This window comes from Zootoca vivipara, chromosome 2 (genome assembly GCF_963506605.1).
Source record: "Zootoca vivipara chromosome 2, rZooViv1.1, whole genome shotgun sequence".
NCBI lineage: Eukaryota > Metazoa > Chordata > Lepidosauria > Squamata > Lacertidae > Zootoca > Zootoca vivipara.
In genome coordinates, this window is record NC_083277.1 from 43,812,770 (window position 1) to 43,884,858 (window position 72,089).

The following is a 72,089-nucleotide window of genomic DNA, read 5'->3' on the forward strand; positions in this document are numbered from 1 at the left end:
ATCTGTGCATGAGTTTGCTTTTTTCTTCCTCCGTCCTAACCCCCTTTTCCTTTTGTATCATGTCTTTGATCCAGCACTGGGCCACAGGCCAAGAAATGGTTGCCTTTGGAACCACAGTGTGAGGAGGTACCGGCAATTGACTCATGCCTCCGTGAGTATGTGCAGGAAGCTTCTCCAGCAAAATCCAGCGTCAGGCTGGAGAGCACACCTTCTCTTTCAGTGTACAGGGAAAAAGCAGAAATGCTGAGAGGGAGGTGTGGGCTTCTGTGAGAGAGGGAAGGGAGTGCAGGGAGGGAGAGGTGGCTGCAGGAAAAAGCCCCACAGCATTTGATGCTTACTACTGGAACACAGACAGGCAAGGAAGGAGCGGCTTCCTCTACCTCAATGCTGCAGATGGCCAAAGCACTCATAGGTGAAGGTGGCAACCTCATTTCCTAAAAGCCAAAGGGAGAGTGATATTGAGGGAAGGAGCACTAGTACAGTGGTACCTCTGGTTAAGAACCTAATTCATTCCGGAGGTCCTTTCTTAACCTGAAACTGTTCTTTAGCTAATGGGGCCTCCCGCTGCCGCCGCGCAATTTCTGTTCTCATCCTGAAGCAAAGTTCTTAACCCGAGGTACTATTTCTGGGTTAGCAGAGTCTGTAACCTGAAGCGTCTGTAACCTGAAGTGTCTGTAACCCGAGGTACCACTGTACTGTCTGTGGTAATTCTGTACAGGGACGAGCCTCGGAGAAAGAAGGGAAGGAACCTAAGCACAGGAATCTAGGAGAAGCCTATAGAGGTGTCCTATGATGAACCAGGCTCCTAAGTTCTGAGAACAAAGGGCTCCCCAAGGCTTATTCTAAGCCAGAGTGGCCTGGCATTCTGAGGAACCTCAAGCAGGGCGAGTTAGAGGCATGGCCACCCCACTGTGCCATGTACCAGAGAGATTTGGCCCAGGCTCTTTAGGCATATGTGGATGTCTTTACAATCTGCTCACCATGTCAGGGCCCCACAGCCTGCGCTTTCTCCTGAGCTACAACACTGATATTAAAGTCCTGGAGATTCTGGTTTTGATGTTTGCAGTTCCACTGGGAAATAAATCCTATTATGCCTTCTTCCAAAGTCTTCTAGTGACCTGAGTTTTCTGGATTTTCTCTCATGTCTCTCTATATAATAGGATTGTTCATTTACATTATGTTACACAGTTTTAATAAGTAGGTTTCCTTTTTTATGTCCGTTTCTGTGATGACTTCCAGTTCTTGGCTATAATATAATCATCTCGCAGCAGCAATCATATATTTTACCAAATCCATATGAGCCAGAGACACTGATTCTTTTAACAAACTCAAGTGACAGATAAAAAGCAACCGGGCCAATCTTTATGTAATAACATGTACAATCATATCTTAACGCCAGTTCCCAAAATTTCTGTAACTTTAGTATAGGACCACCACATATGATGAATCCGTAGAGACCTGCCCACATATCCACTCATGTTTCTACATAATCTTCCTTCTGAGAGGTGAGAGATGAATGACGCCCATCTAAAATCTTTGAACAGGTTGATTGCTTTGGCTCTTGCATATTAAATGGTTCTCTGTTGAATTCATCCACAAACAAATCTGGGTATGTTCTTGGCAAAGTTAAGCTTTTTATGTCCCATCTATTTTACACAGAGGGTCAAATTTTCTCATTGAAATCTGTGAAACTTACACTTGCTTAACTTTGGCTGGACCATGTCCTTTAGTTTGGACCCATTCCCATTTATATTTAATGGTTTTGTGCTCAATTCACAACCAACTCAAGCTCCATAGGTTTCATTTGGACTTAAACACATCTAAAGTTCTCTGGGCTCAGTAAAATCTTAGCTGACATAATGACTTCTAATTAATTTTGCCATGTATGGCAGTTGGGGTTGGTACTTGCATCTTTTGTTGTATTTTTTATGTTTCTTGGTTGGTTTTAAATTGTATTTGTATTTTGCATTAGTAGGGGTAATCATGTCACACACTTCTGCTATCTTTTGCTGAATGGCCGTTAATATTAGGGCGAGGAAAATAAGATCCTCTACCCCACAATGTTTAGCAAATGCTGTCAAGGGAACATCTCCAGGAAAACTTCACCATAGAGGTAAGCGGAATGTAAAAGATGCAAAGTACAGAGTTGGTGACTTTTAAAAAAAATAGGAAAGGGACAACCATTACAGAGTTTGTAAGCAACAAAGAGAGCTGTGTGAATGGCATTGAGCACCTTGAAAAAGTGAGATGGTAGATAAAATGGAAGCTTGCCGTAGTTGATTTTGTAAAGGAAAGAAACTTCTATCATTTATGGTGGGAATATCCTAAGGCATAAGGATTCTGGACCATGATGGCTGAAGTTACAAATGAAAATTTCCAAACTGGAGCAATGATTAACTCGTCAATGTGCATGTTAAATGACACTGGTGTAGGTATACCCACCAAATACAAGACATACCGTATTGGCCCGAATATAAGCCGCACCCGAATATAAGCCACACCTTAAAAATTTGAGAGGGGGGGGAAGGAAAAAATACCCGAATAGAAGCCGCTCCATTCCTTGCTGCTCCCGGCTGCATACTGGGGCGGGGGGGGGAGCCATGCTGCTTTGCTGGCGGCCTTTCCCATTCCTCACTCTCCCTTCCTGACCTTGGGGGAGAGGACGGGGGACTTCGCACGGGGCGGGCACTGCTTTGCTGCGCTCCTGGTGCTGTTTAGCCCGCGCTCCTGACTGCATACTGTAAGGTCGTGAATATAAGCCGCACCTTAACTTTCCATGGTCGGAATTTGGGGGGAAAGTGAGGCTTATATTCAGGCCAATACGGTAGGTGTGTTGTATACATACCTTCAGGAACAGTCAAAGGGTTAGGGCAGTGCTACAGAGGTGGCAGAGGTGCCACCTTCCTGAATGATGTGGCAGGAAGGGACCTTGACCCCTAGGAGTTGGATCCTATGCATTTTACTATCAAATTACCCATTTTGCATATTAGAATATCTGGGGGGTTTCCCCCATAATTATCTCTACTGATGTTTGAAATCTACACCTATGCATCCCACACAACTTTTGTTCAAAGAAATATTACCAAAAGGTAAAGCGTCTTTTAAAAAATCTGGCACCTGTAGTAAAAACTTAGGTTTCATTTCAGTTTAGTTTTTAACTGGAAAATGCCCTGTACAGTCGTACCTATGCTTACGTATCCCTCCGGTTACGTAAACTTTGGGATACGTAAGCAGCAAACCCAGAAGTATATTTCCAGGTTTTTGCTGCGCACGCATGCACAGAAGTGCTCTACCGCCGCATGTGTGCGGGCAGAAGTGGTCTTTCCAGTTGCGAAAACCTCGGGATCTGGCCGGACCTCCGGAACGAATCCTGTCTGCAACCATTGAGGTACCACTGTATACCATTACTGCTACCACTGTAGCAAATAGAGGTTATTGTGATAAGTAACTAACAGTGCAATCCTAGGCAATTTTACTCAGAAGGCTATTTAAACGAATTCATGGATAAGCCAAATATGAGCCTGATTATTAGCAGCTAGAATGTTTGCTACTGCCAAACGGAAGACAGATAATAAATTATCTTCAAAGATGGAGTGGCTATATAAAATGTGGAGTGTAGCCAAAATTGTATATAAAAGAGATAATTTTTATATGACATAGAATCCTTTTATACAATATTGGTTGGTATACCGTAAATCAATGAAGCTGGAATTTTTACCATATAGATGGCATGATTTTTAAAATTATTTTGTATTCTACTATATGTTTTGTAGGTCTGTGTATTATTACATTTTTATTGTTATTGTATGAGGCCATCACTCATGTTTAGGAGATTTTGTTTGTATTTTATTAAATATTAATAGATTTTCATTTAATTTTTATTGTTGTTAATTAAAGTATGGGGAGATAGTGTGCCCCGATTTAGGCCTCTTGTCTAGCAAAGTTGCAATTCAAATTCCACTTACCTGGGATTGTAAGCCCCATTGGATTCAATGGGACTTACTTCAGGGTAGTCATGGTTAGGATTGCAGTCTAATACTCCAGTTTACTGAGGGCCCTCTATAGACTATAAACCTGGCTGAAGAGGACTAGCCATCACAGGATAATCCGACTATGTACACATTAGTGACTTGAAACACATGGAGGTTGTTTCCCCCTGTTGTGTTTCAAGTTGCATTATTATGTTGCGGTGCAAATCAGTTGATCAGATCAAACTGAAGGAGGCTTGTGTCAGTCTGGTCCTGTTGGATTCAAGAAACCAAGAGTTGGAGGATTCCATCATCACACTACACCTGCATTTAACAGAGAATCTTGCTGGCAACTGAACTGATCCATCAATTGCGGGCACTGTTTGCGATGCCATAAGCCACTTGCTCATATCACAGGTGCACAAATTCAAGGTTTTGGTTTGCTATCAAGGATCCACATTTCTCATCCACCATGCACATAGATTGCTCAGTCTGCATTGCTTTGCATTCCCTGTGAACATCCTATTGATGGGTGGGATTTCAAATCCATTTGATGTTTGGGCAATTGGACAAAGCACTTCTCAAAGCCAATCCTGCAGGCTGCTTGCTGTTCCCTCTTTCTTCTGCTCACATAACCCGTAATGTGAGCCTTCCCCAATCAAATGCCCTCCAAGCGTTTTGGACTGCCTGAGGTTGATGGGAGTTGGAGTCCAACAACACCTGGAGGGTTCCACGTCGCTTACTCTGGCAGCTCTCCAGAGTTTCATGCAGATGTTTTCCCCATTTCTCCCTGGAGATTGCAGGGATTGAACCGGGGACCTTTTGAATGCAAGGGATGTGCTTTGCTCTTGAGTTACAGCCAGGGCCGGTCCTATCATTAGACCAACTTGGCAATGTCACAGTCCGGTCGGCGGGCAGTTGAATCCCTGGCTGAGGACGTCAGGACCAGAGGCAAGATGGTGGTGTAGAAGCAGGAACAGGTGCAGGGTTGAGGGTCCAGCAGCAGGCAGTCGCAGGGTCAAGGAGCAAGGCAGAGGCGAAGGTCTGGGAGTCAAGGAGCAAGGCGTCGGCAAGGCAAAGGTCCAAGGGTCGAGGACCAAGGCGTCGGCAAGGCAAGGGTCCAAGGAGCAAGAGGCCAGAGGCAACCAGGCAGGGATAGCGTTGCTGTGGCCAAGAGCTGAAGGAAAATGCTGAGCTTTTATCCTTCCCAGCTCTTGCCACCAGGTGCAGTGAGTTATCAAGTGGCCTCACCTGAGTGGCCACTCCTTGCTTCTCCAGCACAAGCTGAGACAGGCCCCAGTTCTGCAAAGCACTATAGGCCTGACTTCTGCCCATACTCCTGACAGGCAACTGCCTCGGATGCAGACTTCAGAGTGGCATATCACTGACATTTGGTGGAGGGGCACAGTTTTATATAGTTTTTGTTACAGCTTATAAATTTCTGACAGGCGGATGTCAACAGCCTTGTATGTCTGATATTTTACTTTTATATTTTGAAGAATTTTATCATGTTTGAAGGAATTCATACAGTAGAATTGCCAACAATTTTTGCAGGGGCATGCAAGAAGTTAGCCTTGCGTAGGAAACAAAATAGCCTGGCAGAGCCCAGGCTCGAATTGCAAGGTGTCTTCCCACTCATAAAAATAAGTAACATTTAAAAACCAAAGACAGCACACACACACAGGCAATATGTCTTCCTGCTGCAGGGTATTTAATCAGCATTGCCTTTCCGCTGGTGCAAACATTCAGATAGCTTGTAGTTAAACCCAGGAAAATCAGTCCTCTGTCAGGCCAGATCTCAGTTCCCCCTCTTTAATAAAAACCAGTGGAAAACAAAAGCAGGAGAAACCTGAGCGCCTTGCAGCCTGGTTTTTTTTTTTACCTTTTCTCCTCCGCCCTCTTTTGCCTCCCCAGCTGTTTTAATGGCTAGGGAACAGGAGAGGGAGAAACTTTCCAAACATTACAGAAGGAGGACACCTTGAACTGCTTCTTTTTTTGGGGGGGGGTGTTATTAGATGCATTTTCCTCTGCGTCCTCATGCTTTCAAAAGACATCTCTCATTCACAGCAACCATCTTTTCTTCCAGTGTTTGTTTTAAACCCTAAAAGAGGAACGCCGGTCGGCTTCCAGAGGCCCAGAGGATGCAGTCTGCGCTTTGATTTCCTTAATACCTGCGCCTGCCTGCCTGCCTGTTGATGACCTCCCCCCTATGGAGGTGGTTCCCTTTGCCCAACTACATTGGTCAATTACACCCTGAGAAACATCCAGGCAAACAACTTGAGGGACCCTTCCAGGGGTTTCATTCAGGCGGGCTGGCTTGTTTTACTGCACCGCCCCCTCCCCCACTTTACAGTTTTCTGCTATTCTTTACTAATGCCAGTGATTCGAGAAATGACCTTTAACCTGTGCAGTTTGCAGACTCCTAAAAGGGGATCATTGAAATGCCACAGTAAACCAAAGGCAATAAAATATTTACTAGGCATAAAACCCAGTTGCTCTTCCTTTAAAAGAAAGAAAGAAACAAAGAAAGGAAGACTTCTCTCTCTCTCTCTCTCTCTCTCTCTCTCTCTCTCTCTCTCTTTTAACCGGGCGTCTGCAGAGAGCTGTAATTTATCCATTCTTGATCATGATTTCTGCTGAATGAATCAAAGTCCAGGTTAATATGGGGCCTGATTTATTTACCATGTAACGCGTACCGAGGGGAATCTTTCCATCCAGTAATAGAAGATTCATAGAGACAGGGCGAGTCTGTGCAAATGTTTCTACTTCCCCAGAATTACACACTGGGATTCAATATTTCTCAAACGCAAGTGTCTGCATGTGCCAGGCACACCATTCATTGCAAGTGTGTGTGTGTGTGTGTGTGTGTGTGTGTGTGTGTGTGTGTTGTGTTTAAAATCAAAGCTGCTGATCCTTCAGGAACGATCCACATCTGCTTATTTCTATTTATTTATTTACTTGTGGCATTTATAGCCCATCTTTGTTTGCCAAGCAGCTCAAGGTGGCACATATGGTTGTCACCTTCCTCATTTAATCCCCACAACAACCCTGTGAGACACAGTGACTGGCCCAAGGTTACCCAGTGAATTTCATGGCCAAGCAGGGATTTCAGCCTTGGTCCTATTCTAACACTCCAACTGCAATTGTTTGTAGAATGTTTTTTTTTCTGAATGGTGCCCACCCAGACTGGTAGGGTGAATGCAGGCAGGGAGGACAACAGTAGGTGGCAGCAGAGTCAATAAGAGACAGAGCCTAGTACTGCATTTTTCTGTGTATAAGACGTTTTTGCTACATTTCTTAAGGCAAAAATGGGGGGGACATCTTAAACATGGATAGTGAATGCAGAGGCAGTCAGGCGAGCGGCGGTGGTGAGTGATTTGCTGTGGTGGCAAGTGGTCAGGGGGACAATTTGATTCAGTGGTGAGAGGGCAGGTGGGCGATTTGGTGCTGCGGTGAGTGGCCAGGAGCGGCGGCGGGGGGGTGATTTGCTGCGGCATCGGGCAGGCAATTTGCCACGGTGGCGGGGTGGGCGGCAACCTCCCCCAAGAAAGCTCAACAACTCAAGAAATACTGATTTCTTAATTTTGGGGTTGTCTTATACATGCAAAATATGGTAATTATAGTTTTGTCCCCATCCACTTCTCTGTGGAGTTCTACAAGGCAACACAGAGGAGGAGGGGGAGGGGGAGGGGAGGGGAGGGGGAGGAGGATAGCCAAGAAGCAGACAGCTGAGGGCTGTCTGAGGGCAGACTGAGGCCCTGAGCAGTCACTGGTTCAGATATGGGACTGCTTCTGTCTGTACCTCTGGAAAACAGAAGATGATGTGAAGCCCTCAGTGGATGCCTTAGTCTTGCTTTGGCTGTGTGCTTTACATGAGATCTATATGTATTTACATCAGGTTGGCAGCGCTGTCAGCACCCTTTTTTCTCAAACCGGCATCCTTCAGATGTTTTGGACCACAACTCCATGGCCATGCTGTCTGGGGCTGATGGGAGCTCAAGTCCAATATCTGGATAGGAAAAGGCTGGTATACGTTGACTGGCATTTTTCCAGGATCTCAGGCAGAGCTGTTTCCCATCTACCTTTTAACAGGAGGTGCCAAGGAGTGAACCTGGACTCTTCCGCCTGCAACAGAGGTGACCTACTCAGGAGCAAGTGGCAAATTTCTGCTGAGCCAAATGGCTCTAGATTAAATCAAGTTCAGCAGTAGTTCCATTCATTTTCATGGCAGAAGTAAGTGAGCACTTTTTGCTCTCCCCCTGAATTTGGTGGGACTTGGGTAGTTCATTCATGAATGAGCCACTGGATCATGCACTAGTGGTTTGCGTACATGCAGCCATTGCTACTTGATTTCTCATCTCCAGGTGATGGGTGGCTGGATCTGTGTGACCTGCCTCCACCTGCTGATGGGAAGGTGATACATTCTGTGTGTGGCGTTTGATCCTTGAGGATTCCTACAATGGTAATCCCTTGCGCATGTGTGAACCAGGCCTCAGAAACACCCATAAATCCAAAGTAACTCAACTGGTAGAGTATGAGACTCTTAATCTCAGGGTCTTGGGCATGAGCCCACATTGGGCATCAAGATTCCTGCGATGCAGTGGGCTGGAGTGGACTGCATGACCCTTGGGGTCCCTTCCAACTCTACCATTCTATGATTCTATGAAGAAGAAATCAACTCAGAGAAACCAACACGGGCAGGGCTATGATTTTAGAAGGAGGCTACTGGTGCCTCCGGCAAAGGGCCCATTCTTTCATGAGTGTAGCCAGGATTGGGAGGGGGGGCTTGTTTTTTTTTAAAGGAAATCAAAGTTGCAGAACTTTTCTTGGGAAATCACTGGTAAAAATACCCCGTAAATAGGACATTGGGAGGGCGGGGTCAGGTTAAGGGAGAACAGAACCTCAGATAATTGAATACTTTAAATGCTTTTCAATAATATTTGTGAATGGGGGGCTGCCCCCTGCTCCCCCTTGGCTACGCCCATGCGTTCTTCACTTTCGCGTTATTTTCTATTCCCCACGTACCCATTGGGTTGGGCTACATCTTCCTTCCAGTGCGTGGATTGAGTGACCCTTGCTTGGCCGTGCTCTCACTCTCTCGCTTTGTTTTTCTGACCTGCCTTCACTTCCTTCTACGGTGCTTGCCCCCACCCCCCACCCCACCCCCGAGATGGCACAGATCCACCTCCAGAACGCCTGGAGGGTTTCTAAACCACACACCCGAGTGACCACGAGGAGCCATAAAAGGCCCCGAGGACGAGCCGCTCTGGTGGTGCGGAGATAAGAGAAGGTGGGGAAGGGCTTCTTTGCGCCGGGAGCCTCGTCCGGAGAGGAGCGCAGGAGCGAGCCCTCGGCAGGCCGGCTAGGTTGGATCCTGCACCTGCAAGGGGGCGCAAACAGACGAGGAAGCTGTGGGGCTTCGTTGCAGACGGGCCTTTCTCCGGCAGCTGCGGTCGCCTGATCAGCATCTCCTTATGCAGCCTGTTCCTTAAAAAAATCATCTTGACTGAGTTTCCCAGGGGTATATAAACATCTTGCAGGGACCCTAGACGGGGCAGAGGGGGAACAAGCTACCCGCTTCAATCCCCAGCATCTTCCCGTTAGGGCTGGGTGTAGGGAACTCTGATGGAGAGTCATATATAAATTTAATAAACAACAACAACAACAACAACAACAACAACAACAACTCAGAAGCCTTGCTACAACTTAAGAAAAATAGTCATATACAATAAATAAAACACTAAAACTACACAACCAAACTGAACAATTTCCAAATAAATCACAAGTTCTAAAATAAAGATGAAAAGCTAACAACAACAGCAACACCCCCAAACAATGCCCCAGCCCCTTTTTACCTTTGTACCAGCTCCTGCCCACCTAGCAGTTTGAAAGCAAGTGAAAGTGCAAGTAGATAAATAGGTACCACTCCAGTGGGAAGGTAAACAGTGTATTCATGCGCTGCTCTGGTTTCGCCAGAAGCGGCTTTGTCATGCTGCCCACATGACCTGTCTGCAGACAAACGCCGGCTCCCTCGGCCTATAGAGCGAGATGAGCGCACAACCCCAGAGTCGTCCGCAACTGGGCCTAATGGTCAAGGGTACCTTTACCTTTACCCCTGGCTAGTTAGTTACTTTCTGCACACACTCACACAACCCTCTCTATCCAGGGAAGCAAGAAGCATGATAGGACACATTCCAGTTAGGCAAAAATATTCAAGGAGGGTGTGAAGCAAGGCTGGCTAAGGGGGGGTGGTCTGAGGAAAGAGGGTGTGGCCTGGAAGAGTCCTGACTCCCAAGGGCCAAACTTGGAGGGCCTCATGGGCCTGATGTTTCCAATTCCTGCCTTCAACTTCTTCTTTGCGCTCAGGTCTTAGCTACCCCACCTATCACAGTCAGGTGTCAGTCACAGAAAACTGTGTGCAGTAATACTGGAAACAATGTTCTGGGTGATGAACAGAGTGTGTGTTTCCCACTTCAAGGGAACAGAGCCCCCCAAGGTAACCTAAAGTAGAGCTTACTCTTCTTGCCTCCCACAATTGAGGCAATCTGGTCCACATTGAAGAGACAAGCAGCTGATCCTCTGGAGCACATTTCCCAGAATTGTCCCATTGTATATCTTATCTCCCAGGGGCACAAATATCCTAAACATGTTTGCTTGGAAGTAAGCCCTGCTGATATGAATGGCTCCCACGGACAGGGAAATGTGGTTTTGCAGGAGTGTGCCTTTGTTCTGTATATATGGTTGCCGGCATTCGTATGGAGGCTGTAAGCCAATAGGGCCACAGGTAAGTCTCAGTAAATCAACAGTTCCATAAGGTGAATCAATCTTTTTTAATCTCTTTATCGATTGTTGGGCTGGGCACGGTGGGGTTGAGGTCGAGAAAGGGTAGCGTGCCTAAGTAAGTTTGTGGGTGAGACAAAATTTAGCCACGCTCCTATCCACACTTCCCCAAGAGTTGGTCTAATTGAAATCAGCAGGGCTTGCTTCTGAGTACAGATAGGATCGTGCTGTTCATCCGGGTACTTTGCAGAACATAAACATACAAGAGCCTTGCTGGATCAGGCCAAAGGCCCATCTAGCCCAACATCCTGTTCTCACAGTGGCCAACCAGATGTCTACAGGAAGTCCACAAGCAGGGCAAGAGTGCAACAGTACTCTCTCTGCTGATTTCTCAGTATCTGGTGTTTAGAGTCATAAAACAAATCCATAATGGCTAGTAGCCATTGATAACTGTCTCCTCCATTGATTTATCACAGAGCTCAAACTCAATACTACCATTCTCTGTAACTGTGTTTACAAAATACGGGCCTCAACCTCCTTGGCTTTAGTGGAAATGAACTATTGTGGAACAACAACTGAAGATGAGCAAAGGGCTTAAATAACTGAAGAATCTTGTTGGTGTCCTTGCCCACCCCACTCTTTGGGGGGAAATTGAGACAGGGGATGAGGTGTTTATGAAGCTTCACAATGATGACAAGAAGCTTCAATGAAGAATTGAGCTGGAACTGGAAGCATGGCAGGTAATCTGCAAAACCAAAAAAACCCCAAAACCTGCTGCCACCTAAGGCTCCAGTCCTCAGCACACTTTCTGAGGAACAAGTCCCCATCACTTCCAAGTATATAGAGCTGTAGTTTGACTTACCTCCCATTCCCACCCTAGTCATAACTGAGAGCAGGCTAAGGTGGAGAGAGGTTGGATTGGATCACCTCAGGCAAACGGGGAGAAGGGGGCGGCGGCTCTTGTGCGGACTGCAGAGGGCTACCCTTCCCACCACTGGCCATTTGGTCTCCCTTTGCCAGAGATCCTTTCCCAGGACGCGCGGGAAGGGGAGGCGAAGACGCACTCAAGGCCTCCTGCTCCTCTTTGCTCCTGGATGGCTGAGCCAGAGCCGGAGATGTGGGTGGGGGGGAGAGAGGGGGAAAGGCAGCCGCCAGCCCGAGCGACGGCTTTGGCGGAGCCCTACAAAGGCCAAGGAGGACAAAAGCTCCAGCAAGCCTTTCATTCAGATCCTGCCTGATTTAACCGACCGTGGCTTGTCAACAACCTGCCAAATTGACAACGGAAACACACACCGCCGAAGGAGGAAACCGACCTGCCAGGGCTTAGTCATCCTTCAAGGGGGCTGGGCTGGGCTGGGCTAGGTGGGAAGTGTCATCCCACAACTACACGTGTAATCGCTGTGTGTGTTTGTATGCATGTTCCCCGACGGCAACCCAATCCTAATCGGGTTTAGTAGGAAGTAAGATCGAGTAATATTGGTTTGCAAACCATACAGGAATCTTAGCCTAAGGGGGAGGGGTGTGCAGCTCAGGATCCTAAGGACTTTTGCTCAGATATAAATCCCATTGGATTTCAATGAGACTTCTACGATCATAAAGCTTCTTGGTTAACCTGCTTAGGGTTGCAACCTAGTATGCGTGCTTAGAATTGCAGCCTTTAAAAAGGTTGCCTATCTATCATCTATCTATCGTTGCATCTGTCTATATATCGCAGGCACGTCCAACAGGTAGATCGTGATCTACCAGTAGATCACTGGATGTCTGTGGTAGATCACTGGCTCCCCTAAAAGAAGCTCAACAACTTTGGCTCCCCTAAAAAATGCTCAACATTTTAGCCCTTCACCCCCCCCCCCAAAACCCAGGGCTTTCCCGCTTCAGAAAAGCTCAACAACTCTGACCTGAACCCCTAACAAATGGGGCTTCCTCCTTCCTAAAAAACCTCAACAACTTTGACCTGAACCCCTAAAAAACGAGGCTTTCCTCCTTCCTAAAAAAGCTTAACAACTTTGACCTGAACACCCCAAAGGGGGGGGGGTAGATCACTGCCAGTTTTTAACTGTGTGTAGATCGCAGTCTCTTCTGAGTTGGCCACCCCTGATATATCGTATCTTTCTGCGAGGTCGATGTGTGTAAGTGATTTGTGCGAGAAATAAAGTTCTTCAAAACGTCATAATTTATATAGTAATGTGTTTGGACTGTAATACTACTTACCTCAAGTATCGATCCTATGAATCGTTTTGCTTGGTTTGTTTTTTTAACTTGCAGGTGCACCTGGCGAATACCATTTATACTCAGATGGCGAGTCTAATACTTTTTCTAGCCAATGAAATGGGGGCTATCTCTGTCGTCTCTATCATCCAGAGACTTAGGCACGCTTCAGCCCACTGAAATTATCAGCGCGGTTGACGTTGCACTGGACTGTGGCACGGCGATATAAAATTAACCACGTTGAGAACAGAAGCTTTATGATTATGATTTCGATGGGACATGCTACTGTGCAAACGTCCTTAAGATTGAGCTGAATAGATTATATGATTATCATTATGGGCTGATCACCATTAATAGGGGCTTGAAGGATTGGAAACCCCCCCCCCAATATCTAAGTAGGAAATTCTTCGGGGGGGGGGGCGGAGAGCTTTTCTGCAGTCAAAGAGAGTTTCAGGTGCCATTTCTTTAAATTGCCCCTTTGACGGACATGTTCAAGATCGCTTCCTGTAGGTTACTCTTCGCCCCCTCACACTTTTTTTAATAAAAAAAAATAGTTAGCTCGTACGAGTTGAGATGCCTTTCAGCATCACCATTTGCTGACAGCAACAAGAGGAGCGGGGCAGCGCCCCCAGGTTTTGATCCTGGGTTCCCCAGGGGCCTCTGCTTCGCCACTGCAGGGAACAGGATGCTGGAATAGTTGGGCCTTTGGTCTGATCTGTTATCTGCTAGCAGCGCTCCTGTTCCGCTCATGGCAAAGTTGGGTTTTATACCAACCTTTCAATACATGGACGTGGGTGACGTAGGGGCTCCGATCTGTACCATTATCCTTCCAAGGCAGTCACGTGAAACGTCTTCCCCTGACCATCGGATTTGGTGCAGGTCAAAGTTTTGTGAGTACTTAAAGCCACCTTGGTCATCACAGCTGTTCCTTGGGGAGAAGAGCGCACTTCGCTCATGGCCAGAGGCACCTCTCTCCTTTTATTATTCCTTAATCTAGACCCGTTGCAAACTCATAGTACATACAGGGAAATCCGGCAGGGAAAGACTGGACTCCACAGCGCCACCTGGTGTCACAGTGTTATATCGCATATACAACGAATATAAAACGATTTTTCTTTATCAATCTAGGTGAGGACCTGCAGAGCTTCGCTGCGCAGTTGGCTAAACTTTAGAGCTGAGCCGACCAATTAAAAGAAAACAAAAAACCCTCATAGCCTTAGACCGGCCTTCCTCAACCTGGTGCTCCCGGCCAGATGTTGTTGAACTATAGTTTTCATCATCCCTACCTACTGGATCTGTTGAAGGGGGTTGATGGGAATTGTAGAACAAAACATCTGGAGGGCGTCAGGTCGGGGACAGTTGCCTTAGTCTGCAGCTACCCGCTCCTGCATACCTACTTGGAAGTAAGGCCCCTTTTATTCCAATGAGTCTAAGTAAATATGCAGAAGTTCGCACCTGAGCTAAAGTGGGTGGTTCCCACTCACGTCACCACGTAAAATAAATAAATAAAAAGTTTTCTCCATGTTGTAGACTAGGATTAAGGGCGAGTCCTGGATCTGAAAACAGTAAGTGCTGGATTCTTTATTTATTTACTACTATTTAATCCTTGGAACTCAAAGCGTTGCAACAAAAACAAATCTAAAATCAAACAAGGAATGATCAGAAAACTCGTAACCGTGATTAAAATAATGATTAAAAGATAAAAACCAGAAAATTAACAACAAGGGCAAGGGCAGGAGTTTTCTAAATCGGCGGAGTCACTGCTGCTCGTGGGAGTGATAACTATTCCTGCGTCTGTCTAGTGAACCTGAATTCCGAACTGATTAAGAAATGGAGAGAAAATTAACAAATGCTTTGAAGGGGCGGGGAGGGGGGCAAAGCAGCCACTCCAGATTCACTGATGCGGATGGCGTCCGTATCCCAATGGCGCCTTTTGCAAAAAGCCTGGCGGCGACGAAGACGCACTCACCCGCGGCTCCGGGCACCCTCCTTCCTTCCCTCGCGCGGAGCATCTCCGCGCCGCGTCCCTCCCGAGGCTGCCGCCTGAGGTGCTCCTTAGAACCTCGCTCTGGGCTGCCATAGGTTGGCGCGGGGCGCATGCGCGCCTCTCTCGGAGGGCTCCCTCTCGCCCGCTCTCTGCACCTCCCCTCCCCTCCCGTTCTCTTCCCCCTTCGGACGCCGCCGTCGCCGCCGCAACTTTTCTTGCACTTCGGAGGAGCGGCGAGGGCAGAAGCGCGTCAGCCGCCGGAGGGAAGGCGAGCGCCGGGAGCGACTCTGCGCCGCGCGGCGAAGCATGTAGCCGCGGGGAGAAGGAAGGAAGGAAGTCGGTCGAGGGGAAGAGGCACCTTCGCGCCACCGCGGGCCATGGATTGGGACAGCCGCCGCCGCCGCCTCCCACTTTGAAGCCCAGAGCTCCCCTTGCCCCGCCACCCGTCTTGACTGGCTTGCAATGGAGGGACGCAGCCTGGGCACGGCTCGACAGCCCCGGGCGCCCCGTGGCAGCGGGTAGGCAGCAGGCGAGCGCCGGAGGGAGCCTGCAGGCGCGCTCCGGAGGCACCCAACTCGCTGCTGCAGCACCACCACTACCTGGGCCGGTCTGAGTCCCAGAGCCCAGTGAGGAGCTGCCAGCCTCGGAGCCAGTCCCGTCCCCTCGCGACCGCGGATGGACCTTGCGAAGGAGGCGCCTCTGCTCCGTCGCTGGAGCGGCCCGGCCCGGCCCGGCGGAGATTCCTTGCCAGCCGCTGCCTTTCTCTGCGTCGGAGCGTACGGCGACGATTTGGGCTTCGCACCGCCTCGCTTGTGGATTACTTGGCTGCTAAGCTAGGCTCGCTTTCGCGGGTCTCTCTCTTCTCCTCGCCCGTCCGCCCCCGACCACCCCCCATCCATCTTCGACGCTTTCTCCCTCCCGCAACAATGGAGGTGAGTAACACAACTTGGGAATGGAAAAGCGGGGCGGGGGCTCGAAATCCGCTGGGCTGCGGGAAGGAGGGGAGTGGGGTCCGAAGCGATGGCTGGATTTGCTCCAAATTTGCGACCGGGGGGAAATCGTCGAAAGAGAGAGAGAGAGCGCTTAAAAATTGGCTCCTTGGAGAGGGAGGGCGCGAGAAGGAGGCTGTGGCTTCGGATTTCTTACAAATATTTGGCTTAAGGTGAAACTGACGAGAGCGAAAGAATGAGAACATAGCCTTCCCTCTCTCTTCAACTCGTTCATTCAGGAGCCCCTCTTTCCGCGCGCTCCCCCGCCGGTCAGAACTCTTCAGTCTCGTAACAAACCTGTTGCTGCAAAATGCTCCGATTCTGCCCCACCCTTCCCATAATGTCCCCCCTCCTCTTGTCTTAGTAGAGTTGATTTCCTTGGAAAGCCCTTATCTGTTCTTTTAAGAACTTGTTCCCAACGCCTAAAGCTTCTCAGTCTAAACCCCCCCCCCCCCGCCACCTCCAAGGCCGATCTAGGTTTAAAGGACATCTCTTGCAGCTTTCTCCCGTGCGGACTTCTGTTGAAGAACCCGGGCATGGCAGACATGGAGGCCTGTACCTTTAAGAGAACTTGGCTCGTGGCCAGTGAAAAACCTGGCCGCTTTTCTTCTTCTTCTCCTCCTCCTCCACCTCAGTCCCTCAAATTTTGCTCTCGGTTTCTGCATATTGTCACTTTGCATCTGTAAAGCGTTCCGCTTGTGTTGGAAGGGGAGGACGGAAGGGGCTTTGCTTTGTCCCCCTCCTTGCTCCCCCCTCCAAGCCTCGCTGTCCCTTTGATGCTCCACATTGAGGAGGTTGTGTGTGTTTGTTTTTAATTGTCAATTGTATGCTAAATTAGTTACAGTCGCGAGGTCACCGGGAGTTCAGTTTCACCCAGAAACTAATCTTTTTGAGGGATGGCGGGGCGGGGGGCGGAGGAGAGGAGAAGGAGAGATCCAGGGAGATCTTGAACGAAAGTCCCGGGATATCATTTAATATGAAAGAACAGGGGGGCGAGGAGAAAAGGCAACCTTTTCCCTCCCCTCTTCCACCTCCCGGAGTTTTAGTATATGAGTAGCTTTCCTTGTTTAAAAACTGCAGCCCATAAAAACCTTGGAATGCTTCGCCCGCTTTTCTTAGACAGCCCCCCCTTCTTTTCCAAAGCCCCCTCCCCTCCAGGGCAAGGTGGTGGGCTCGCTCTTGGCCCAGCAAAGCCGTCCAGCCGGCCCGCCTCGGCAATTGTTCCTGCGTTTTACAACCCACTCGAGCCCAGGGGGCTCGCAGTCTGCATGCCTACTTACCCAAGGTAGAGCTAGCATTAAAACAGCGGCCATAAAACCAGATGCCCTAACAGGCTTTCCAGACCTCCTGTATTCTTTTTTCTTTTTTTAATGGGGGGGGGGGAGAAGCAAGTTAGGATCGCAGGCGAGCGAGCCCTTCTGGCTGCTCTTGGGGAGGGATGATCTGCACCCCCCCCAAAAAAGAAAACGTTTTAAAATAGCTAATTTCCCCCACAAAAAGCAATAGGCTGCTCTGTCTGGGGGCTGCCTTCGAACGCGAAGTTTAAATGGCCAGGTCCTAATGGACTCTTTGGCGGCTTGTTTCCAGTGTTCGCCAGGCTGCGCATTTTAAAAAAAACGGTTCAGGGAGACTTCGTGGCGCTCCACACCACCGGGCCTTTCTTTTTGGCGCCCTCCGAAGGGGGTCTCCGCCTCCGAGCTCTTTCTCCGTTCTGGATCAGGCTGAACGGAATAACCCCTAGAAATGGTGAAGTATTCCCGTACTTCTTAACAAAAAGAGAGGGCGAAACGCGGAGAGAGGCACCATCCCTCTTTCCCTGGCCCCCTAGTGTAGCGTTCCGGGGCTTCGTTTGACGGCTGAGGCTGCCCTCTATTGGGGGAGGCGGAGAACGGCTTCCGCGCCAAACTAGGCTCTCTCGCCTTTAAAACAAAGCCGGCTCCGCCATAAACCAGGTGACTCGTTTTAAATATTAGATCTATAGCTGGATCTGTGCGTAGAAAATCGCTCAGATGCAGCTATACTAGTGTTAATCCTCCGAGCCTTGCCTAATATTTCGACTCGGGGCGCGCGGAGTTTGAATAGAAACTTCTCCCGAAGAATCTCCTTGCGGCCCCGGATTCCGAAGTCAAGGCTGGCCTGTGTCACGATCACTGCCGAAACTGGGTTTGTGTGGCAGAGATGGGTCAGGGTGTTCTAATTCGGATATATTGTATATATTTTCTTCTGTGGTTGACTTTTGGAGAGTCTGCCCCTGCTATCCCGCGCGCCCACACCCCCTTGACAACCCCCCTAGGACTGCGCGTCCTTGGACACACACACACACACACCCGCCTTGACTCGGCCAGCATCTTTGCGAGAGGCTTGCATCTCCGGCGGCGCGCTGCCCTCGTCGGGAAGAGAGTGGTAGAGCTCCGAGGCTAGGAACGCGAAGTTGCTGTCTTGTTCGCACGACGCTTTGAGAGAGGCGCAAGGCGCCCGACGGGCGGTGCCGACGTAGTCCATCGCTCATTCAACAGTCCCATATAAGACACACGGAAAAACCGAGGGGATCGGGCCACACAGGGAGCCAATGGCAAAAAGGCGGGGGGGGGGCGTTGAACCTCTTATGTGCACATCGGCCGAAACACACACACATTGGATTCTCTCACCAATACTAGGACTATATACCGTAGCTGGGATTTATTCCCTTCTGTTATTTGCACACGCACATGAGATTTGCATCCCCCCGACGGCTGCGGGGGCTTTCTGTTCCCCTCCAGCCTCGCTTTCTCTGCTCCCTCCCCGTCCCCAATTTGCTGGAGCGTGGCCGGCTTTATGGGGCATGAACTCTCCACATTCCTTCAAGGCGCTTCAGACTGCCGGGGAAATAAATCGGGCGCCGGCCTGTTCCCCCAAATTCCTGCAGCCTTGTGTCATGCGCTGCTCGGGGAGGAAGGCCGCTCCGCGGGGCTACGTTGGCCCTTGGCTTTCTCCCGAGGTAGGAGCTCCTGGTTGATAAGCTGATTTATATATGTATATCTGTAGTAAGGGGAATCGGGCTGTGGGTGAACGAGGCCCTCTGGACGCAGCAAAGTTCGGGCCTGCCTAGGCGCGAGACTGCAAGCGCGGGGACCCCGCGATAGGCCGCGCAGGGCCAAGTTTCCTCGCTCGGGCCCTTCCGGCGCCAGAGCTGCCTTCTTCGTGGCGCGATCGCCTGGCTCAAAGCGCAAGGGAGCCCGCCGGTGTCAACGCACCGGACTTGGAGCCTGGGGGAGCCGCTTCGCCACCGTCACCGGCGAGCCTCCGAAAAGCCCCCTAGTTTCCGTGATCCGGTGTACTCGAGAAGGCCCTTCTTGGAACCCGGCCCACAAGCTAGAGGCGCTCACAGCTCTCCGCGCCGACATCCGTCGAGCCCGCGAAGCCCCCTTAAGCCCCCTGGAATAACGGTGTCCGACGTCCTAAGGCAAGAAGGGCATTAGAGGGGGAACGGCGACGCGGTCTGGACGGCTTTGTCAATCAGATTAGGTGGAAAGCGCCTACTTGAAAGGCCAAACTAGCGCGTGAGTCTGGAGTGGAGACCAAGTAGCTTCTCTTTGCTTGCATTATTAGGGCGTCATCCTGTCCCTTATCGGATTCTTGTAATCGGGCCAATAAAAATCCAGCCATGGGAGCTTTATGCGCGCGTTTACTTTTGAGTAAACTCCACCGAAGCCGCTGGGGCTTCATTTCTCTGTTATAAGCTTGGACGGCTGCTACCGTTTTTCTGGATCGAGCTGTCCCTCGCTCAACATTTCTGTTTACACCGACTTGAATGGCACACTTCACGCGGATCGAGTCCTTTATATTATGCGTGCAAAAGTCCCGGTTGCTGTCCAAAGTGGCGCTTGGAGCGCTGACAGCCGCAGAACTGCATCCCATCCCACCCGCCGCATTTTTTCGCTCTTGTGACACTCTCGAGTAGCCCCGTTCAGTTCACACACACAAACTCGGATCGGTTGGCTCCAGAGGACGATTTCGAGGTGCGACATTCCAGACTCTGGAATGCCTCACGTAACATTAAACGGGCGGGGCGGGACAGGTTACTAGACTGCGATCGCCAGATAGAACTTCGGACTGCAAATTCTTCTCCATAGTCCTATTTAAAGCAAGAACAAGGGTTTGCTCCCAGTTCATCAAAGGGAGCAATGAAGCTTCTTTCGCTGTGAAAAAGAGCTGGTTTTCTTTAATTCCACTGGAAAGGGAAAAAGCAGCCTCATATCGCCATTTAGCAGTACATGGAAGGGTTTCCTATACCCTTTCGCCTTCATTTCCCCACTTTAACGAGAAATCAGCTGCGCGGAGGAGGGGGTGGGAAGAGAGGAGTCGAACTGGGGGGGGGGAGCTAACTCGCACCAGGTCCCTGCCCGAGGCTGCAGGAACTTCCAATATTCCCGTCTCCCCCGCCGTGCGCTTCCAACTGGATGGTCCCAGGGGGGCCCAGCCAGGTCACTGTCCTCTTATTGCCCCCTCGCCCAGAAGAGAGCTCTGCGCTCATCGGCTGCTTCAAACTGCGGCGCGCTTCGGCGGACGCGTTTCTCCGCCGCGCGCCTTTGCGCCTTGTTGCCCCTCCCTCCGTATGGCTCTGTCTTAACTTATCCAGATAGCACAGTGAGGAGCGGGATTGGGGTGTGTGTGTGTGTGACACTGTCCGTCTCTGCGGGGTTTTGGTTTGTGTCAGAGCCCTAGGTCTTGCTGTCTGTGATGGGGGGAGGAGGCGGGACGGGACGAGACGGGGGATTTTATGCGCGGACGTTGGGGAGGAGCGATGGCCGGCGGCGAAAAACGTGCTTTGCAAACACCTTCCTGAGCAGGATCCGTTTTGACGATTCTCGTCTGGAAGCGGCTCCTATAATTAAAAAGGAGGAGGCGCGCGTCGTTCTAATCCGAAACCGAGCGCCACGGCTGGGACGTGGGTGCTGCTGTCCTCCCCGTAGGCTGACCGTCGCTCTTCACTTGTTGCGCTCTCCGCGTCTGAGCAGCAAAACGCGGAAGGAGCTGGCAACGGCCTTCTTTTTCTTCCCGGAGGCGGATGGTGTGTGTGTGTATGTATGTATTTGTGTGTGTCCATAAAACTGTGGGCTGGGTGCCGCTACTACTCAGCTTTTTCCTCCTCCTTATCGAGACTGCTTTGGGATTCACTCAAAGCCGAGCTTTCGCGGCGAGGCGGGTGAATGAACTTGGAGCAGACACTGGCTTGGCCACAGCACAAGTCCCTGGCTGAGGCGCAGAAGGACCGCCGCGGCCTCTCCCAGACCCCTGGGGGCTGTGCTTTGTTCCCCGCGAGATGGTCTGGTCCAGGTCATAAAAGCGTCTCGCTCTCTTCTTCCCTCCCCTGCAGAAGTCCATGGGAACCTTAGTCCAAGGTGGAGCTCTGTGGACAGAGGCAATGACTTCTAAGTACCTCTTTCTGAGTCTGGCCATCTTCTCTTCACTTGTCCAAGTTGTGATAGAAGCCAGCTCTTGGTGGTAAGCTTTTTAATATTTTCATCATCTGTACAAATTAATTAACCCCCTTCCCTTTTTTAAAACCCATCCAATAAGGTGGAGGAGGCCTAGTTTGCTCCTGGGAAAATAAAAACTACAGACACCCTGAATCCACATTTCCTATTCTTTTAGGAGGGATGGAGGGGAAAGGATAAGCAGTCTGCATTTATGTAGTCACTCAAATCCTGGTTTGGAATAAGTAGTACTCTAGAAACTAAATTAAATGTAAAATTGTAATTGGGAATGTCCTCCTAGCTTTCTAGACACATGTGTGCAAAAGTGAGCCGCATACTTTTGAGTCATGTGTGTTTAGGTTCTTGTTGGTTTCAGCGCAAAAGAATTGTGCAAATGAGGCTGTGAAACCCTAGGCACACTTACTGGGGAGTAAGCTTCATTTTTTTCTGAATAGAATTTGCTTCTGAGTAAATACTCACGCAGAGAGCCGAGATTAAATTTATCCCTTTGAAAACAGGCACACATGTTGAGGTCTTTAAGACATTGGGTGAATAAGGCGTTTGGTGACTGGATTCACTTGTGTGCCAATTCTTGATTGTGAAGATTTAAATGATGGCATGAGGGGAGGGAGGGCCTTGAAATCCCATTTAATTTATTTGGCCTGCATCATAAGACTGAACTTTTGGAGGGTGACAATTCTCTTGTTACAGAAGATTCTCTAGTGTCTGATAGTTATTTTTCTTTTTTTAAAAAAACTGACATGGCGTGTTCTGGGAGCATCTTGGATTTTGTTTCCAGGTTTGAAAAAAGGAAAAAAAAACCATAGGGATGGATAGTGTGAAATTTGAAGCCTAGGAGGGGAGACAGCCTAAGAGGGGGGCAACCATCATATTTAGATAGCTGCATAATTCAGTGTCTGTCTCAATAACTTCATGCATGTGGTTTACTTTAGCTTTCCAACCATTGAACAGCGCTGAAGACACACACACACCCAGCACCTTTCCCACATTTTGGCCGCCGTCCCCAGCAGACCAAATGGAGCAAGCAAATTTGTTTCAGGGCTGGGTTCCATGTCTGCGGAATCCACACAGCATGTGCATTCAGCCGCTGTTCTTGAGCTTATTGCTGCAACCCTTTGTCTTTTCACAGGTCTCTGGGTATGAACCACATGAACCCCATGAACCCCGTTCAGATGCCAGAGGTGTACATCATTGGAGCCCAGCCCCTTTGCAGCCAACTGGCCGGGCTCTCCCAAGGACAAAAGAAACTCTGCCACTTGTACCAGGACCACATGCAGTACATCGGAGAGGGCGCCAAGACGGGGATCAAGGAATGCCAGTATCAGTTCCGCCACAGAAGATGGAATTGTAGCACTGTGGATAACAACTCTGTTTTTGGCAGAGTCATGCAGATAGGTAGGAAGTGCCTGGGAGTTGTGTGTGCTGGATTTACGTCATGGTGTGTATGCTAGGAAAACCTGCCAGGTTCTTTATGCGCCATTGAAACATGTCAAGAAGGAGAAAGCTAGAAGGCCTTTAACCCAGAGATCCTAGAAGCACATGGGGACCACTGGTGGTATGGAACAGGAAGAGTAGCATTGCCGTTCTCACCTTGTCCTGATGCATCTTAAAATTAAGCCAGATCTAAATTTAAAGGAGGGAGCATGAAAACAAGTCGTTTTCAGCCAGAACAGGGTCATTGCTGTGTCTGGGATTCCAAAGCTGTGTGACAATTGAATTTTACTACAGATTAACAACACGTCAGCTTTTTGTCATGCCATAATTTTTATGTGCGGTCCATTTCCCCTTCACAGCCCAGTTCTCTGTGTGTTTGGAAGCAAGCCCCCAGTGTGCTCAATGGGGCTTACTCCCTAGTTAAGTGTGCTTTAAGACTGCAGCCTTTTCCCCCTTCTCTTCCCCTAGCAAAATAATTTTTTTTCAAGGGGATTTCAATTTAGAAGTAAAATATGTTGGCACTCGCAGTCAACGTGCTTTCATTGAGGCTAAGAACATAGGTAGGTGTTGCATGCGTTTAACCATAATTATTATGGTTAATTAAAAATGCTGTCTTGGAGCAATCTCCCAATCCCTGTGTGCTGAGAGTGTAGCTTCTGTTAGTTGCTTTTGACAGGGCCCTTCTGCTGTAGAGCTCACATCAGCATAAATACTGCCCCTGCTTAAATTACAAGGGTTAAAAGGCAGCATCACTCTAATGACTGATGGGTTGCTCCCCAACTAGAATAATGGCATTTGTAGTATACATTCAAATCTATACCTCTCCATGTCCCCTCCCCAGCCCCAAATGCACAACTTGTGTATACCAGCATCTCCGAATGTGGAGATCTAAATCTAATTTTAAATCCCTCTTTTTGAAATAGGATAGGGAAGGATTGGAATGACTTTAAAATTAGATTAAAGGTAACTTCATTTATGCATTGAGTAGGCTTCTGCATTGCTAGCAGGGATGCTGTTAAGTCACATTTACCCTAGAAGTTAATTTTATGTAAAAATAAGCTTCAGAAAATCTCAGATTAAACATTTTCCATCCCTCCCCTCCCCCCCCAAAGGAACTAAGTGGAAACACTTGTTTATTGAAGACTTGAGTATTCTCCTGCAGCTTTGCATTACAGATGCTGCAGAACTGAGAGGTTTAGAATTACTGGCCAGATTATCACTGCCCCATACCGAAAAATAAAAACAGTACAGCAAAAGCCTGGAAGTATACTGAAACCTTAAGCGTTTGTATACCTGGTCAGGTATGTTCCAGCCTTGAAGACTCATGTCTAGGTTGCCATGGTCTCTTTTTGCAGACTTTGCATCTACAGATCCTGGAATGAGTCTCCATTGCTTCCAGGTCTCTGTTTCTTCTCCACAAGACATCTGCATGTATTTATTTTTATTTAGTAGGGTAATTGGCCACTTAGATTAACTGAAAATAGAAGTGAGTGTAATGTGTGCATTGAGCTGTTAAAGATCCTGAAAAGTGTATTCATTGAGAACAAGTATGCACTCTCATTGCATAGTTGGGTCTAGTTTCCTCGAATAAACTATTGGATTGGTTGCTGTTTCTCTTGAATGGAGGACAAGATCTCGGCTTCGGTGCCCTGCTTCTTGCTTAGACATAGCTCAGCCTTACAGGGCTATAAATCCACTTACAGTGTGCAGTTAGGACAAAAGATTGTGCCAGTTTGGGCTCTCTGCCTGGATCTGTATGTTTCTCTATGATGTCTTTGCTGATTGACCTGAAAGAATTATGAGCTGATAGTGGTTTGATGTAGCACACTAAAAATCCTGGAAGTTTATATAACATTTCAGACTGCTGTTGGACCAAATTTAAGTCAATAGCAAAACTCCAGCTGAGTTCAATATATCCTGCAGTATGTTCAGATTGCAAATGAGCCATCACTGTGGTACCAAAACGTTGACTTGCTCTCTGTGTAACTGCTCCCAGGGGTTGATCATCTAAACCTGATTTGCAAAAGCCTTGGCATTCACTTCAGCGTGATGTGAATCAGATCACCACAATATTGCTGGCTCAAATAAAACATGCTGCTTCCTTGCTTCTGAAAGAGCCTGGAAAATTGGTTGCATAATATTGGGAAAATGTCTCTCTCTGTTGTTGTTGTTGTTGTTGTTGTTGTTGTTGTTGTTGTTGTTGTTGTTGTTGTTGTTTTCCTCCCTGGAAGGAGAAAGTAATAAACTGCAGCAAATTCAATTAATAACCTTTTAAAAAAATGTCTATGACTAGACATTTTACTGCACTGGCAATAATAGTGGAATCTCGGCTTCAAGTTGAGAATGCTGTTCAAAGGAAATATAGCTTTGCGCCTTATCATATGTTTGTATAAGTTCTTGCAGCTTGATGCAAAAAAGCCAAAGCCAAAACCCCAAGGCAGTGTCCTCCTGTTGGGCAGCTTAAATCCCATTGACGGCGATGGCATTTCAACCATCAAACTGAGCCGGATTACAGCCTAAATTCCCTTTCGAGATGTGTAAGCGAATCACTTGTTTTCTCTGCAGCCCCTTTCTGTCAAAATAGTATAAATGTAGGGAGGGCTTTCTTTTTTCTTTTTCGTCTTCTTTTTTTAAAAAAATAAGACATCAGCAATTTACATGGGAGAATGCAAGAAAGCTTTAGATAATAATAAAGGAATCATGTTCGTGCCTAGCAGAGAGCGAGGAGCTTCTAAACAAACCAGCCCTCTACTGGCAACGAGATTTCGAATACTGTCAAAGTTGATGAGACTTGCTTTAAACAGGCTCCTACCGTCTGAAGCTGAAGCCTACAGAAAAAGTTTCATGGCACAGGGCTGCTTGCTCAAACTGCTCCCCACTCCCCTGCAAATTTCTTCCATCTGTTTTCTTTCTCTCTTTGGCGAATTTTGATCTCTACCTTTTTGCCCCTGTCCAGACTTGAACGGGTTCTTTTAAAAACATGCTTGTGGAGACGTGGCATATCCCCCCCAAAATGATAGTGAGATATGTGGCATGAGATGAGAGCTATCTCTGTGGAAGTGGACCAATTAGGCAAAGCTCCTATGAACTTTGCTGTGAATTACACTAGAATAAATACTACAGGGTGTTTTCAGTGTTCTGCTACGTCTGTTAAAGTCGAATCAAGCTTATAAAATGCGACCAAGACTTGTTAGGCCTATGTAGTAGTACAAAGTTCTCCAAAAGCAGAAGGTGCTCTCAAACAGAAAATGCCTCAGTGACAATGGTTGGGTGCTTTGGTGCATGCCTTCCTTAATCTGTTCCGTTTGTTTAAAAAGTTTGATTTTCCAGTGAGTCCTAACTTCCTCAAATAGAAAAATATATATATCTGCGAGTGCCTAAATAGCTAAAGACTCCACTGAAGAATGGGCTCTTTGAAATTTGGGTCCCATTCTCTGAGCTAGTGAAGCTCTCAAAATTGTTTTTGTGTAAAACAACAACAAACACCCAGACCTCTGGTTTCTTAGAATCCTTAGCAGCACACAAGGCAGAGCTTCAACACAGCTTTAACCTTTTTGGAGCTGTTACTATGAGGACAGTGTGTGTTGCAAAGTATCTGCTGGGGGTTAAATAACAGGGAGGGGGTGGCCTTTTACCTTTTGTAGAGACCCTTAGCTACTCTTTTTGAATGACTGAGCATGGTCTGGCTAAAATTGGGAGGAACTGAAAGATGTGGCTTGTGGGCTTCAAGCTCCTACGAAGTGAGATTTTTTATAAATGAATTCTTTTCGGGGGGGGGGGGAATTGGATTCAGGTAATTTACCAACTAATGAATTTCCCCTCAGGATAACTAGTAATTAGCCCACTTGAGTGGAGCTTTCCATCACAGAAAACTCTCTCTTATGCTGCAATCCTGTGCACATTTACTAGGGATAAAGTCCCATTTAACCCAGTGGGACAAGTTCTGAACTTCAAGCCTTTAAACGTTTGGCAATGAAGAAGAAACATCTTTAGAAGGCTTCTGACATTTTTTTCTTTTACTTTAGCAGAGCTGATGGCCAGACCTCAGGCTTCTCCTTCAATATGATTCCTTCTTTGTCGATAAATGAATAGATAATTCAAGATGCCTGCATTTCTTTCTAAGGAGTTCCATTTCTTTCTAAGGAGTTCCCTAGGATTTTTATGCCGCTATCCTGTTATCTAATACCATCAGCCATAATGGGAACACTTCATTCGTGTGCTGTTGTTTCCCTTTCCAAATGAGGGGGGAAGCTTAGAATTCAATGGCAGTTTATCTTCACCTGTATGAAATAATAAATGTATGTGATCCTGGTGTGTAACTCCAAGCCTTCTCTTTTTCCTTGCAGGCAGCCGAGAGACAGCCTTCACGTACGCAGTCAGTGCTGCCGGTGTGGTCAATGCCATGAGCCGGGCCTGCCGGGAGGGGGAGCTCTCTTCCTGTGGCTGCAGCCGGGCTGCCAGGCCGAAAGATTTACCTCGGGACTGGCTGTGGGGTGGCTGTGGGGACAACATTGACTATGGCTACCGCTTTGCCAAAGAGTTTGTGGATGCCCGCGAGCGAGAGAGGATCTACCAGAGAGGAACGTACGAAAGCGCCAGGATCTTGATGAACCTGCATAACAACGAAGCGGGGAGGAGAGTAAGTCACACACACACACACCCTCAAATCGCCGCCCCCCTCCCAAAAAATTAATGTTTGCTCTTGCCTTTTCTTACCATGATGCCAAACCGTTTGCGTTCCCAAGGCCTGTTTCAAATCTGTAGCAATACCTGTTCCCAAAACTCTGTGTGTGGTTGTTGTTTTTTTGGTGAAGAGGAATTTTCTTTTGAATGAGTTTGAATGATGGGTGATCTCTGGAATATGTCTTGTTTAAATAAGAGAGATCCGTTATTTCCCTTTAGATCTGGAGGGGGAAAGGTTCCATTTAAATGCAATGAGTGAGAGTGGGAGAAGGAAGCCTATCAGTAACTATTAGCTAGAATGGCTGTGCTCTGCCTCCACAATTGTGCTCAAATCCTGCTTGCTGATTTCCCCACAGGCTTCCGGTTGGCCACTGTATGAACAGGATGCTGGACTAGATGGGCCACTGGCCTGATCCAGCAGGCTCAGTGGCAATGACAAGGGCCATGGGTTGATACGGTAGCCTTCCTTCAAATGGGCTAAATATCTACCCCCTTCCCCCCCTCCCTTCCAAGTTGTTCTAGTAAAATTGTGCAAGTCACAGTGAATTTTATGCAGAATAGAATTTTATTAGTTTATATTTCCAACCAATCCAGTTTTCTTTGGAGCAGGCGACCGAAGCGCTGTATTTTGCCGGAGTGAAATATTCTTGCAAGGGGGCTATTTTCACTCTTCCTTGTGAGGTTGTGAAGAAAAAAAAAACACACGCCCAACAACCGGCTTCTCTGTATTATTAGAAAACATGCTCTTCTGCGGTGGAAGTCAGTTTTTATGGCTTTTTTAATCTTTAAAATCTTTTAAACGAATGAGTGTAAACTTCATTTTTATTGCCCTGGAGTGGAAGGAGCCAAAGTCATTATTTTCCTAGAAGTGACGGTGCCAGGACTCGTCGGCTGGAGACTTTACACTTGTGTTTCAAGGTGAATTAGGATGAAGGATAATTGAAAATTAATAGCATTTAAATGTGAGAAGAAGGCATCTGAAAGCAATGGAAAGGCCAATTTGCTGCTAGGCAGGAGAAAAATGGCTTTTCACAGTTGCCCCTGTCGGCTTCGAGTGGTTCCCTGCTACCACCCCCTTTGAGCTGCCTCCCTGCGATGGCATTTGGCAGAGGTTGAACTCTCCCTCCTCCATCTCCTGCCCCCCCCCACTTTCTTTTAATGCTGGGTGGAAGTGGCATTCAGCATCCACCTAATGTGTCAGACCCCAGGATTTTTGGGGCTGTGTCAACACTGACTCATGTCTATTTATACAGGGTAAATTATCGAGGTCTCCTTGCCAAGGCTTTACAAAGAGGATATTGCGGTGTAGGCCTGTCCCCCACCCAGAGGTGTTTTGGGGTTTTCTCTTTTGGACGGAGTGGCTCAGCTGTATGCAGAGAGATTGGTGTGGGAGGGAGCTGCCAAATCAGGAGTGGAAAATCTGCAGTGCGGGTGGTGTGCAGGGAGAGAGAAAATCTGATGCAAGTCTAGCAGCGGCAAGCCAGTCCATGGACTGGTCAGGTGGCATTGATTTTAGTTCTGCCTACTTGTGTGTGGCTGAGGATCGGCGGCAGAGCATCTGTTTTGTGTGCAGAAGATGTCCTCGGCATCTCTAGGTTGGCCTGGGAATGCCAGTATGGACCTCGGATGGGGGACCTGAAGCCCTCTAGACGTTGCTGGACTCGCAGCCAGCAGAACCCAATGACCAAGGATGATAGGAGATGTAGTCCAGTAACATAGACAATACTACGCTAGACGGAGCAACAAACTGACTTGGTAGCCAGTTTCCTATGTTCAAGGGAAGAAGACCATAGCTTACACCTGGCCCAACTGTTTCCACTTTCCCTCTTGGAATCTCCCCTCTCTAGCTGATCACAGCCCAATACAGCTCTTTAGCCAGGGAAACAGTCACCAGTGAATGTGCAGTATCTCCCATGCTTCTGCCTAATCCCACAAGCTAGGTGGCCATATTGGGTGCTTTTTGGGATCCCTTTGAACAATGTTTGAAATGGACTTCTGATTATGGTTTGAAGCAGTGCCTGCCCCCACCTGACATGACATGGTTCTTGCGTTTTTAAGATGTGCTGGGGTGTTTGCCAAGCACAATGCAGGTGCATGGTTGCTAACTGGATGTTTGCTTCAATAATGGCAGTAGGATGTGTTCGTGAGAGTCCCTCGGCATTTTCCCTTTGAACATGACAGCCAGCAGTTCACCTCAATAGTTTTGAGGCAAACTAATAATTTGCAATACACACAGTTTGCTTGGTTTTCAATTTGGAACAAGCCATGGTTATTCTTGCAAGTGAATATGCATTTGAAATAATTGGCTAGATGAGGTTCACAGGGAATGTGCGAACACCCAGCGCGTTCCAGTGGCCAAACCATTTCCCCTACTTTCTTTACAGTAATTGTAGTTTTCAGTGGTCCATAACAATGATGCCGCTGCTGATAATGATAATTTTATAATGACAACAGTTAAAATAATGTCAGTTAAGACAACAGTGCTTTTAAAGTTACAGTGAGCAATTACAAAAACAAGGAAAACAGTAGCTAAAACAATAGAATGCTGTCAAAGCTCCATAGTTTGGTGAAACAGAAAAGGCACAGTGAATAAATACGCTTTGATTCCTCTCCTAAAGGAAGTGGAAACAGTGTGCTAACTTGATCTCAAGGGGAAAGGAATTTGACAGCTATGGGGCCACCATTGAAAAGGCAAAACTATTTGAACTAGGCCTGTGTAGTATGCTATGATCTTATTATTATTATTATTATTATTTTAAAAAAACACACTTTATACTGGCAGAAATGAGAGCAAGAACTTTCCAGCAAGAGAAGAAGGCTCTGGTGCATGGGTACAGGAGCTCTTATGTGTTCATGTGGTTTTCCTGCCCATTTGTTTTAGTGTGGGGAGCATATGGACCAGGCAAGAATCCCCAATGCACATTGGAGAGGATATGAGATTTCGGTTCAGGGCATTATTCTTATTGCTCTGGCATTTGGAATTTTTCTTTAGTCAGGAAGGTCTAGGAGTCAAAAGGTCTATTCTCAGATTTGGTTGGGAGTTACAGATCACAGCATTTTTGAATGGTCAGAAGCTCGCTCCTATTCCAGCCAGCAGTGCCTGCGCATGGCTTCCTTGCGCAGTTGTCAGGGCCTGCTGCCTTAACTGTTTTCCTTCCTGGTCCTGCACTCCAGGAAGCACCAGGTGGCTGGATCTAGGCATCCTTTTGATTTTCTGTGGTGTCTGACCTAGTATACCTCTGGAGCAGTGGTGGGGGAACCCTTCTCTTCAGTCCTAGGGCCACATTCCCTTCTAGGCCACCCTTATGCTAGGAGTGGACAGCGCCAGAGGCAAAAGTTGGGTGGAGCAAGGAATGTAAAATTTACCTTTGTGCAAGCTAGATCCTACACACGCTTGCCTTCCACTGTCCATCCTCCATTGTCACCAGAGTTTAAGGACACATTCCAGCCAGGCAGAAACACTGCGAAGGGGGCATGACTTGGAGACAGGGCTGTAGCCTGAGGAGAGTCTCAAGAACAAAAGAGAAATGCTGTGTGTGTGTGTGTGTGTGTGTCTGTGTGTGTCATTTGGCCCCAGGCCTGAGGTTCCTTACCCCCTGCTCTGGGGCATTGTGAGAATTTAAAAGGGTGTCTAGATCCAGCCATGCAGTGCTTCACACAGGGGCCAGCGGCAGAAGAGAGCTCCCAGCGCCTTGCCGTACTTGGAGCCAACCCTGCCAGTCAGCATAGATGCTTTAGGCACCACATGGAAATACTTCTAATAGCATCATTAGGGGACCAATGCCATGTGACGAGCTGCTCTCATGCATATCAGGGGTGATGTGAGAGGTTGGAGACCACCTGATCCATGTAACCCAATGCTACAACTCCTGCCAGCATAGCGTGTGGCCTGCCACTGAGCTATTGTCCCCTCTCATCTCAGTGCCTGTCCAAGGGGCCAAGACAAAAAAACATCTGTAGAGATTTGGAGAAAACGACCCAATTCATGTGGTGAGCCCACGGTATGCCAAACAGCTTTCCATGGAGTAATTTCAGCCTCCGTGGGGTGGCCAGACCATTCCCCGGGAGCATAATAAAGAGTCTTGTATGACAACTGGTGCTTGCTTATTATTATTTTGTTGGCAATTTATTGTCCACTTTTCATTATTGTCCCCATGGTTGGTGAAAGGCTCTCGGTAAATGACATGCTACAAGTTGCACGGAGGGATGCAAGCCAGACTCGTTCCTGTCTGTTATGCACGTATGTGTGCTATGTATATATAAATATAATCTCCCCTTGGGTTATTTTTATTAGAAAGGTGAATAATAAGCCTATTAAACAAAGAAGGAAGCAGACAAACAAATTGACAGGGAAATGTGCCAGAAGTTCCTCTTTGTGTGCGGGACGCTCCCCCACTTGCCACGCTGTGCCAGTTGACAGTTAAGAACAGGTGGGGCTTTTTGTGAAGGGAATGAATGAAAGTAAAGCCGTTTTTAATCATCCTTCACAATAAGGGCGGTGTGGTTTTTTTTTTTAAAAAAAGGATCCCAACAGGGCAGTTCAGAGGTGTGTCTTGGAAGAGTGACAGAGCTGAGCCAAGGAATGCAGTGCTGTCAAGGGGGAATGGATTCCCCGTTGCAAAGGCCATGCCTGCTGCGCATTTGTGGTGGGCGAAGGTATATTTTGTCACAGACTTGCGCTGACCTTCTCCCTTCTTTCCAACTCCCACCCAGACAGTGTACAGCTTGGCGGACGTGGCCTGCAAGTGCCACGGGGTGTCTGGATCGTGCAGCTTGAAGACCTGCTGGCTGCAGCTGGCCGACTTCCGCAAGGTTGGCGACGCCTTGAAGGAGAAATACGACAGCGCGGCAGCCATGAAGCTCAACCTCCGGGGCAAGCTGGTGCAAGTGAACAGCCGCTTTAACCCGCCCACCATCCACGACCTGGTGTACATAGACCCCAGCCCTGATTACTGTGTGCGCAACGAGAGCACCGGCTCCTTGGGCACCCAGGGGCGCCTCTGCAACAAGACTTCGGAAGGCATGGACGGCTGCGAACTCATGTGCTGCGGCCGGGGCTATGACCAGTTCAAGACGGTGCAGACGGAGCGCTGCCACTGCAAGTTCCACTGGTGCTGCTACGTGAAATGCAAGAAGTGCACAGAGATTGTGGACCAGTTTGTCTGCAAATAGATGGGGACGGGTGGGAAGAGCTTTTTCCGGTCTACCAGCAGAGGGCAGTAGGGGGAGGGGGAAGGTTGCCCCAAGAAGGTCTCCACTCTTATTTATAGAGTCCAGCGGGTGCTTTCCTTGTTTATAGATTTTTTTTAAAAAATCTTCAGCAAGAAGTGATGGGAAAGCTTGCTGCATCCAGCTCAGACTGTGCATAGTTTTTTAAATATATTTTTTTGTTTTGCAATAACGGGTGGGAGAACCTGAGAGAATATTTATTTTACAGGATTTGGAATTAAGAAAAGAAAAGATAGAGTAGTTCAAAGGGAAATCCAACCCCATCCCCATATAGCCTCGTGGGACATAGTACAAGTGCAGTAGATGAGCTATCTGCGTTACATGCTTTGGATCAGAGCATGACCCGTAACGGCTTGGTGACATACACATCTGTGCAAGGTATTTCTTCTGAGCTTTAACAACCCCAAAGAAGTGAGACAGTCAGATACAGCATTGATCCGTATATCTATCACCTGTAGCATGAGCTTTCCTCAGTGTGGCAACTTGAAGGTGTGGATGGAAGCAGAATTTCCCAAAAGCCACGGTTGTGCTGCTAGGTAACATCTAAAGGCCCATTGGCGTGACATGGCGTCCCCCCCCCCATTTATGCTTGGGAATTCTGTGCAAATGCATTGTGGGGAATGACGCTAACCAGTAGTAGCCAGTGGGGTGGGGTGGGGTGTGGCCTCCCGACACCAGTATTGCTCAAGTTTGCCCGGATGGCACTGGAGTAGGGTGGGAGTGAGTTCAAAGCTGTAGCAACCCATATCGGGAGCGTGGCTCTGTAGCTCTGCCCGCCTGCAGCAGCCATGATGGATGCCAGTTTTTAGGGCAGTTCTCTCATCAGCACCGTTCCACACTGTAGTCTCGCAGGTCTCCATTAGGAGGAAGGGGTGTTCTGAATGGGCAAAGGAAAAGAACCCCAACCAACCGATTGCTTCAAACAGCTAGCAAACCAGGAGGAAGAATATCTGACTTTGGCTGCACAGCTCAGATCAAAGCAGAATTTGGAACATTGCCACGTCAAGTAAAACGTGCCTGTCTCACATTATGCACATTTAGAAAAGCCTCTCTGCCTTACTTTATAAGAATATTGAAGAGCTATCTGTGGGATTTCCCAAGCAGTGCGTGTGCCGGTTTGACTGTGCTGAAACTGCAGCTGCATTGTGTGTGCAGTCTGCAAAGTCCTTAAAAACAGTAATAAATTCAAAACTAATTCTTTTTAAAGTGACGTGCGTAGTCAGTTCCCTTTTTTTAAAAAAAAAAAAAATCAAAAATCAGTTGACTGTGATAGCATTGCGGAATTTGGGGAAATGCCGAGTTGATGATACAACCGCGTGGTACTTCTTTTTCCAAAGTGCTGTTACAATTCAAAGTGCCGTGTGGCAGCAACGCCTTTGCGATCATCCTGTGTCTTTTTCATTTTAATGCACTGTGCTTTAGAAATATATTGCAGCTATGCACAAACTGCTCAAACTGTACTTGAGCAATTATATATGGGGAAACTATGGTCTGCTGGTGTCTGGTATCTCAAACCTTTTTTTTTTTTAAAAAAAATACAATCATATTATCAGGACAAACTACAAACTTATGATTTCTTTTTTTAAAAAAGAAAAAAGAAAAAAACCAATGGCACAACAGTACAAAAGGCTTTCAATTTGCCAGGACAGTTTCTTTGTTTAGACTGAACATGTTATCTACCCTCCCCCCCGGTCCACATTTAAAATAACACACACTAACCAAGTTGGCGTAAGTCAGGTTGGGTGGTTCTCTCCCCCCCCCCCCCATGCTTTCACAACACATGGGTGTTGAAGGGTAAGTCAATCACAAATTAATCAACGCTTTTTAAAATTCCTCCCAGAACATAGTATCTTTCCGCTCAATTCAGTGAAAGCTCCTGTATACCCTCTACTGTTGGTTATGTTTGGGGACTCTACATGCTTGATGTGTGAGTTTGCAATGATTTGTAGCAGACTTCCACAACCTACTGCCCTCCAAATGTTTGGGATGGCAACTCCCATCAGCCCCAGCCAGCAGGGCCATTGGGAGGTGAAATTCCAAGCTTTTAGACTGTTGGTGCCAGCACAGAGCTCCAATGCTTAAAAGCCCCTATGCAACTGAGCCAAGTTCAAGTCCATTTAACTGCTTGGGCCCAAGATATCCAAAGGACCACCTCATATCGTATATCCCTGTTTGATCACTAGCTTATTAGTGGTCCCCCTTGGCTCAGGTGCTGAGATTGTCTACCAGGAGACATGCTTTCAAAGTTGTACGTCCAAGTGTAGAGTTTCCTCCCAGCTGAGATCAGACCTGTTGACCTCCTGGTCCCTTGGTGAAGACTTTTTTTGAATTGCAGCAGGTGTTTTAAGTGAGGTGTTTGTGACCTTACGATCAGTTGCAACTGATTTTGAGATGCATGCTGTATCCCTCTTGTACACCGCTTAGAAATGAGGGTACTAAACGGTATATAAATGGATAAATCTGGAGGGCACCAGGCTGGGGGAAGCTTGCTCAGAAGCGTTCTCTTTCTGCAACGGCGCCATTGCAGATAATGGAAATGAGAGACAAAAATGCATCTTAACACAAACAGCCAGTGTTATTTTTTTAAAAAAGGCAGTCTTTGCTATTGCCTATGCCACAATCCCAGTGCTGCCTTTTCATTCCTTGAAAGACCTCTGCTCTTCCCCTAAATCATCCTGTCTAATACATATAAGCAGATTGCAATGAATTCCAGGCTTCCATATAGCATTACCATTTTAGAAGCTTTACTTTTTCAAAATTCTGTGAGCTGTCTCATTAATGACATCAGGATTATCAGCTTTCCAAATGATGATTGCTCTTAATTTATTGTGCAAGGGTATATTTAACTTCCCTGGTTCCTGGTGTCTGCAAACCAATGTCAACATAAAAATAAAATGAAATAAAGCACTAGTTCACTGAATATGTCACTTTTGGTTTTTATTATACAAAAACCATAATTCTTTTTCTAAAAAAAATATGTTGAATCACTTATTCTTTATAGCGACTCCTGTCTGTGAGAGCAGACATGAGTCTAATGATCCTAGCTATTAAAATGCTATTTAATGTAAAATATTTCACTTGTGTTCTTCAGATATTATGTAAATCTACTATGTCCTCTTCTTTGTTCTGTACATTTAATGTACATATTTTCGTATCGTGTGATTTGTATATTTCACTGGTTTTTTAAAAAAGGCTTATGCCGTAACAGAAAATAGACTATAAAAATAAAATGTTGGTTATATATTGGGAGGTGGCTTTAATTCTTTTGGACAGAGGGTTTTTATTTAAACAAGGAGCAAAGTTGCTTTAAAGAAATACTTTGTGGTAAGATAGGCAAATGACAAACAAACTGAATTTTAGAAAATGTGTAAAAATGGTGCGGGGAACTAAAACTCCCATCAGCCCTAGAAAGCGCGGCCAATGGCAAGGGGGAATTGGAATTGTAGTTCCACAACATCTGGTTACTTGCTATGATACTTGATGTAAATGCTTTAAAGTACAACCTTATATTTATCTAGATAGAAGTAAGCTCGATTGAGTTCATTGGGGCCTAATCCCAGGTGCATCGATACAGCAGTAAGAATGGAAACTTGGTAGAACCTTGAGCTGCTGCTAAATTCCGTGAGCAGAATGAGAATCCTGAGCACTTTCAGTAGACAGTTTTCCCCTGATCTAGCTTGCACTATCTTGCCTATTCGTTTCCCCTCCCTCAGCCAACAGCCAGTGGATCCTTTTTTTGGAAAGTTAAAACGGGACTGATCGGCTGTTCAGAAGGTGGAGCTGGATTCATCTCCCTTTTCTCTACCCAAATATCTATTTGTTGAAGCGCCTGTGTGCTTTGTGCATGCTGCGCTGGACTTGACTTCAATTCTGATCTTGCCTCATAAACAGGAAAAGCGAGAGCTCTCTCCTTAGGATAAGACTAAATTACAGAAAGGATTTGGGACATTGGGATGTTGCTGTTGAATGCCAACAAGTCCACCGGTGGGCATGCCGTTGAAAGCTGTTGAAGAGATTACATTCTTTATGCAAAGCAGTCTGCTACTGATGGTCCAGTCAAGTTGCCAGGTCTTTAATAGCAGTGAAGAGGCTGTAACTAAGACTGGCGAAGCTGGAGGTGATGGCTCCATCAAGGCAGCTGCAGAAGGCACAAACATGTCCTTGCCCGTTTCTGTGTGATGCTTTATCCGGAGTAGACCTGGAGGGATGTGTTTGCTCCTGCAGCGACAGCATTGATGTCAGAGGGTAGGAAGCAGTAGCAGCCTGTGTGGTGGGACAAAGAGGTGGAGCCACCCTCCCAACACTGCCGTCTCCTAGCTTACCTGAAAGGGGCAGGGTGGTGGCACAAGGTCATGCCTCAGGTGCGCCCATGCAGCTGTATCATACCATCACCCCATTGCAGGCCTGTCCAAGTAAGCTGCAATAACACCAGTGCCAGGATAGTGGCTCACCACATGGGCCACTGCTGTGACGAACCAACAAAGGGGTTCGGTGGCACAAGGTCATGCCTCAGGTGCGCCCATGCAGCTGTATCATACCATCACCCCATTGCAGGCCTGTCCAAGTAAGCTGCAATAACACCAGTGCCAGGATAGTGGCTCACCACATGGGCCACTGCTGTGACGAACCAACAAAGGGGTTGGCTGAAGACCTGTGGAGGTTGGACTCCACAAATCTATAAGATACCTTTCTAGCTTTCATGAGCTCTTTCCTTCTTCGCATCCATGATTTGTATTCATGTTTCCCAAAGCTTTTTTTGGGGGGGGAGCGTTAATAAAGCAACAACCCTAAATGATTTTAATCTCTTGCACACTGCATTAACATTTTAGTAACTCAGGGTAATGAATTCAGAGATCCTGTTTGACTCAGTCGTTCAAAAGGATAAATGTGTTGGCTAACATCACACAGCTGAGGACGACTTGCGCAGAGGAGCACCTGAACCTGCCTTTGTTTTCTGGAAATGGGGAGTTTGTGACAAAGTTAAAGGAGCCTTAATGGGGGGGAACGGGAACCATGATGAATACCAGGAGATGGACAAAAAAGGAAATTACATAGATGATTTCAGGTTCACCAGGAGAAACTTGGTCCACTCCACATTTGATTTCTTGAAATCTCTGCCACCTCAGCAAATCTTGATAGATTAGCTTTATTTTTTTCAAAAAGAAAGAAAAAAGGCTAGCCTAACGTACTGAACCTCTCTTTGGGTGCCAAGAATGTGTTACACCACAAAAACAGAAGATCAACATGTAGCGTGCTTTAAAATAGCACTTCTGGGTAAATGCAATTTCTGTGGTCCGATTACTCACATCTGGTTCCATTTTTCTTCGCTTGTATATTGACCAGCGTTCTTTATTGCGAAAGCACCGACCTCCAGTTCTCTCGGTCAGCATTTCTGGGGGACTGGAGTATGTTCAAATTCTTTCTAATAACAGGGAAATTAACAAATTTATATCTTGGAAGCAGCAGCAGCAGCATAGTTCTGCTACGGACAGAACAGAGATGATTTTAGATTTCAACCAAGTTTATCCGTTTTGGTTCCTTGTAGCTTTCCTACCTTGACAGTAGGTGTCTAAAATATTTGGAATATTTCTTTAAAACTGCAGCCTTGGAGCAGCAACCCAAAATCTGTCTTGATGTCAGGGCAAGGGTTTCATCTATAAAACAAACCGGATACATTCCCATCTAAAATTGTGTGGCATGCGAGTGAGTGCTAGAAATGGTGCAAACTTGGGTTATGGTAGAATAGTTAGCAAATGGTTGCCTGTCCTGAACTATTTGGATGACATGGACCATAAATCCATTTTTTTAATTAAAAAAAGTCCAAATGGGAAGTTACAATGCAGAAGAGCACTGCTAGATTTTGGGAAAAGATTACTGATTACAGTATGAGGTAATCATATAATATTGAGGCAAATTAAATCTAATGCAGTGCATGCAATGTGAAGGTCTGGTCTGCTTTTTCACAATAAAATCTTAGCTTTAATGCAGAAATATTCCCCACATTTTAAAAATTCCTCTGGGCTATTATTAATAATTTCTGAATTGTTAAAAAAAAACTCAACCTGCAACTGTTACCCTTTCAAGCATTCCCTCAATTTTTGGCCACAAATTACCCTAATTTTTACAGAACATAAAATGTTTATTACTGATTCCTCCCCACCCCCACTACAGTGGTACCTCTGGTTACGAACTTAATCCTTTCCAGAGGTCCGTTCTTAACCTGAGGTACCACTTTAGCTAATGGGGCCTCCTGCTGCCACCGGCACACGATTTCTGTTCTCATCCTGAGGTAAAGTTCTTAACCCGAGGTACTAATTCTGGATTAGCGCAGTCTGTAACCTGAAGTGTCTGTAACCCGAGGTACCACTGTATTTGGAAACGCTTATTAGCTTTGTTTTTAATTGTACATACCATCAGAAACTAAGATGCTATTAAAATATTTTCAATTTAAATTATAAAATGAAATAACGCTTCTCCACTGTGATTCGCAGAACATTCATAAATGATATTTTCACAATAAACCCAAAGCAGTTCTAGCCATCTCTCTCAAAGGTATCCCAGCCGCAATTCTGAAATTTGTACCCGAAGTGGGGAGAGGTGGTGATGTGGCCTGTGTGCATCTGCCTGCCAGATCATGTCATTGTTGCTGCCTGACTATCCTAATCGCTTCCTCCGGCATGCACTTAGAATTAAAAAAATCAAAGAATTGCAAGTTGGAAAGGGCTCCAGGGGTCATCTAGTCCAACCCCCTTCTTACCCTCCCATTGCTGAAGATATCAATGAACTCCTGGATGCAATGAACTCCTGGATCAGTGAACTCCTGGATGCATATAGTTCCTGGATCTCTAATGGGGGCCGTAGCTATATGTGCTGGATTGGGCCATTAGATGCCAGGAATTACACATAGGCCACCTTTCCCCATGTTCAGTTTCCAGTGTAGCAGGGCAGGTGCATACACACCAGTTTCCATGCACCCATGCCGCTTGCTAAATTGGAATAAATGTGAAAGTGGGCTAATTTCTTTTTTCTTTTTCTTTTTTTGCAAAATTAAATTCTTTAATTATCCGCTTAAATCCATAAATATTCTGTTTGGTACATATACATAAACATATATACATATACAGTACTTACCGTACATAAATCATTCTTTAACCATTTATACTTTTCTATATTTAAACAAACTTTTACTCTGATAATTGATCCGCAATTTTAACTTTTCCTGAATTGAGTCTTATATCAAAAGTAAGGAATAATGATAAAACAATAATAACTAAATGAAAAGGTACTTAAATACAATAAACTAAAGTGGGGGAAAAATTTAGTATAGAAAATTTGAGTATTAATGATAAAATGTGTTAGAATAATTTAAGGCATAAGATGAAAACTGCTTAATTGGAATTTTAAAATGGACCCAGTGAGGGGGGAATTGAGGAAGTCAACAATGTTAAGTAAATAATATAAGAATTGAGATGTTTTTCTTTTTATGCTTTGTTTTTGTTTTTTGTTTTGAGTTTTTTTTGTGTGTGATTTTGTATTTGGAAAATGAATAAAAATTATTTGGAAAAACAAATGAACCCCTAGATCTGATCCGACTTCTCGTCATTTCCCAATGTACTTAACATTTACAATATTGAATGCACTTGCAATAATACCTTAATCTTACTGTATTTTCCAGTACTTTCTTATAACATATCTCACCCTTTTTCTTTACAGTACTTGATTGTTTGCAATTAATACAAGTGGACTACTTTCATCACTTTGATGTCTATTTGCTGACCTATGATTGACACTGTTGTTTAGTCATTTAGTCGTGTCCGACTCTTCGTGACCCCATGGACCAGAGCATGCCAGGCACTCCTGTCTTCCACTGCCTCCCGCAGTTTGGTCAAACTCCTTGACATGGTGAAGGAGCTTGAGCTATGACTCAAGAGAAGCTATGAGTTATGCCGTGCAGGGCCACCCAAGACGGACAGGTCATAGTGGAGAGTTTTGACTAAACGTGATCCACCTGGAGCAGGAACCGGCAAACCACTCCAGTATCCCTGCCAAGAAAACTCCATGGACCAAAACAACAGGCATGATTCACACTGGTGGCACCAAAAAAAGGGGGGGGGTTGCACAAAAGGCGTAAAGTATATTTCTAGGTGGTTGAGTTGTGTCCCACATGAAGAAAAAAACCTTATGTATTGATGGCAGGAGTCCAACTATGGGGGGGGGGAAAAGCTCCTTGTTTGGGGGGCACCCCACCTCTCTGGTGCAACCCATGCTGATTCTGACACTTTAAAAAAAACCATGATGCAGGTTACTTCTGGAGAGAATAACACCATTTGCTTAGTTTTTAAAATGATCAATATTGGGTGCAGTGAGCCGGTGTTTGGGCTGCTCTGACACATCTTCACAGCTGCCTTCTGAAGGATGTGGCAAGTGATTTGCTCAACCACAAGCCTTGTTCACCATGCCAAAGTCTCCTGGGAAACTCCGCTTAATGTTGGTTTCATCAGACAACCGCCGTCTTAAAATAGGTATGGGAATTACCCCTAAACTGTCTTAAATCCAAGTTCTGTGGTCCAGTTAAACCAAATGCACTATCCCCTGGGAATCATATTCAGAGGAGGACGTCCATAATACTTGCCTGTGGTTCTCCCTTGATGGTTTAGCATAAGTATGGGTGTATGGGTAGGTGCCTAATCTTATAGGTTGCCATACAGGTTTAGCCAGATCTATATGCAGAAAAAAATCCACATACAGGTGGATATGATTCAGGGGTCGACCAATGCTAAACTTTTAATAAAGATAATTACACTGATGATCTGTTTATATTTCTCTGCAACATTACTGGGCCAAATAAAAAAATTCCTTCAGTAGCACCTTAAAGACCAACTAAGTTTATATTTTGGTATGAGCTTTCGTGTGCATGCACACTTCTTCAGATGTATCTGAAGAAGTGTGCATGCACACGAAAGCTCATACCAAAATATAAACTTAGTTGGTCTTTAAGGTGCTACTGAAGGAATTTTTTTATTTTGCTTCGACTCAGACCAACACGGCTACCTACCTGTAACTATTACTGGGCCAAGTTCAGGTGTTAGGACTAAGGCCCAGGCCCTATACAGCTCAGGACCAGTTTACTTGAGAGACAGCCTTGCTCATTACATGCCCAGTAGATCACTGCAGTCTGTAGAAAAGTTCCAAGTTTCAAAGATCTCAGAAGGCCACTCCATAGCAACACAGACCAGGCTTGATGTTCTTAGTGTGGCTGGTTCTGCTCTGTGGAATAGCATTCTTGTTGCAATACAATGGGCATCCACTGTCTGTACTTTTTGGAAGTGACTGAATACATTTTTAAAAATATCTTGGGTCTGTGTGTTTTTAAACTGATATTTTTTATGCTTTTGATGTGCATTCCCTTGAGACAATTGCATAGAAGACGATTAATAAAAATAATAATAGCATTATATAAGCTTGTAAAATTATTCAAGTCTGTCTCAATGCTATGGGTTTTATTGTGGCCACTGAAGACAAAAGAAACACCAAGCCATCCATTTAAATTGCTAATAAACAGCTATAAATGGCTGAATAGTAAGAGATGCAGATAAACAAGATTGCTAATAAATAGCTGCAGTGCCGTTTCACGTGGAATAGAAAAGCATCTGTCTAATCTAATCCTTACGAATAGCTAGAGAAGAAGAGTAAGACAGTCCCAGAGCTGAGGATTGTTCCCAATAGGACATTGCTCCACCAAGATAATTCAGTTCCTACAAGCTCACCTGTCTGCCTTCATCCTTAAAACCTGTCCGGGGGGGAGGGGTAATCCTTGCTGTTAGCTGCCTCCTTCTGAAGTTCAGAGTTGTTTTTGTAGAACCCGGCAAGGAGGATAGGGACAAAAACAGAAATAGTTTGTTCAGCCTGTCACTGGCTCTAGCTCCCCCTACTGCTTTCCGCCCTACCAGTCCAAACCAGCACCAGCCACCAAAACTTAAATAAGAAGACAATAAACGATTGGCCACAGAAAGACCTACAAATATATTGGCTACTTCCTCAATTATCTTATCCAGTGCTTTTTTCTCTCTAAAAAAATGTTAATGAGTATGTACCCTCATTTTTGACTCAAGAAAACCACCATTTTATAGTTCAAATCGGGGGAAATAAATACAGTAAATGGACAGAAGTACAAAGATTCACAAAAGGTTTAGGGGCATGCGTACCCCTGTGTACCCCCCAGGAAAAAAAAGCACTGATCTTATCACTTAGGGCAGTGATGGCCAAACTTGGCCCTCCAGCTGTTTTGGGACTACAACTCCCATCATCCCTAGCTAACAGGACCAGTGGTCAGGGATGGTGGGAATTGTAGTCCCAAAACAGCTGGAGGGCCAAGTTTGGGTGCTGGACTGGATGGGATACCATTTGCACCGTTGGCAAATGCATGAATTGTGGTGCATCCTCTCTCCAGAGGCTCATTTCAATCAAGTTGTCCCAATTTATTAAGGGACTCCCTTCCCTGAGCAAAAACAGACTTTGCTGCACACAAACAATGTGAAGGCAGGTATGCTTGTGTTGCTCCCACATCTTTTGATAGGGGTGGGGATTCACACCCCAATCCAAAACTACTAATTCTTGCAAACAACTAAAGTTGGACCAGGTCTTAGCCCTTTCCTGCACCTGATATTTTGAGACAGCTCTTTGTGTCTGACAATGGAAGATCTGGCTAATAATAATAATAACAATAATAATAATAATAACAATAATACCTTTATTGTCAATGTACAACCTGTGTACAATGAAATTAACCGAGCTTCCTCCCCCAAACACTCAATCTCATAGCACTCTGTGTGCTTGTCGCACAACACACCAACCCCGAAAGTCAGTTGCACTATATTATTTTCCATTCAGCAGCCTAACAGCCTACGGATAGAAACTGTTTTTTAGCCTGTTTGTACGACTGATTATACTTCTATATCTCCTGCTTGAGGTTGGAAGATTAAAGAGATGCTGGCCGGGGTGTGAATCGTCCCTGATAATTTTTCTTGCTCTCCTAAGGCAACAATCCCTTGCGATGTCATCCAGCGGGCTCAGGGGACAGCCCATGATATCATGTGCTGTGTTCACAACCCTCTGTAAAGACTTTCTGTCCATGGCTGTCAAGCCAACGTACCACACTGTGATACAATATGAGAGGACACTTTCTATTGTGGACCGGTAGAAGGAGGTCATCAATTGTTGTTTAACATTGTTCTTTCGCAAGACCCTGAGAAAATGGAGTCTCTGTTGGGCCTTCCTAACCACCTGAGTTATATTGTTTTTCCAGGTGAGGTCTTCACTAAGGTAAACTCCCAGGAATTTAAAGGAAGAGACTCTCCACACAAGCCCCCCCCCAATATACAACGGGGCTAGTTCCCCTCTCTTCCTCTGAAAGTCCAACACGATCTTTGTCTTGCTAATATTTGTTGTTGTTTAGTCGTGTCCGACTCTTCATGACCCCATGGACCAGAGCACGCCAGGCACTCCTGTCTTCCACTGCCTCCTGCAGTTTGGTTAGACTCATGTAGGTGGCTTTGAGAACACTGTCCAACAATCTCATCCTCTGTTGTCCCCTTCTCCTTGTGTCCTCCATCTTTCCCAACATCAGGATCTTTTCCAGAGAGTCTTCTTTTCTCATGAGGTGGCCAAAGTATTGGAGCCTCAGCTTCAGGATCTGTCCTTCCAGTGAGCACTCAGGGCTGATTTCCTTAAGAATGGATAGGTTTGATCTTCTTGCAGTCCATGGGACTCTCAAGAGTCTCCTCCAGCACCATAATTCAAAAGCATCAATTCTTTGGCGATCAGCCTTCTTTATGGTCCAGCTCTCACTTCCAAACATCACTACAGTACTGGGAAAACCATAGCTTTAACTATACGGACCTTTGGAAAAACAAAGGGTGCAACTTTTGCAGTTCACATTGATGACTGGGGAGTGCTCTGCCTACCTTTCTCCTTTCCATTGAAAATTGCTTAAGTCTCTGTTTCCTATCTGGAGGTTTTGCTTTCAGTGCATACTGATCTCTGCAAAGATATGGCTTTCTAAACAAACAGTACTTGGAATTCCCCCCTTTGCTTAAGGTGAACTGGCAGGATGGAAATAAATCCTTGAGCAAATGTGAACTGACCACTAGCAAGGCAGGAGTTCAAAGGCCCACCAGTTAACTGCCCAAGAACATTTTTTTGTGTCATACATTCGTTCCACAAGTTATAAAAACATATGAAAGTTCAAGAAAGGTTTATTATTTCATAATGACTGGAAGTGGCCAAGACCCACAATGAAATGGGAGTGTTTAGATGATTTATAGAAAATAGAAGGGAAAGGTCAACAACAACAACAACAACAACAACAACAACAACAACAACAACCCACCTACCACCACCACCACCGGCTAGTACAAAATCCCTTTCTTGTCCAAGAACTTAGTTTTTCACTCCATAGTTATTTCATTTATTTTTTATTTAAGTTGTTAGGATGATAGCCCACTAAGACTCTAGAGGAAGCCCATTGAAATAAATCGTTTTAAGAAGGCTATGGATTTTGATGGGTCTACTCTGAGAATAGCTAACATTGGATATCACCTTTTGTTACTTATTTTATTATTGTATTTTTTACTGTCAAGCAGGTGGGGATAATAATAATAATAATAATAATAATAATAATAATAATAATAATAATAATAATTTATTATTTATACCCCGCCCATCTGGCTGGGTTTCCCCAGCCACTCTGGGCGGCTTCCAACAGAAAAATACAATACAATAATCTATTAAACATTAAAAGCCTCCCTAAATACAAGAGTCGCTTGTGGAGTTTTCTGCCTCGGTTATCAGAATTGCTATAGGAGACTTAAGTGATAAGCCCCATGACTGCAAAGTTTAAGGCGGGGAGGAATTTGCTGCTTTGTCTTAGGCAGCAAAATATTTTGGACTACCCCTGGACAACATAACCTGGGCTGTAGTTCTGTCAGTCTAGGTTAGAATGGCCATCTGTACCAACCTGCCTTGAGAATATTTTCACCACCCATCAGATACAGAAGTGTAATGAAATGTGTAGTAAAAGTGCCTGGCTATATAAAGGCTATCTTGTGATATTTCTTCTTGAGTCGCAGTTGAATTCTGGTTCAGGAACAGCACGGAGATCAGCTGCAGGTAGGAAGACACGGCAAAAATTGGGTGGCTTGCCTTGACGTAGTCAATGTATTTTCCACTGGTGCAGAGCCTCCATTGAATACAGCCATGTATTTGTAAGCCTGTCAGAAAACCAATCAAATTTCTTTGACTGAAAAGGCAAAAATAATCCCTCTGCTGTCGACTCGCTCTCTTTCAAACAGGGGTGCCAACCTGAATTTAAAAATGGGGGAGCAGGTAAGCCCTGCCCTACATGACATGGCACACACACCTTTTGAATGGCAATGCCCATCAACTTTGGGGGCCCTCGCCCCCTAGGAGTTGGCTGCTATTCTTCCAGATTCTCACACACTACTCTGGTAGGTTGTTGTTTAGTCGTTTAGTCGTGTCCGACTCTTCGTGACCCCATGGACCATAGAACGCCAGGCACTCCTGTCTTGCACTGCCTCCCGCAGTTTGGTCAAACTCATGTTTGTAGCTTCGAGAACACTGTCCAACCATCTTGTCCTCTGTCGTCCCCTTCTCCTAGTGCCCTCAATCTTTCCCAACATCAGGGTCTTTTCCAGGGAGTCTTCTCTTCTCATGAGGTGGCCAAAGTATTGGAGCCTCAGCTTCACAATCTGTCCTTCCAGGGAGCACTCAGGGCTGATTTCCTTAAGAATGGATAGGTTTGATCTTCTTGCAGTCCATGGGACTCTCAAGAGTCTCCTCCAGCACCATAATTCAAAAGCATCAATTCTTCGGCGATCAGCCTTCTTTATGATCCAGCTCTCACTTCCATAAATCACTACTGGGAAAACCATAGCTTTAACTATACGGACCTTTGTCGGCAAGGTGATATCTCTGCTTTTTAAGATGCTGTCTAGGTTTGTCATTGCTTTTCTCCCAAGAAGCAGGCGTAGGTAAGGAACCTTAAAATGAGAACTTAACAAGCTGGCAGCACAACCAAAATGAAACAAAAGAGAGTGGTGTTGGGGGCGGGGAGAGGCTTCTATGAATGAGATAAATGTTGACTGTGGTAGACAAATACCTTTTTCATCAACAGCTGCATCCTGTTACAGGTAGGTAGCCGTGTTGGTCTGAGTCGAAGCAAAATAAAAAAATTCCTTCAGTAGCACCTTAAAGACCAACTAAGTTTATATTTTGGTATGAGCTTTCGTGTGCATGCACACTTCTTCAGATACACATCCTGCATCCTGGTTACTGTTTCCAAAGGCAGTACATTCAGAAGGAGCAGGACTGTTTGTCTATTTTCATGGGTATCAATCAAAAGCAAATGATAAATGGCTGGGAGTGGTTGCGTAACAGTTATCCACTGAGAAGAGCACAATTATTTGCTAGTTAGCAATTCATGAAAATCTGTCTGCACCGGCACCTGGAAGCAGGGTGAGGTTAATTTTCGGCTTTGCTTTTGTGTGTGTGTAAAGGTAACACATTGGAGCTTGTCCACAAACAAAGCTCACTGGGTTGAATGGAAATCTATGTTCAGTTTTATTCACAGTTTTTATTATTATTTGAAATTTAACAATGCAAAAAGAAAAAAGAAAAAAAGAAAGCCGCCAGGAAAACCAGTTATGCTACAAGCATGGGTAAGACGTAATTAACCCATTCACCAAAGGCCTTGGAAAAAGGAATGTGTGGTGATGTACTCCCTGCCTACAGTTTCTGCACTTAAGTCATGGAGCAGGCCACAGATGCAATAAAAAGTGAAGTATTCAGATGTTAAACAAATTGAAGGCGCACTCTTTGCCTGAGGTTCCATTTAATCTAGGCTCAGTCTTGACAGTTGTATGGAAAGATTGGGGTGAAATGTTGCTGTGTTTGCAGGCAGTGTTATAAGAATGATCTAGTTGCTTCAATCGGAGTTTAATATACTAAAGAAAGAAAGTTCTCATATTCTTGATGTGAGAAAATACCAAATAAAGTTTCCCCCCTCCCCCGATCACAACTTTCCCACAGGAAATCTCATCTGCTTTCAGACCACACCCATCTATTCCAGTAGCTTTTCCTCCTTGGTGAATCTACCTGGAAGGAGCTTCTTTAAAGAAGTTGGAACGTTTGTGAGCTGCTTTCTGCTTAGCTTTAGATGGTTTAAAATTGCCCTGGGCCCGGAGAAACACATTTTTGGACGGCTTTTAAAGAACAGTTTAAGCTTTGAACTTTTGTTCTACAGGCAAATACTAAATTAACATACACCAGTAATGATAGTCTTCAAAAACTGGTATATTTTGTTTTGACAAATGTATTTCCTGAGTAGGTCTATTAGTATTAATCACATGCAGTCAGTTAGGATTGTCATATGATACCTATACTTAGCTTGGGAGTAAGCCCTACTGAATACAGTTGAACTTGCTTCTGAGTAAGCATGCAAGTCTTTGGCAGTGGGAGCTCACTGTGGGTGCAGTGTCAGGATTGCTGGATTGGCTCTGCTGCTGCATTTGCACTGCACTGCACTGTTCCCACTTCCTGCCTCCCTCTGAGTAAGTGATGGTAAAGTGTAGCATTGGAAAAGGTAGGTCAACAATGCAGCCTCACCTGCCCCACCACCTGCTACTGCCTGTCTCCCCTCCCCTTCACAATGTGTCCTGAGTCCCTGCCCCATGCCTTCTGAAATTATCCAGGTAAGTTTCCTAAGGGCGAATGCTATTTTTTATAATAAATTCAGTGTCCAGAAAACCACAGGGAAGGAAACCAATCTCCTTTAGTTCACTCCCCAAGAAATCAATTTTAAAGGCACCTAGTATAACCCTAGTCCCCCCTGACTGATTTGTCTGTAAATGGGCAGGTTTCTTACCTAGAGGGCACTTCTCTCGTGTATGCTACTTTTAAACAAATTGCCCACAAAACAGTAAGAGAGATAAAGTAAATCTCCCCCCCCCTTCTGGCTGCCCTTCTCACTGCTGTCATCCTTGAGAGTCATTCTCTCTCTCAGAATGGGCTACAAGCCTGCAAATTTCATCCAATTCTGCCAAACCAATAAAGCTGAATATATTTTAAAGGCACCAGGTAAGCAAACAGACAGACAGACAGACAGACAGACAAACAAACAAACAAGATCCATTTGGCTGTAATCTGGTAGGCTTTGTCCACTCAGCAGCACCTTCCATGCCTGCAGATATCATCTTATTCTGCCCAAAGTGTGTGTGTGTGTGGGGGGGGAACTCATCACCTTTTGGTAATACTGAATGAGGAAGGCACAATGCTTTGCTTTTCCTAACTGGAATGCAGAATCAGACTCAAACCAGATCAGGCAGCCTCAAAGTGCTTTGCCCCTAATCAGACTGTTTACCAACGCAGCAAATTGAGGTCTGAATAGAATCTCTAAATATGTAATTACGTAATAAATACATAGTATATCACAGACAGTAATGTAAGGAGAGTCATTGGGAAAGGCTTCTCATTGTAGGCAAAATATGATTTTCCAGTGATTTTGCATGACTGTCACCCAAGAGCAGATGTTTCTGTTGCTTGTAGCTGAAGGGGGGAGGGAAGATGGCATGATTCCACACTTTTTTCCTTGTCTGAATGTCCCTACAGAGCAGGGATGGGGAACTTGTGGCCTTCCAGATGTTGCTGGATTCCAGCTCCCATCACCCCTGACTATTGGTCATGCTGGTTGAGGCTGATGGAAGTTGGAGTGCTTCAACAACTGGAGGAGCATAGGCCCTATCCCTGCTATGGATAGAGAGGAGCTGAAAATACAAAATACACATCATTTGGGTGAGAAATCCCCCAGGCTTCCCCTTTAAAAATTCCCAGGCTTGCGTCCTCACCATGTTGCCAGCTTTCAAACTGTGCTGGCATCGAGATTCGCAGATATACCTGGATGCAAGTGTAGGCTGAAGAAAACCTGATGTCCAAAGCGAGTAAGTTGCATGCCTGACCTTGCTTCTTTGACCTTCCATCTGCAGTGCTCAAATGGACTTACGGAACACATTTGTCAACTAATGATGGTTGTAATCTAATGACACCTATGATCACGTATAAACATTTCTGTGTGTGTGCCCCAGCTTCTTTTCCAATAAAAGCTCTTTGTGCCATATTGGAGGTCACTGCTGAAAAATCCCTTGAGGTTTTGGAACTGTTTGTCAGATGGTATGGGAGCAGGGATAGAGAAACTGTGGCCTTCCAGATGTTGCAGGATTTCCAGCTTCCATCACCCCTGATCATTGGCCATGTTCAGTGGGGGCTGATGGGAACTGGACTCATCTAGAGCAGTGGTCCTCAACCCCCGGGCCACGGACCGGTACCGGTCCGTGGATCAATTGGTACTGGGCCGCCCAAGGAACATTAAATACAATTAAATTAAAATTATTAAATCAAAACAATCTAAATAAAATATAAATAATCAATGTCCCCCCCTCGGTGGGCCGCGAAACAATCAACGACCCCCCCTCAGCGGGCCGCAGTAAAATTATCAAACGTTGACTGGTCCGCGGCGATAAAAAGGTTGGGGAGCACTGATCTAGAGGACCACTAGTTTACTCCCTCTGATATAGGGAAAGTGCAGTCAGAAAGAGGGCCTTCAACACCCCCTGTACATGTAGAAGTTCTGTACAACTTGGTCTTCTGGCCTAAGCTTAAAAAAAGGAAAAGTGTCCGTCTTTAGGGTAAGTTTATATTGCAGTATGAAAATATTTAATTAGCAAAGGAAATGTTTTGAATAGCTTCATGTCTTAGTGTCAGCTCAGGCTGTAATTTACCCACATAGACACATTAATTTTGCCATTAATCATTCTTAGTGAAAGTCTGTCAGGCTTCTCAGTTTGCCTCAGTTCCTGCTGTGTTTCTCGTATCTCGATATGTTTGGGGCTCTTAGGACCATGTGAGGGGGAAAAAAAATCCAATCTGCTTTGGATTTTATTTTCATTTCAAGAAGTAAGTGGTTTGTAATGCTACAAAATTGAATTAGCAGCCCGTTTTTCACTGGGAGGTTGAAATAACACATTGGATAAGATTTTAGTGATGATGCTGTATCCCAGTGCAACTTAGAAAAGAGAGGACATACCATTAGCTACTATTTTAGCCATGTTCCACATGCTTTACTATTGCCTGCAAGTAGAGTTCATTTATGTGACAGAAAACCCTGATTGGGCCAGATATACCCACTATGGGAGCATCAGGGCCCACATATATCCCTTTCCCACACTGGTCACATGAAAGGTAAAAGGTAAAGGACCCCTGGATGGTTAAGTCCAGTCATACACATGTAGTGGGTAAGTGTGACCACACCTTGTGTCAGTGGTTGGAGGCGGAGTTGGTGCCCATATTCTTTCAGTGGGAAGACCCAGTATGAACTGTCTCAGGCAAACATTTGACTCATCAGTACTTATTTATTTATTCTACTCCATTTATGAATCTTGTAAAGCGTTTCAATGTGATTTAAAAACGGAAGCATCAGCAGTAAAGGAAAGTAAAATAATTTCACATATAAAAACAATTAAATCCATTTCATGTGTAGAAACCAAACCAGTTTCATATAGGGAAGCAATTTCAAATTCAATACATCTACAGACTGGGATTAAAACATCCACTTAAAAGGCTTGTGGAAAAAGAAAGGCCGTCAATAGGCGCCAGAAAGAGAGACAACACCTGTCTGATATGTAATGGACAGGTGTAACTTGGAAGGTTTTGAAACATGTGCTCACCTGATCGTCTGGTTCTACAGCCTGATGCTTTAAAATTGTTAAAGCTAAGCAATATTTGGATGGTGGATGCTCCACCCCCGCTCCACTCTCACCACCGCTGGAGCTTCCTCTGAGCAATTCTGAATTACCTATAGCAAGAGAAGAATGAAAAGGCGATAGGGGAAGGAAGGAAGGAAGAGAGAAACTTTTTAAAAAATGGCTACATCTTCTGGTAACCGTATTTAGAGGATAGAATGAGAGAAGTAGCCTGTAAGATGATTCCTGTACATCTACGAGAGACAGATAGCCTAACAGCATAGGAAAGAGGAGTATCACTTCTGTTCTGCCAATATTGCGCATACGTATTCATTTATTGAGAGGATTGGTGGCTTCTTGCACTCTTTAGAAGAAGAAATGGTGGAAATCAGGCTGTGGTAATTGCTTCACTCCCTTTCTCTTGAATGCTGCTCTTTCTCATAGACGTCATCTTCACAACCTCACTCAGAAATGTGTGTACCATATGCATCTTCCCACTGCTGGCCCTGGCATCCAGGGAATTTTAAAACTCAAGACCATCATCTGTGTAAGCTGTGTAGGAAAGAATCCAAAAGACGTTAAAAGATAGTTTGAGATGCTGTAAAACCATTTTAAGATCTACGTTGACATCCCCGGTTACGAGGTGTAGAACGACCATGTAGTCATTGTCTGGTTCCCAAAGGAATAGGGCTGATCATCCAAATATGCTCTCAATAATTTTTATTGAAGTGAAATGGTGGTGGTGGTGTGTGTGTGTGTTTCCAAGCCAAAGATGTATAGGAATTACTGGATCCTCCCGACTTATGTCTCATGATAGGTTTCCTGTCAGATGATGCCCAGATTGCACACACAGGGCTATAGCAAAACGTCACGTGCAGCTGTTAATGCACCACTTCATCTTTGTGTTGAACATGTTCATATGGAGACTTGGAACACAGAAGTTAAATGATTACAGTGCAGGAAATAACAGTTTAACAGAGGAAAGGGTTTCCTAGGTTGTGCATTAGATTCCTAATGCAGCATATAGTGATGGACAAACTCTGCTCAGCCAAATTTGGAAATGGGCTAGCAGGGGTGGCCAACTTCCAAGAGACAGTGATCTACTCACAGAGTTAAAAACTGGCAGTGATCTACCCCCCTTTTTGGGGTTCAGGTCAAAGTTGTTGAGCTTTTTTTTAAGAAGGAAAGCCCTGTTTTGGGGGGTTCACGTAAAAGTTGTTGAGCTTCTTTAGGGAAGGAAACGACGTTGAGCTTTTTTTTTTTTTTTAGGAAGGAAAGCCCTGTTGGTTCAGGTCATTTTAGGGGTGCAGGACAAAGATGTTGAGCTTTTTTTAGGGCAACCAAAGTTTTGTAGCTTCTTTGGGGGGAGCCACTGATCTACCGGTGATCTACCACAGACGTCCAGTGATCTACCGGTAGATCACGATCTGCCTGTTGGACATGCCTGGGCTAGAGTTTTGACATCATTGTGATTGTTACAAGGCCCACGTGCCTTGCCATGCCCTCCAGAACACCCCAGCAGTCTCCCTTCAAGTCACCAAGCCCTCATAAGTCCTGCATGTTTGCACTGACAGCTCTTTGCTTGAAACTTACTAGGTGGCATAGATGGCGACCAAGAGACCTCAGTTGCTTGGAATGCTGATATTAAATTGTGGTCTTTCAGGGATTCAGGACCCCCAAACATGCCATTTCCCTGAGCACCGATGTACTCAGGGCTTGGAAACGACATCTACCTGGTGAGTGAGCGTGCTCATAATAGCATCACAGGTGCAAGGAGTTCTGAGACATGTACTTCCCAGGATGTCTGACATCTCTGCTGAGACCTGAGGTGCCCTGGGAAACCACATTTTTCAGTGTTCACAGCTGACATGCGTATTTCATTATAAAACATTTGTATCCCGCCTTTCATTAAGAATCTCAAGGCAGTGTATAACAATATAAAGTTCATTAAAAATACAATCCAAAGGAGAGCAATAAATATAGCAGACACTGCGGAAGCCTGGGCAATACTGAAACGGAAGAAATATAACCAAGCAGGACATGCACGGTCATGGACCTTAGCAGGTACAGTTGGAAGGGTCTCAGTTAGCCGTATGCTAACGTTGCTTTGCATTCTGAGACGGAGAAGAACTTTGTGGGGAAATGGCGTTCCGTTGGTAATGTATCCAAGCATTACAAGATGGAGTCTAAAACAGGCAGTTATGAATTCTGAGGACATCACTATTGATAGGCATAAATTAACAGGTTTTGTGGGAGGTAAAGTAGATGGAACTTGTGGAAGTGTGGATGGGCTACTAGGCTTCATTCACTACAACAACAACAACAACAACAACAACACTTTTATTAGTTGTACCCCGCCCATCTGACTGGGTTGCCCCAGCCATTCTGACTGGCTTCCAGCATATGCAAAAACGTATTTTCATGGCACAACACATCTTGTGCTGTAGGCTATATTCCAGTGGTGGGGAAACTCAGGTTTGGGGACAACATGTGGACCTCCTGGCCATGGGACTCTCCCCAGGATACACTTCCTCAGTCACTCTCTCTCTCCCCTGGTTACATCTCTCACTAGCTCTACTTTGTACCCTCCTTTGGTGTTTTAGCCTGGCTTGAATGTGTCCTTCAACTCCGATAATGACTTTTGCTTTGACGAAGAAGTATATGGGGGTGGTGGGGAGGTGAAACTAGCTTACAGTACAACGGTAAAATTTGCATTCATTGCTCCACCCACTTTTGCTTCTGTCCCAGCCCACCACTGGAATGTAGCCCCTAAAACAGAGCTTTCCCAACTTTTCAAGTTGGCGACACACTTTTTGGACATGCATCATTTCGCGACACAGTAATTCAGTTTTGCATCATTTCGTGACACAGTAATTCAGTTTTCCTAGCAAACTGGAGGATAAACCAACCCTTTCCAGTCCCAGGAGGAGCACAGGGAGTGTTTGTGCGACATACCTACACACTGCAACCAACACACTAACGTGTCACGACACACAGTTTGGAAAGCTGTGTCCTATAACATTGCCCAGAAGTTCTCTGTCCTATAACATTGCCACAGTCTGAAGGAGGTTCCCTACCCCTGCTATATTTTGTAACGCCCAGCTAGGTTTGTCAAGCCAAATGCTACTGCCTGGGCAGACTTAGGCAGAGCGACTTTAAAAGCTCCCAGTTTCTCCAACTGTAAAGGGAACAGCGAAAATCCTTAGAATGCTCCCTATTGCCCTTTCCAATATTTTGACTTTGATTTAAACATTTTCAGATTGATATAGACTTAGGCTAGCAGAGCCAAAGATCCTGTACTTTTGTGCTGTGATATGATTCCCATCTGACCACATTTTATAGGTGTTTCTATCTATCATAGCAGTTAATAGTCCTTGGGGTGCTCTGCACAGCAATCTGGTGCTTTGTCATGGAAGTTTAAACTTCCTTTACCGCGCATGTAAAAATAATTTTTCATACTTGATGTGGTTTGGGAGATGCCAAAAGTTTGTTTCTAGCATGAAGGGAATGTAAAACCTGTATCAGTTTTATTATGAGGTGCAATGGCAGCAGATGTGTTTGTTTAAATCTGGGCCTCCCCCAATTGTGTATAAAAGGGTTCTATAGAGGCCCAGGGCAGTATTCGACTACATTTGCTGCACTAGCACAAGGGGAACTCCCCCTCCCCTCTCCACTGACCCAGCACCATTTCCAAATCTGCTGTGGAGGGTTGGGGGAATGACAGCACTTGCTTCCTCCAAAGCAGATCCCATCCATCAGGGTGGGGATCAGTCCCATCCTGCCAATATGTGTAGAGACATACAGTATGATGCTGAGGTAAAGTGAAGACTGCCCAGATAATATGCTTTAAATCAATTTTGTAATTTGCTTTGAAGCCTTTGTCAAAAATGGTACAAAAGTTGGACTTAACAGAGCCGACTTCTTGTTTCATTTGATTGTTACCCCTCTCGCTGCTGAAAATTGTCGCGCTACCAGCCAGAAACCAAGATCTGACTCTGTTGTCATCCCCTGATTTCGCTTCATTGTCCCAGATTCCTGCTGTTTTTGGTCACTACTTGTTCTGGCTACTTCAAAAGTCCTTTTCAGGCCTCTCGGTTCCTGATTCTCTGCCTCTCTGCATGCTGACCTAGAGAATACTGTACTCCACTGTATTATTATTATTATTATTATTATTATTATTATTATTATTATTATTATACCCCGCCCATCTGGCTAGGTTTCCCCGCCACTCTGGGCGGCTTCCAACAAATACCAAAATACATTAAAATATCACAGATTTAAAACTTCCCTAAACAGGGAATGAGGGTGAAAGAGGAGAGCGCAAAACATGGTCTGAAGTTCAACATCAAAAAAACCAAGATCATGGCCACTGGTCCCATCACCTCCTGGCAAATAGAAGGGGAAGAAATGGAGGCAGTGAGAGATTTTACTTTCTTGGGCTCCTTGATCACTGCAGATGGTGACAGCAGTCACGAAATTAAAAGACGCCTGCTTCTTGGGAGAAAAGCAATGACAAACCTAGACAGCATCTTAAAAAGCAGAGACATCACCTTGCCTACAAAGGTCCGTATAGTTAAAGCTATGGTTTTCCCAGTAGTGATGTATGGAAGTGAGACCATAAAGAAGGCTGATCGCCGAAGAATTGATGCTTTTGAATTATGGTGCTGGATGAGACTCTTGAGAGTCCCATGGACTGCTAGAAGATCAAACCTATCCATTCTGAAGGAAATCAGCCCTGAGTGCTCACTGGAAGGACAGATCGTGAAGCTGAGGTTCCAATACTTTGGCCACCTCATGAGAAGAGAAGAATCCTTGGAAAAGACCCTGATGTTGGGAAAGATTGAGGGCACTAGGAGAAGGGGACGACAGAGGACGAGATGGTTGGACAGTGTTCTCGAAGCTACGAACATGAGTTTGACCAAACTGCGGGAGGCAGTGCAAGACAGGAGTGCCTGGCGTGCTATGGTCCATGGGGTCACAAAGAGTCGGACACGACTAAACGACTAAACAACAACAAAATGTCAGGTAGTTGTTTATCTCCTTGACCTCCGATGGGAGGGCGATCCACAGGGCAGGCGCCACTACCGAGAAGGCCCTCTGCCTGGTTCCCTGTAGCTTTGCTTCTCACAGTGAGGGAACCACCAGAAGGCCCTCGGTGCTGGATCTCAGTGTCCGGGCAGAACGATGGGGGTGGAGACGCTCCTTCAGGTATACTGGACCGAGGCCGTTTAGGGCTTTAAAGGTCAGCACCAACACTTTGAATTGTGCTTGGAAACATACTGGGAGCCAATGTATTACTAAATAATGAAATGTACAGAACTAATGGAAAATGCTGATGAGTGAGAGCCATTTGCTAAGATACAATACCTTAATGCCATTTTGATTTAGTAGCGCTTTACATCTTTTCATTTTCAACATTTCTTTAATGCTCCGTGTCACAAATGTTATTATTACCGATGGCTTTTCTTAAAATCAGAAAGAACTTGAATCCTGGGTTTCACAGTAGGTTTGCTGTGTTGGCCTAGCAAAGCATGTTTACTTTTCACAGTTATTTGTGGGTTAGATATGGAGGAGAAAAATATACAGTTTTAAAAATAGTATTTGTCCACCCCTGCTGCTCTTTAAAATACTGTCAATTTGGAGACATCTCTGTATTTCTAAGGTATGAGATCACATTATTTCTTAATGCCTTTTTTGGCTTTGTTAGGTGCTATCTCTGTGCCCTCTCCCACATCTTATTTGCTTTTCCTGAAAGGGAGCAGAGAGCTTTACTATATTTATAGCTGTTTGAATTGCAGCGAATGATCTGTATAATATTTTCAGATTTGGTATGTCTGCTGGAAAACTTTTCATAGGATATATATGTTTTGGTTTTATGCTAACCCATCCACCGTTTTCAACAGGATTCTAATTTCCCCTGTATCCTTCCATTCCTATCCCTTCCTGCCTCAGAAATGAAGGGCATTACGAGTTCCATCTCCGGTTCCAGGCCTTCCTTTATTCTTTAAGATTTGAAGTTTTATGTTCAGTGTTTTAGGGCAGGTGCTTAGTTATTAGGCGAAAGAATCAATGATCCCCGCCAGTCCACCTGGAATTCTTTGTCCTTCCAGGAGGTTTTCCAAAGTCCATGTCTATGTTGGGAATGGCCAAGTGCAATTATTACATCTCTTCAGTAGGCTTGTTTTCCTCAAAGTAAAATCATTACCTAAACAGTGATACGCAATGTTTTCATTTAACTTCCTGAAGCCAATTTTTGGTGACACCAGACTTCTCAAAGCTTCAGTGATAGCCACAAAAGCTTCACTGGTGATCACAGTATACAGAGGTTTGCACATATCATTTTCTACTGTTAACAAACCACAAGGAAAATCTCAAAGTTCGGTGATCATCGTTTGAGGGCATCAGCTCTAGCCAGGAAAAAGGCATATTCGGTAACTGAATGTAGCTCATCTTGTGTGACTAAATGTAACGTCCAAATATGTCAAACCCATCATATTTTCCCATTGTCAAAAATACAGGAAAAAGCCTTCCAATTTGTTCATTCTGTCCAAAACACCCACATATTTCCTTATCTTCATGTTTATGTCAAGTAGCTCTTCTTTCTGCTCTATGTTCAAGCAGCCAGGTGGGATTTGACCATATTCCATATTATAGTTGTCGCACTTTATTTGCAGTATAGCCCCCCCTGGACAGAAATAATATGGCAGCATTGGGGAAGAACAAACCTCAGCAGAATAAATCCACCAATAATGCAGTATTTTTGTGTCCGGAACATGTAGCAGCACACACCCACAATAAGTGTGTAGTGGCCCCAAGCAAGCAACGTTCAGCACAGACTGACAGCTTTAAAATACAGGCAGAAAGAACCTAATCCCAAAAATGGGGAAGGGAGGGCAGAAGCTGTCAGGTAGCCAAGTGCTACTGTCTAGACAAATAAGGCTAGAAAGAGAATGCAAAGCAGGCTACCTGATTGAAGGGGAGGGAGGGAGGGAGAGAGAGAGATATTAAAGTACAGATTTTGCCAATTCTAAGGCACAGGAGCGGGAAGAAACTCTTCCTAAGGGGCTTGCAGTGAATCAGGAGATCCTCATTAGCATTTGGACCGCAGGGATCCCTTCAGGTGCTCCTTGTGAATTCTTGGGGGTTAAGACACCTTGGCTCATGGATAAAAAGGAGGCATCCCTAAACTGCGGCCCTCCAGATGTTTTGGCCTACAACTCCCATGATCCCTAGCTAACAGGACCAGTGGTTAGGGATGATGGGAATTGTAGTCCAAAACATCTGGAGGGCCGAAGTTTGGGGATGCCTGATAAAAAGGTTCCTTTGGCTTCCAAAAAACAACCAGAGAGAAGGAAATGGTGGGAAGCCAGCAGGACCAAGGATAGGGGAGAGGAGCTGCTGTTTCTTCTACCTATAACTCTTCTTCTTTGGTGATCACTCGTAGCGATTGGAGGATGGGTGGTGGCTAATGGATTGAACTTGAATCCTGACAAGACAGAAGTACTGTTTGTGGGGGACAGGAGGCGGGCAGGTGTGGGGGACTCCCTGGTCTTGAATGGGGTAACTGTGCCCCTGAAGGACCAGGTGCGCAGCCTGGGAGTCATTTTGGACTCACAGCTGTCCATGGAGGCACAGGTTAATTCTGTGTCCAGGACGGCTGTCTACCAGCTCCATCTGGTACGCAGGCTGAGACCCTACCTGCCCGCGGACTGTCTCGCCAGAGTGGTGCATGCTCTGGTTATCTCCCGCTTGGACTACTGCAATGCGCTTTACGTGGAGCTACCTTTGAAGGTGACCCGGAAACTGCAATTAATCCAGAATGTGGAAGCTAGATTGGTGACTGGGAGTGGCCGCCGGGACCACATAACACCGGCCCTGAGAGATCTACACTGGCTCCCAGTAAGTTTCCGAGCACAATTCAAAGTGTTGGTACTGACCTTTAAAGCCCTAAACGGCCTCGGTCCAGTATACCTGAAGGAACGTCTCTACCCCCACCATTCAGCCCGGACACTGAGATCCAGCACCGAGGGCCTTCTGGCGGTTCCCTCATTGCAAGAAGTGAGGTTACAGGGAACCAGACAGAGGGCCTTCTCGGTAGTGGCACCCTCCCTGTGGAACGCCCTCCCAGCAGATGTCAAGGCAATAAGTAACTATTCTACTTTCAGAAGACAACTGAAGGCGGCCCTCTTTAGGGAAGTTTTTAATGTTTGATGCTGCACTGTTTTTAATATTCGGTTGGAGAGGATGAGGCCCTCAATTATGAAGGCAATACACCCCAAGATTGACAAGTCTCATCCCAGGTAAAAGGCTGGAACCTGATTCTAAACCCCAAAAAACTTGTATTTGCCAACTACCCAAAACCGAAGGGTTTCCTTACAGGGAAAGAACAAATAATGAATTCCCTGGACATTCTGAATGATATGTTGCCAGGAGCAGTAAAGCCAAATGATATTATTTCCGTAGAGTATTTACATTACGATGGCTATTTGGTGAGAGCAATGATCACTTTTAGAGATCAAAATCTGGCCAAGTTTATTTACAGGTCAAGATATATATTCTTAAAGCTGTGGATAATAATACTCAGATTCTTTGAAAATAAGGCACCATTGAGTCCTCTCCTTGAAGTTAAGCATGAAAGTCCTAGTAAGGAGAAACAACCTTCAAAAGTCTGGCCTGATCATCAGAATCAAGAACTCCTAAAATTAAAAAGGAAAGACTCACATCTGGAAGATTTGCAATGCACTGTGAGTGAGGGTGAGAACAACTTCTCTATTGAAGAAAATACCCTAATCAGTCAATTCTGGACATTCCCACCTTTAATACAAGCTGAAATTTTAGAAAGATTAGAAACGTTAAGAAATAAGCTGGCCAGGAAAGACATATATAATGAAACTAAGGAGGATGACCGAAAAAAAGGGTCAGACCCCTCCTAAAATGATCATCACACAAGAACACGATTCAGCGGCCTGTCGACTACGTAACCTTCAGATAAAGGCAGAGATTAATCTACCTCCAATCAAGAAAGCACAACTCACAAAGGAGAACAATGCATCGCCCCCTATGAGGAAAATCATCCCTAAGGAAACCTCGCCAGACTTCTGGACCAAAATGAGATATTTAGATGAAGCGGAATTAGGCTATAACCAGGTAGAATACCCCCAGGAGGAGGCCTCGTATAGCAAAGGCCCTGTGACTACCAATGTGAGCACTCTACATTTACCATCTGACACCATAGAACACCTGGGTAGCTTCTCATGCAAAGATGATAGTCGGTTGCCACCAAAATGGTAAACTCTAAAAGTACCTTGGAAGATAATTGACAAAGAGTAGATTTTGGTAAAGCCAACCGTAGCTTTTTATCATGGAATATTTGGTTGGAAGCCGCCCAGAGTGGCTGGGGAAACCCAGCCAGATGGGCGGGGTATAAATAATAAATTATTATTATAAATTATTATAGCCGTGTAAGATTGTCTTCCATAAACACGGTTTTAACAATGGGTCCGTATGTGACTGTGGAGGCCAATTCTGGATCCACACTTCCTTCCACAGTGGGGACATTGGTTTCCAGGCAGGAGTTGATCACGGTGTTGATTTGCCACGCGTGCCTTCCTCTTAGCAAGTTTCTCCCTTGCGTCCTGGGATTGAGTTTCTTCAAAGTCCACAACACCTTTGGTAAAGGCTGTTCTCCAACTGGAGCGCTCGCAGGCCAGTGTTTCCCAGTTGTCGGTGTTTATACTACTTTTTTTAGATTTGCCTTGAGACAGTCTTTAAACCTCTTTTGTTGACCACCAGAATTATACTTTCCATTTTTAAGTTTGGAATAGAGTAGTTGCTTTGGAAGACGATCATCAGGCATCCGCACAACATGACCAGTACAACAAAGTTGATGTTGAAGAATCATTGCTACAACACTGGTAATCTTTGCTTCTTCCAGTACACTGATATTAGTTCACCTGTTTGCCCAAGAGATGTGTAAAAATTTTCGGAGATACCGTTGATGGAATCTTTCGAGGAGTTGGAGATGGCATTTATAAGTGGTCCATGTTTCACAAGCATATAGTAAGGTTGGTAGGACAATAGCTTTGTAAACAAGCATTTTGGTTTCCCTGCAAATGTCCCGGTCCTCAAACACTCTGCACTTCAATCAGGAGAAAGCCGCACTCACAGAGCTCAGGCGATGCTGGATTTCGGCATCAACTCTATTGGAGATGTTACAGATACAAACCCTGGTTGGCAGGTCCTAGCCTTTACTAATGTTAAAGTCTTCCAAAGCAACTTAAAGTCTCCTTCTTTGGAGGTCTTTAAGCAGAGGCTTGACAGGCATATGTCAAGAATGCTTTGATGGTGTTTCCTGCTTGGCAGGGGGTTGGACTGGATGGCCCTTGTGGTCTCTTCCAACTCTATGATTCTATGATTCTAATGGCCATTGATTACCTTCCCTGATTATTATATGGGAGAAGATGGGAAGGTACGTACTATGTGTTGTTAGCTTGCAGTTATAGCAGGCTTGACTTCTGATGAGTGCTTTCTCTAGGGCAGGGATGAGGAAACCTCTAGAGGCTGTTAGATTCTATCTCCTATCATCTCCAACTATTGGCCATGGGGCTGATCGGAGTTGGAGTCCAATATCTTCTGGAAGGCCACAGGTACCTTATCCCTGCACTAAGATCATTGTTCAGTGCGTTATATGTTGCTATTGGTGGAGACCTGGGTAGTCGCAGTAGCCCATGGGAGTGGCTGTCTCAGCACCTGAGTTAATGATTATAAAATTGTTCTTTTCTAAGTTGCTGGTAAATAAGTATCAATTTCTGATTTAACAAGTAGCAATGCAATGGTAGTCGTCTTGCCGCAGGCTTCCTCTGCCCAGCTCTGTTAATGATAATAAATCTAATCTGAAGAACCTTTTCCTCCAACCTGTAAGGCACCTTTTCATGCAGCCTGCAGTAGCTTTGCAGTGAGAAACACCATGGGCCGATTTTTCATATAAAATGTTCCTTAATAGCTTTCATATGAATTCAATAGAAATATTTCTTGCAGACATGTGGTTTATGCAGTGCATCTTCCCATAACTTTGGGCAGTAATTCTTTTTTTTTTTTGGCGTCTGCCTGCAACTCACCCTGGAGTAGAGCCTGAGAATTCTGTTGGAGCTGAAACATGTTAGTATCTCATTTATCTGTCCTTTAAGTACAGCAACATTATGAATGATATGAAAAGAGCCTTTAGAATATGCTTTTGTAATTAAAAAACTAACTCAAAACTGTGACTCATGGTGCACTTGTTGCAACATGCAGAGCTTCAATCACTATTAAGAGGAAGGCTGTGGATTTTCCTTTCAAAAGCAGGGTTGAATAAAACCTTCTCATAATAAGCGCCCTTATACCTACATCAAAACCACAGATAAGAACGGTTACAGGTAGGTAGCCGTGTTGGTCTGGATCGAAGTAAAATAAAAAAGATTCCTTCAGTAGCACCTTAAAGACCAACTAAGTTTTTATTTTGGTATGAGCTTTCGTGTGCATGCACACTTCTTCAGATACAGTGAAATGGAAGTTTCCAGGCACTTATGTAGAGAAGGGGTGGGGAGGGGTGGGGATGGGGAGGGGGGATCACTCAGAAGGGTGGTGGAAATGGGTGATTGACTGACTGATAGCTGTTGATGACCGCAAACGACTGCAAATGGTTTTGCATGAAAAAGCAAGGGTTGAGATGGCTGAAGATCGCTTATCATGTATAATGAGATAAGAATCCGATATCTCTGTTCAAACCAGGTCCCTCCATGGTTTTGAGCTTGGTGATAAGTTGCAATTCAGCAACTTCTCTTTCCAGTCTATTTCTGAAATTCTTTTGTAGTAAGACAGCTACTTTGAGATCTTGTATAGAATGTCCTGGGAGATTGAAGTGTTCTCCTACTGGTTTTTCTGTCTTCTGGCTCCTGATGCCAACTTTGCTGCCACATACACCCAGACAACACCATTACTGGCCCCAACAACATCCAACATACCATCTCAGGACTATTTAATTGCTCATCTTCTAACATTGTGTATGCCATCAAATGCCAACAGTGCCCTTCAGCTCTCTATATTGGACAAACAGGCCAAACCCTACGCCAAAGGATAAATGGACATAAATCTGACATCAGGAGCCAGAAGACAGAAAAACCAGTAGGAGAACACTTCAATCTCCCAGGACATTCTATACAAGATCTCAAAGTAGCTGTCTTACTACAAAAGAATTTCAGAAATAGACTGGAAAGAGAAGTTGCTGAATTGCAACTTATCACCAAGCTCAAAACCATGGAGGGACCTGGTTTGAACAGAGATATCGGATTCTTATCTCATTATACATGATAAGCGATCTTCAGCCATCTCAACCCTTGCTTTTTCATGCAAAACCATTTGCAGTCGTTTGCGGTCATCAACAGCTATCAGTCAGTCAATCACCCATTTCCACCACCCTTCTGAGTGATCCCCCCTCCCCATCCCCACCCCTCCCCACCCCTTCTCTACATAAGTGCCTGGAAACTTCCATTTCACTGTATCTGAAGAAGTGTGCATGCACACGAAAGCTCATACCAAAATAAAAACTTAGTTGGTCTTTAAGGTGCTACTGAAGGAATTTTTTTTATTTTACAGATAAGAACATTATGACTCTAGAACAGAGGCAGCAGAAGGTAGCCTGGGGTCCTGCATGAACCAATGGCCAATTTATGGAGGACTAGGTAGCACATGTTGGTGACATTCTTGCAAAGAGTTGAACTCAGTGGACATTTGTTTGGTCCTAGAAAGCTTTGATTGAATCCTTTGATTGAATCAGGATAATTTAACAGATTAATTATGTGCCTGATACTGCAATTCTGTATTCACTTGCATTGGAATAAATCTCATTGAACTCAAAATAGCTGACTTCTGAGTAGACCTGCATAGACTTGGAACATGAATCTGTTAAAAGATCTTGAGTATGCACTGTGTTAACATGCACTGTGCTGAATTCAAAACACATTGGTGGTCTGTGGGGCTTCTAGTAAAAAAATAAGGCAGACCACACAAGGCTGAATGAATTCAGGCCACTTCTCTTCTAGAGTTCTTGACTGTGAAGATGCTGGATTCCAGAAACCTAGTTATGATTTATAGCCAGAGCATCATTTAATGCATGGTTTTGTGGTATGCCGAAATACTTGGTTAGAGAGGTGTGAGAAATTTTAATCCCTGTATCTGCGGAACTGCAAGGGACACCTTCTTATGGTCAAAGGCTAAAACCTGTTTGTAGAATGAATTTTCAGTGCAGTTAAAATATCCATGAAATGTAAACAAAAGCAACAGCAAAGGGAAAATCACATCTACATAATCTGTGTGCGATTCATTAGTCATTCTAATAAATGAATTAGATTTGAAGAATACTGATAAATCAGTACAGTCTGCTTGCTTGATTCCTTACATCTGATTCGGCTGAAGTTCATGCTCATGCTTGTAACTGTCTACAGAAACCAGAAGAGTTGAACAGTTTTCAGGACCAGGTGGCAGAGGCAGATTTAGGGGAGTGCAACTGGTTCATTTGCACTGGACACGGAGCCTTGGGGATGCCACAGATATTATGTAGAATGGAAGGTGAGAGGAAGGGGGGCCTGAATTTGGGCATCACGCAGAGCACCACTGAAATTTGAGGACCCCCCCCCCCAGGTCTGCCACAGCACATAAGTTAAAGAACCCACTTAGAATTAGCACCACTCTCCTGGCTCTCATTTGCTGTCTCTGTTGGCCAGAAATCTGAGACTATCTCAGGCTAGGATGCATCCACATCCAAGGCGATGTACAGTGTTTCCAGCCTTGCAGGTACCTTCTCAAAGGAAGGCCGTATCCAGACCCCCTTAGAAAGATGACTCTGGGATTGTCTCTCAGTTTGCATACCCCCCACACCCCTCCATCTCTCACTAGGCATATCTCTGCTGCTCCCACTGGACAGTTACGAGCCCCTCCTAAGTCAACTCTTATTTTTGAGATACCTTGTTCTGGCTCCAAGGCAAAACATTCCAATACTTGGTCCCTTGTCTTAGCCCTGGGCCAATAAAATGAGATATGGCATCCTCATTAAGGGTTTGTTGTGGCCCCTGCCCACATCCTGAAAAAGCTTCTTGCATTGTGGTACACGCAGGAAAACATACTAGCACTACTTGTTATTTTGTCCCCACTTAGTTGCTCCCACCATTCTGGCAATTGACCTGTAACCTCCTTCCTATATGAATGTTACATCCCAGAAAATATCATGAGTGTGCTGTGAATACTGATGCATCTGCCTTACAGAGCAACCCTATAACATGTCTGCTCAGAAGTAAGTCCTGTTGAATTCAATGAATGATATTCCCAGGTATAGCCATAGTGGGGAACCTGTGGCCCTCAAGATGTTATTGGACTACAATTCCCATCAGCCCCTGCCAGTGTGGCCTAATGATCATGTATTGTGGGAAGTGTAGTCCAGCACTATCTAGAGGGCCATAGGTTTCTCATCCTTAGATTACAGCCTCAGCCAGTGAAGGAAGAGCAATTGTTTCAGCAGAAAGTTATACATACTAGCTACCACGTGGCTTTAAAAAAAAAATCATTTTCTTTGAACAAGGATTTTTACCTATGTCAACCAGAAGGTCAGTGGGTGGAACTGGAAACTGCTGGTTTATTTTTACTACCAGTTTATGTTTATTTTGACCAAGCCATGGAGGCTGTTGACTTTTCCCTTCTGCTCCCCACAGGGATATCATCTTTCCTCCTCCTGCTTAATGTTTTACAGTTTAATTAAGCTCATTCCATAATTTTGGAAACCACAAATAGGTGGCTTTTCATACTAAAATAAGGCGCTTGCTTAGGATCAAATAAGACACGGTCGTTGCCACCCACTAGTTCGCAGCACGCAGAGAGACATATGAGAGAATTGCTACCCACACACCTGTAGGCTGAAGAGTGACACCTGTATCAACAATGCCTGCCCAAGCCACAACTGAAAGCACAGTAGCAAAGGCGATCCTATTTTTGAACTGTGGAACTGAGAATGACGATTAGAAAGAGGGAAATAAGATGTCGGCCAAATCTTTTAGCGGGACACTTTTCTTTTTTTTGTAAAGAACTTCTCCTCTCTAGGCAGAGACTGGTCAGACAGCTAAAATGAGCTACTTGCTGGCTATGTCAGCAGTCACATTAAGGAGACGATGTTCTAAGAAGGACGAGGCATCCTTTAAAGAGTACAAACAGGAGCAGTTTTTCTTCCCATGCCTCAGACTGACCAGAAAGGGTCCTGTAGACTATCTACTTCATCCTTTCAAGGACACTTTTGATACTGGAAGCAGGAGGTGACAGCAAACTGGGTTTCTTCCAAAAAATGGGCCAAGACTTTCAAGTTGGCCCACTTTATCTGCAAAATGGGCAGCAAACTCAACAGGGAAATGATAGCTTGATCTTGGGGTTGAGACACCCAACTTGTGCTCAGGTGGATGATTCTTTGCAGACACAGGGAGAGTCTATGGCATTGTTTTGTTTCCATTCGGGTCAAATGCCTTATGCAACCTAGTCATCTCCCCTCATGCTCCACTTGGCTCCAGTCTCCACACACCACATGGTCCATGCTGGTGAAGCGGAGCGAGACACTCCTAGGAGTAACTATGCAGTCAGTCTGTTACTAGTATGGTGAACCAGGAAATCAACAGAGTGGTCAGCAATGTCAGTGCAAATTTTGTTCTGTGTTTTACCTCCATTGTCAGAGGAAGTTTGCCTTTGAACACCCAGTTGCTGGGAATCACATGTGGAGTCTGTTGTGCTTGGGTTCTGCTTCTAGGCTTCCCATAGGCATCTGGTAGGTTGGCCACTCTGAGAACACGATGTTGGACTAGGTCGGCCTTTGGCCTGATCCAGCAGGTTTCCTCTTATGTTCTTCATCCTGTGAACATTTTGGAATCCCAAACTTCCATGAGCCTTTAGAGCAGGCATCCCCAAACTTCGGCCCTCCAAATGTTTTGGCCTACAATTCCCATCATCCCTGACCACTGGTCCTGTTAGCTAGGGATCATGGGAGTTGTAGGCCAAAACATCTGGAGGGCCGCAGTTTGGGGATGCCTGCTTTAGAGGTTAAGCAACCTAAATGATTCATCATCCCCAACCGAGATCTTGAGGTGCAGGAATATAACCATCATAAATCAACAGCACATTGAAAATGATTATTTCAGTTTAAGCAACAATGAATTCTTCAAAAGGAACCTTTCTGCTGCAAGTACTGTTGTATTTATCCTAATATATTTGTTCTTGTATTTTGGCCAAAATTCTATAAATAAATATCTATCTGTCAACATTAATAGAGATGTAATATAATCCTCTCTTCCTCTTTCCACCACATAGAATTAATTTGTAAGCCAAATAAATAAGCAGGCCTAGCTGTAACACTTACCGACTACTGAGGGAAAGGATTATTTAAAAATCTTAGCAATGAGATAAGCTGAACATGCCTGGTGTAGAACAGACCACAGACGTCCTTACTCACTTGGCTTACAGCCTGTAATTTCCTTCTTCAACATACTTTCTTGGAAACAAGCTCCACAAGGTACAGTATGATGCAGCCAAGGTTAAGCTGTTTTAGGTCCAGTTTAACTGTCTCCAGTTGAAATTAATGGCAAAGGAACATGTGCAACTTGGGTGGCATTGTGACCAAGACTGGGATGCTCGCTCACAGATAGCCTCCCCCACTCCCTTCAAATATTCAGAATGCGCCATAATTCTGAACCAGTGATAGGCGACATGTTGCGCTCTAAATGTTTTTGGAATACGGCTCCCATCATCCCAGACCATTGGGCGTGGTGGCTGGGGCTGATGGGGACTGAAGTCCGACAACACCTGGATTGTTGTTTTTTTGGCCAGGTTACTTACCCTGTTCTAAACTATGTGAAGACAAGCAAGTATGTGCCATAACTCCCATTCACCATCCTTTCATTTAGCAAAGGAGTGGACACATATCTCTTGTGACCTTCATATATGAGCACAATTCAGGCTCAAACATGTAATCAAGCCGGCGGGGGAGGTTGCATGAATCGGGCCATTGTGTGCATGGCTCCCCACATACATGGCCCACACCACGCATTCCTTTATGAACATGTTGGAAGGCAGTGGCATGTTCCTACTCCTCTGCATTGCAAAATGATTGGCCCACAGGGTAAGTGACTAAACCAGACCTGCCTCAAGATTTGATCAGGCCTGGGGTGTCCTTGGTAAAGGGCTGCCAGGTGGCGCCCCTCCACCTGTCAGGCTCACCTATTGGCGATGCAATGATTTCCATTTGTGCAACAAAGCTGTGACAACCAGTGAGAGGATAATCATTACGAACAACAAGGGGGATATATGATGTTGTTTTGTTTTGTTTTTTAAGAAAAAGGGGTGCTGGAACTCACCATGAACTTCTACCCTTTCACTTAGAATGGCAATTGCGCCCACTTGAGAAGAGCCAGAGCTGGGCTCTGGTGAGCTCCAGCTGAAAGCAAGCCTTTTGCTGTCTTACATCATACTGCAGTACACCTACATTCTCACCATCAGCCACACTGCCTCCAGTTCTTGCACTTTCACTTGCTTGGTAGAAACATACCAAAGCATGTGATGTAGAAAAAAATGGAGCTGGAAGGAGACCGCAAAGCAATTTTTCACTCAAGACTCAAGCTGAGCTTCAATTTATGGAACTGACAGCCCTGATGGGCAGGGCTATAATGACAGAGGATTTGTTAGTGATCTGGTTGAACGTACTGTTATCTTTCAAAACCAAAAGGGGTTTGGATCTGGCTAACATTTAATCAATTGCACCTGGTCCACAACCAAATTAAAAACCAGCATACATCAATTTATGATGATGTGTGTTTTAATGACTTATGAATGATGTGTTAATATTTTCCCATTCTAGTTACTGCTTTTCTTGATGTCTGTGCTAATGCAGTTTACAGCTTCCTGTACATCACCCTGAGCTCCCCAGAGGAAGCGTGATGTATAAATATTTTAAATAAACAAACATGCTCCACAGTGTTGGCTTAAACCCCGTGGAGGCCCCTAGTCAGTCGAAATCTCAGGGGGACCCCTCGCAAATTATCTCCTAAAACGTTTTTTGTAATTTTCTTTCAAGAGAAAACCAATATTATTTGATCCATTGTTGTGAGGCCCCTAAAAGACCCCATAGGCCGATGCCTATTTCGCCTATTTGGTAATCCTGCACTGATGCTCCACCTCATAACACCATGGGATTTCCATTCTGTCAGTCATTCCCATGCTCCTAATGGGGGCAACTGGCATGTAGACACAGCTTTCTGTATGCACTGTCCATGAGAAAAACTGACATTCATTCTCCATACAATGGTTTATTTATCACAGATCAGCATATATGAGGTTATGGAATTCTGTGGCTCGTTCAAGCTTTATAGCTGACGTGAGGAGGAAATGAACCCAGGATTTGTTAAGGAATGCAGTTAATGGGTCAATTCTCCATGAGTCAGCACTAGATATGACTCGTTCCCTGCAATGCACCTGCACGCATCTTGCGACTCTCTTATTTGTGTTACTGGGCAGATTTGGCAAGTTACTTTGTGTATAAAAGATCCATATCACATGACAATTTTTGTGTGGAAAATATGCTCTGGCCCATGATATAGGGTTTTTGGTAGGTGTGCACAGAAAAGACTTCACACAAATGATTTGTGTAGAAGAGCAATGAAACAGCAGTGAGGGTGTGGTTTGATGACAATCATGGTTTGTTTGCTTTTTAGAAATAGTTGGGGAACTTTAACGTGTGCTTTCAGTACTGAGCTGGAGAAGATCTTTGGGAACGTTCCAGTCCTATGATTTTGTGATTCATGTATTTGGCGAGGTGACAGTTGCTCAGCAAGGCCTGGATGTTCCAAAAATGGCACAGTGAGTCAGACACACAGGTTTGTTGTGTTGGGCTCTGTGAGATTGCAAAAGGACAGGGAAAGTCTATTGAGGAGGGGGGCAATCCCAATACAACCCCAATACAAGGCATTGTCTGCAGTGGTAGTGGAAGGGTTAAAATGCTACTTTTGATACCATTTCTGTATTCACTGTGGTGATTCGCTGATGCTTTTTTCAAGATGGAGTTTGCATTCCAATTAGCTCTGCTTCGGCTGTTCTTGAGGAAGCTACTTCTGATGTTTTTGGAGAAGTGCCAGCAGCTAAACGCACAGCCTTTTCTGATTCAGCTCTGGGTACTCCATGTAATATTTTGAAGGAACCCCTTGCACAAATAATTTGTGTAGTATATAAGGCAGGAAGAAGTAGTCAAGTATGACATAGTGAATTGAGAACAGAAGGCCGAGAGGGTGTGTGTGTGTGTGTGTGTGCGCGCGCCAAATTTTGGCCTTGGACAGGACACCTCTGAAATTTGAAGACCAAAGTCTGCCCCTGCCTCCAGATGTTGGACTACAACTCCCATCATCCCTGATCAGTAGCCATGTTGGCTGGAGCTGATGGAGTTCAAGTCCAGAAATATTTGGATAGTGTTGACATATTTCAAACAGTGAAAATCCGGACAGAAAAGTTATTGAGCTTTTTCTAAGCTCAACATATTTTCTATCCAGATAAACAATGCGGGTTCACCATCATGGTGAGCACGGTGTGCGGTGGAAGCCTAACAAGCCACTCCTGAGTTCCAAAGGTGGGGGCATGAGTGGTCACTAAGGAATAGGTCCCTGGCTGTTGTTGTTGGGCAGATTGTTATGTTGCAATTTTTCGGGTCAGCCCCCTGGGTATAAAAGCCTAGAAGAAAGGTTTCTCTTTTTCTTTGGCTGCGTTTTCGGATCCCCACCCTCCCTCCGCTGTTTTTAGGCCTCTGTGTTGACATTGTTGTGCCTCTTCTGGGGTCGCCTGTATTCAGGAGCCTGGTAGGAATTTTCCCATTTGGCTGATTGGCTGGTGCCATCTGGTTTTTGCCTACTTCATAGCAAATAGTCACAACTTGTAAGGTTGGCGGTTAGGCATTGTTTATTGGTTGTATTTGGCGGTCTGTTGACTGTGTTGGCCCCATGAGTTAATGCCTGAGTTAGAGGAAATGCCGGTCAGGAATACAGGGACTCTGTGCGTGTCCATAATCCCGGTCGGGGGCCAGCAGGGGAGAGCCAATTGGACCCGACTCCCTGTCTCTCCCTGTAGGGTTTCCTTTTGTTGACAAGGTGAGTTTATTTCTGTCCTTAGGTGACAGTTGGAGAACCAATGCCTACGCAACCACTCACTTATTTTATATTTGTATTTCAATAAAAGTTGTGGCCAAACTCATGCCAAAAACCATTAAACAAAAATTCTGTCTATGGTGTGAGTTATTTTGAGGGGTGGTTTTGGGGACCTCCACACGCAAATAGACAGACAGATGATGGATGGATGGATAGATAGATAGATAGATAGAGATGATGATAGATGAAAGATAGATAGATGATAGATAGATAGATAGATAGATAGATGATAGATAGATGATAGAGATAGATAGAGGTTTTTGAGCTATTTAAAAGGAA

The 72,089-nt window shown here is 45.3% G+C and overlaps 1 protein-coding gene across 2 annotated transcripts; it reads left to right on the forward strand.

Moving 5' to 3' along the window:
• Nucleotides 1-15,083: 15,083 nt before the first annotated feature.
• Nucleotides 15,084-35,996, forward strand: WNT5A (Wnt family member 5A). 2 transcript variants are annotated; one of them, XR_009557101.1, is made up of 6 exons: nt 15,084-15,875; nt 21,289-21,416; nt 22,539-22,804; nt 27,190-27,482; nt 32,240-34,810; nt 34,862-35,996. XR_009557101.1 is itself a non-coding variant. In XM_035106349.2 (5 exons), the coding sequence occupies exons 1-5, from the start codon at nt 15,870-15,872 to the stop codon at nt 32,696-32,698; spliced, it is 1,152 nt and encodes a 383-aa protein (XP_034962240.2). In that variant the 5' UTR covers nt 15,084-15,869; the 3' UTR covers nt 32,699-35,996. The 2 variants fall into 2 exon arrangements, 1 of the variants encoding a protein (XP_034962240.2); XM_035106349.2 differs by having other exon boundaries at nt 32,240-35,996.
• The last annotated feature ends 36,093 nt before the right edge of the window (nt 35,997-72,089 follow it).

What these genes read in the sequence shown, in the direction of transcription:
- WNT5A (XM_035106349.2), top strand. An exon ending in ATAGAAGCCAGCTCTTGGTG is followed by an intron (nt 21,417 to 22,538) that starts GTAAGCTTTTTA and finishes GTCTTTTCACAG; the next exon opens with GTCTCTGGGTATGAACCACA. An exon ending in TGGCAGAGTCATGCAGATAG is followed by an intron (nt 22,805 to 27,189) that starts GTAGGAAGTGCC and finishes TTTTCCTTGCAG; the next exon opens with GCAGCCGAGAGACAGCCTTC.